The sequence below is a fragment of the Lactuca saligna genome, chromosome 8, assembly GCF_052625555.1.
Source record: "Lactuca saligna cultivar CGN05327 chromosome 8, ASM5262555v1, whole genome shotgun sequence".
Classification (NCBI taxonomy): Eukaryota; Viridiplantae; Streptophyta; class Magnoliopsida; order Asterales; family Asteraceae; genus Lactuca; species Lactuca saligna.
Genome location: NC_136424.1, coordinates 14,187,153 through 14,259,241, shown reverse-complemented (window position 1 = coordinate 14,259,241; position 72,089 = coordinate 14,187,153). Strand labels below are relative to the sequence as shown.

The window sequence follows — 72,089 nt, the reverse complement described above, 5'->3', positions numbered from 1 at the left end:
CAATCTACAATACACCCCATTTCTTTCGTAACCTCCAGTAGCTGACTTTCAACTTCAGACTCGTCGTATCCACCTGTGATTGACCCTGGACGCCTCACCCATAAAAAGGGTTTCCGACTATTAACCAAACCATGCCATATTTCGAGCATTTGGTCAACAGTCATGGTTGAAAGACTCCCGATACTTATGTAAACAACGGTTTTTGGAGGGTGTTTGTCGAGCCATGAGAGGCAAGTTCTATCTTCCTTCCAAACACTGTTTGATAAAGTGGTTTCTGAGGATTCCGATGGCGTGAGTTGAGCTTTATGGAGAGCGTGTAATGGGCCTATGGTGTATATATTTGGACAAAGCTTTCGTATGTATGGAAGTACAAGAGAATCCAAGTCATCGAATGTATTGAGTATGAGACCTTGAGCTCGAGGAAGGGTTTGAGCTTCTTTTAATGTTCGTTGAATTTCAGGGTCCGATATGTCATTGATACGACAAAAAGCAGCAAGATCCCGTTTTCGGAGAATATGTTCCATTCCGGGGACATCTTTTACCAGTTCATCTAAATCGTTCTCTGATGAAAAACAAGAAAATGAATAATTAAAAACGTTATTCTACATTTATATTACGTCTTTACTTTCAGTTCAAACAAAAGTACGATACCTTTAACCGGAACATGGCCAGCTTCAATAAGAGCAGCAAGATTGAAATGAGAAGTCCACAAGCAGCATGGACTAAGGGTTGCAAAGAAAAACAGAGGAATCGACGTCTCTACCGCTACTTCCACAGCAAAACTATACACCTCATCGGGTATCATCATCGTCACTGGATGCTCCGATCTCCGACTCAGGCTACCGGAAATCATCATCTCCCGGAAAAGTGGTTTGGTCACAGCATCTATAGCTGCCATAACTTCTTCAAACCGGTCTCCGGTGACAGGGTTTTCATCCTCGAGTCCATCAGGGATTGTCTCAAATTTGAAGTTTGGGTAGCGGTTGAATCGGGATAAGACATGGCTGTGGCGGAGGAGTGGGCGATGAATGTGATCGGTGTTGAGAAAGGTGACATGGATGCCGGAAAGACAAAGGAGTTCGGCTAACTTGAGAGCGCAGTTAACAGGGCCTTGGAATGGTATGGGAAAGATTAGTACATGAGGTTGAAGAACATTTCTAGTGTGGATTTCTTGATGATTTTGGTCCATTTTCGAATTGATCTGGATCTTTTTTTTATCTAGAATGATAGGGAAGCGATTAATCACTATGAAACAAGTGGTATAAATTGAATGTGAGTCAACAAGATAGTACATTTTAAGGAAAAAACTGCAAAATCCATGTGTTTTCTTATTTTATATTATGTGATTATGATCCAAATCTTTGAAAAAGTTATAGATTTTGTTTTTTTCTACGAGTTTTATTGTGGTTTTGATCCTTCTTCCGTTAACCAAGTTGTTAACTTTTTTAAAATGATAATTTTACCGAGGACAATTTCTGTAACCAAACTATAAAAACCAATTTTATATATCTTCTTTTTATTTTTATTGAATTATTATATATTAATAAACTTTATTTTTAATATATTACTATTTATATATTAATCAATAATGTTTTATTATATTATTAATTTTTTTTAATTAAAATTTTTTAATTTCTTTGTTCTTAGATATTTTAATTGGATTATTATATATGAATAAATATTATTTTAATATATAATATTTATATATTAATAAATATTGATATATTGGATTATTAATTTTTTTTATTAAAGTAGTTATTTTTTATTTTTTTATTTAATAGGATATAAATATTATAAATTAAAAATATTATTTATTAAAATATAATAATCTAATATTTATTAGGATATAAATATTATAAGTTAATAATAATATTTATTAATATATAATAATCTAATAAAAAATTACTTTATTAAAAAATTAACTAAAATAAATTAATAATCCAATATATCAATATTTATTAATATATAAATATTATATATTAAAAATAATATTTATTCATATATAATAATTCAATAAAAATAAAAAGAAGATATGTAAATAGTATATATAAAAAAATAAAATATATTAATATATAATAATTCAATAAAAATAAAATAAGATATGTAAAAATGGTCATTGTAGTTTGGTTGTAGAAATGGTTTTTGAAGGTAAAACAATCATTTTAAAAAAGTTGATGGCAAAGTTGTTAAAATTAACGAAATATAGATCAAAATCATAAAAAAAAACTTGTTGAAAATGAAAAAATCTAGGTTTATGAAAAATAACAATATTTTTGCAGTTTTATCTATTTTAAACATCGGAAAGGGCGAAAAGTTGTCAAGATCCATGCGAGTAAATCGATTTCTGCTCACCATGAGACTGGAAAAGCCACGTGGTGGTCCCAACGCCGAGTAATTATAACATTTCAAAGTAAATTGTATTTTAAATTAGATATTGCCATTTGCATGAGCACGACAAAATATGTTAGCGACAAATTGTTTTTATACTTTTATCTTTAAAATATAGAGATATTTGGTAAAATTAATTATTTGTACTTTAGTTTACACATTTCCACTTTCTGGGATGTGATCACCAAACCATGTACTGTTAACAGATTCCTATTTAGTTTTGAGGTATTTAACAAAAATGAGAAGAAATCGTTGATTTGAGTGAGAATAATAGAATTTAAGATTCAAAAATGTCAAAAGAGCACAAAAATTTAGAACCTCAACTTTAAATGTCAAATGAACAATGTGAACTTATTATCATTCAAAATTTATAAAATCTTGTCCTTATTGAAATCACCTCCTATAAAAGTTGAAGTGAATATCATTATGAATAAAATAGAGAGTTAAAATATCATAGAAACTTCCATCAAGACTCATTTAAAAAATAAATGTCATCATTGATAAAGTTTATTAAAGGATAAGACATGAGTTATTAGTTTTGTATTTGAAGATACACTCGTTTCTAGTAATATATTTTGAATATGTAAAATAAACCAGTTGTAAACATGGAATGTTTCTTGAGAAATTGTTTTGCTTCATCTCTATAATTGTTTATAAATACTTGGTTTATTGACTTTAATGCTTTATGACCTCAAATTGCAAAAAGAACCAAGAAATATGCATCACGATTTTAGTATAATAATATGAATATTAAGAGTGAACAAATTAATCCAAATGCTAAAATAGAGAATACACTCACATAAACTGAGACAAGAGATGCCATGTAGTGAAACTTTCATTCTTCATTTATAAAAAAAAAATAAAAATAAATCAACCACAGTGTTAAATTGAGACATCGAGGTCAACGAGATTAAATTAACCCCATACCTAAATTACTATGATTCATCTCCATCGTCAAATATATTCTTCTTCTCTATGTGATCACAAGCTACTCTATCACGTATAGTAGTTGCTCGAACACACTAATGTTTAACAAGAAAAATGCCAAAATCATATTTGATTTAACTAAAGCATAAAACAACATACCTACTAGTGAATGCATATAATTCAGAAAACAATGTATCATGTTGAGGAATTTCATCAAGCACTTGATTTTCATCAAAAAAAAAAAATAATAATAATAATAATAAATAAAGGTGATTAAAAAATACATATAATTCAGAAAATAATAGCATTCCCAATGTTGGTTACTGGTATAGATATTCAAAATTACTGAAATTAATAGTTTCATACCATCTTATTCGTCATCCTCTTCGTCACGATCTTCAGTATCATATGTAACCCCGTCAAGATATTCTTTCTCGCTCTCTTCAAATTATGTCTCAACTCTCATCTATTCGTATATGTGAAAAATCATAGACCAAAAATAAACAAAAACCTACTAAATTAACACAAATCAAATATGATATTTATTAACTGAAAGCTTTAGGTAAATAAGAAAGACTTATTTGCCTCACTATACGGTGGTGTTAGTAAATCATAGATGATGTTTAATGAATCTTTAAACCAACTAAAAGAATTATACAAACAAAAAAAAAGATATATGGAAAGAGTAGGAGTTGATTATCTTACCAGTGGAACTTGAAGGTTTGAATCTAATTTTCAAAAACTCTAGGGTGTGTTTAGTTGCGGAAAAATGGGCGGTTTTGCGGAAAAATTTTCCAAGAAAAATGAAAATTTTGAAAACGCGTTTAGCTCGTTTATTTTTCTAAATTTTTCACGGAAAATGAAAATTTTTCATTTTCCGTTTTCTAGAATTACAAAGAAGTTGGAAATTTTTGGAAAACTGATAATCATTGTTTTTCATATTTTTCTAATTCCAAAAATTTTCTATAAACACACACCCACTCGATCCCATCCACCTCTACCTAGGGGTGTCAATTTATGACACGACACGACAAAAATACACGAAACGAAACGAAATCGGGACGAAATCAAAATTCAAATTCGTGTTCGTGTCGTTTTCGTGTCAAGATTAAAAAACACGATGTCGTGTCGTGTCGTGTTCGTGTTCATAAATCGACACGGAATTGACACGATTAAGCATGTGGTTGTCGTGTTTTTCGTGTTTGTCGTTTTTGTCGTGTTATATATCTGTAAGTATGAACGAAATACACTAATAGTTATGTAATATTATATTTGTCGTGTCGTGTCGTGTTGTTGTGTTTTAATTGGTTCGTTTTCGTGTTAATGAAAAAAAACACGACATCGTGTCGTGTCGTGCTCGTGTTATACAAAACTTTGTCTTGTCGTGTTGTGTCGTGTCAAACAAAAACACGACACGATTGCCCGATTTGACAGCCCTACCTCTACCTACCCCCACCTTAACACCACCCACCCCCACACACACATACATACCCCCTCCCCCCCCCCCCCCACACACACCCACACCCACACCCACAAACACACACACACACACATACACGTACACATACATACCCACACACACACACACCTACAAAAACACATACACATACATATCCACCCACCCACCCACAAACACACACACACACACACACACATACATACCCACCCACCCGCACACACACACACACACCAACCCACAAACACACATACACATACCCACCCATATACACATACTCACACACACACACATACATACCCACCCACACACAAACCCACACATACCCCCACCCCCACCCTCATAGATACACACACACCCACACACACAAACCTACACCTACCCCCACAAACACACACTCGCACTCCCACCCACCCAACACCACCACGACAATCACCGACCTACCATCACCACCACCACCACCACTAACCTGTCACTAGCGCCACCACCACCGTTGCCGCCACTATCACCACCACTAACACAATTGTCGCCGCCACCACCATTGTCTGTCATCACCACCACCGCCTCCGACCCGCTACCGTCACCGCCCCTACCCACACCCTACCACCGCTACCGTTTTTTAAAAATGAAAACCGAAAGAAAAATACACATCTAAACACGTTTTCTAATTTTCTAAAACTGAAAATGAAAAATGAATAAGTTTAACTAAACGCGTTTTTTAAATTATTCAATGAAAAATGAAAACGGAAAACGAAAATCAAAAAGGGAAAACAAAAAACGGAAAATGAAAATTGTTTTTCCGTAACTAAACGCAACCCTAGGTTCGTAAAAAGAACAAATGGATAAAGGTTGGGGGAAAAAAGACGTTGATTTGCCGTGAGTGAGCTTGAGTCGTAACTGGTCTTTAGTCAGTGAGGTAAAGTCGTCATCGGTGGGCATGTGAGATTTGAGAGAGATGGAGAGAGGCCATGGATGGAGGTTTAGAGAGGATTGTATGATGTTCTAGTATATTTTGGTAGGAATTGGGAAGCGATAGTGAAATTAAAATCTATTTTTTTGGGGGGGCGGAAATCTTTTTTTCTCAACGGGAATTAGGAGCTGAGAATGACAATTGAAATTTTCACAAGATATAGTGGGACTTATTTTTATGTGTTACTGGGTGACACAAATAAAAAAAATGTCAATAAAAACTTATGCCAATAAATATAATTTTGTTTGTAGTGAATTATTCTTTCCGTTTTCTGATATCATACCTTATGAAATATAGTAATAAAAGATGTATCAAATACAATGATAATGAATCCTTCGTCATAATTGGTCGTGGGAAATTTTAATGATCCGAATTGCCTCGACTACAAAAATTGTATCGAATGAGCATTAAGGTTTCCTTAATAAAGCTATATATATATATATATTCAAGTATTCTAAATATTTATTGTATGGATGTAGGGATTCAATACAAGCCAAGCCACAGACCAATCATTTTTAAAACATAGATATGGGTAATATTGTAATCTTATATATATATATATATATATATATATATATATATATATATATATATATATATATTCAAGTATTCTAAATATTTATTGTATGGATGTAGGGATTCAATACAAGCCACAGACCAATCATTTTTAAAACATAGATATGGGTAATATTGTAATCTTACCCATTAATCAATTTTGGTGATTAAATAAATATTTAATTAATCCCTTTAATTCATGGAAGATAGTTTAATGATTTAAAACCTTAAATGGATTTCTTACGCCTCACATCAACCACCGACCCTCATCTTAATATGTTTGTTCTTCTTACGTCTTCTTATTTGCTTCCCCATCAGACAATCAAAGCCGATAATTCCATTCCATCGTCGTTCCATCCAGCTGATGCACGTCGAGCAACCGATCACTGGTTGCTGACCACCACCATCGGATGATATTCTTTTTCCAAATCGTTGGGATGATTGTGTCGAAGAAGAGAGGGGGTCAGGGTCCGGCTACTCCGCCGACGATGATGAAATCACAGCCTAGAAGGGAACGTTTTCAATCGGACCATTACAAGCTCTATTCAGGTTGTTTGCTTCCATCGCTTCAAACTATTGCAATTGGATTTCACCTTTCTGGTTTTTGTTTATGCTTTTGGCAGGGAAAGTTATTTCCCTCGTAGGAATCTAAGTGAAGTTACGAATGGCGTAATCGGAATACAGGATTCCATTGGCTCTTTAAATAGCACACAATATGGCTCATATTTAGTTCCAACATCGCCATTACGAACTTTTGGTTCCATTGAATTTGGTCCGGAATCAGAGAGGGGGGGGGGGGGACAGTTGAAGAACTCAGGGCAGAAGCAAGAATGTGGGAAAGAAATGTAAGGAAGTTAAAGATTGATTTGTATTTCTCAAAAAAGGATTCAAGAGACCAAACAAGGAAGTTTGAAAAAGCAAGTATGGAGGTTCTTGCATTGCAGACAGAATGTGATGGACTGAAACATGAAATAGATTACTTAAAAGCTCTCCTTGATGAAGCTGAAGTGAAAGAAGAGGTTGCTGATAATCTAAAGCTCCAAGAGAAGGATGATATTCAGATGACTTCCCTCAAAATCTCAGCAACAAACCACTTCCCTCGGTATCTCCAAAAACCAATCCAAGCATAATTGCTAAAACCATTAGATCCTGGCGATACTAGACAACTATTCCGCTGAATCCTGACCATAAACCTTCCACACAATGCCCCCAAACTGATTCCGACTACCACTGAGATAAAACAGAACACTCCCAACCAGCTATAAGAGAAACAACCCTTTACTAAACCACTAACGATTCATGGTATGCAAATGATATATAACATTTCTTGAAGACATAACTCAAACATAAAAAGATAAATAAACCAGAGATATAATTACACAAACCAATGCAAGATTCCAATTAATAAACTGTAGATAAAACTGAAAGAAAGCAAAAGGTACATACCCGCAACATTGTCTGTTGGAGTCTTGACCTCCCCTAATTGACACTACAAAGCTCGACTCCTTTTCGTTAGGGCTCCTACTCTACCCTCTCGCCCATCAATGATCCTCAAAGTAGCCGGAGTGGGCATACTCAATACTCCTCCTGACAACATCGGATAGTCAGCCTTCTTGTGGCCCACCTAATCGCAGTGAAAACATAACAAGCTTGCCCCTGAGGACAATCCCTGCTGACATGACCAACCCTGCCATACTTGTAGCAGCCCAAACCCCTAGAAAGACAAAATCCATCATGTAGATTCCCGCACGTGTTGCACTGACTCCAGCGCCACTGGCCTCTCAAACGCTGGTCAGAAGTCTTGGGTCTCTTCTCTGGACTTAGTAGTGATCTCTGCCACAGTCTTAGTAGTTTGGCAGAGATCCAAAAACTCTCGTGACAACTTTTGTACCTCAATCGTTGGTTTAAACTCAGCTCGGAACCTGGTTGAGAAGTCATCCCATGACATATCATCAACATCATCATCATCCAACTCATTACCAATTTCTTCCCACTAATCTAATGCCCTATCCTTCAATAGGAAAGAATCAAATCTGACGTTCGCCTCTTTGGGTTAGAAACTCGTCCTAAATGCATTAGCAATATCCGCTAACAACCTCCTACTGATAATGGGGTCCATCTCCCCATGAAATGCAGGAGCTCTACAAGCATAAAACTCCCAGAAAGAAAAAGTGCAAGCTCCAATGATATCCATAACCTTTGTACAAAACGTGCTCAAATGCTCTGCCAATATCTCTGAAACAGTACGAGAAATCTCCAATGAAATAAACTCTCGCAACTACTCGCTAATCAGCCCAACACCTGCGCCTGAGTTAGAACCTGAACCTGAACCTGAACCACCTCCCTGAGAGCTCAATTCCAAACTGAAATACCACAAACCAACGATCAAAACATACTCAACAATTCTCCTCCTCAAAGCTTCTTAGATAATCCTTCGAGTAAGGGACTCATCCCTACAACGGTTAGACTCTACGAGAGTTGCACAATAGGGTCAAATCCAATACTCTAAGATTATTCAACCCTGATTACATGTGACTTAACGTATTCACCTAACAGCTAACTCCTATCACTTAGAATCCCACAAAGCACAAAGCAAGCAGCATTCAGACAAAAGAAAATCTAACCATAACATAATCAAGCATTCATATTCACATAACAAGAACCTGCACTAGCATGCGACATAATCTCATAAACTCAGGCATAACCTAAACAGGCTATCCTACTACTGTCTAACCAATACGATCATGCAGCTCTTTTACTCCTAATCTAGCATGTTGTTCTACTAACTGATAATCATAACATAAACTTGTATCGGTATTTTAGGGGTACTTACTTGAGCTTGGCTGATTGCATTCACCACACCCTTTTCTCTTTTCAAAGTTCTTTTCTTTCTAAAATTCCATTCTCTTTTTCTAAAACTCTTTTTCTTTTCTCAAAAATTCATCTTTACGAAAAATTGATTTTCTTTTGAAAATTTCTATACCAATTCCTTAGTTTGAGTCCAGACACACCCGAAAGTATGTTTGTATCCCTCAAACCAAGGCTCTAATACCAACTTGTAACGATCCAAAAATCACAACTAAAATTTTCATTTTTAAAACGTTACTTAACCCACAATTGTCAATCCATAACATAAATCTTAACATAAGATCAGAGTGTTAATTCGAAACATGTTCTTATTATCAGAGTAAAACATCCCAGGCTGACTAACTATGGTGTGTGCCATGCAATCATCCTGAGCTCTTCACTCCGCTACCGGAAGTACGTGAAACCAAAACTGAAAACTGTAAGTACAAAGCTTAGTGAGTTCCCCAACCTACCACATACCATATACACAACTACATACTGCAAATATTGGGCCTCGCCCGCTACAACGGCCCCGCCTGGCTTCGAGCCCCGCTCGGTGTACATATCTGTTTCTCTTAGGCCTCGCCTGTCTCTGGGCCCCGCCCGCTAAACATATACAATCATATAACATATCGCATAACACATAACCCATAACTACTCTACTGCATTCTTGTACTAAGGTCTCGCCTGTCTTGGGCCCTGCCCCTGTCCTGCTACTGATGAGTCATGGAACCCCGTCCACACTCCTGCTGATAGTGCAATACGGGCCCAACCCACACTTACTCCCTTCCTAACTTGGGCCTCGCCCTTGCTTGGCTATTGATGAAATATGGAACCCCATCCATACTCTGCTAATGGTGAGATACGGGACCTCGCCCACACTCACATCCCTGCCAGGCACATACAAGTATCACACAGACAACAAGTATACTCTATCATGCAAACCATTCCTTGGGCGCCCGCCCGACATTGGACCTTGGTCATGAATATCATGTTGGGTTTTGAGCAATCTAACACTTCCTAAGTGTGCATGCAACCCTAATAAACCTTGGATCTATGTTTGTCTAAATACATGCAAAATAATAATTTTTCCAAGGTTCATAACCTATCTAACATGGCGTGGGGTACTTTTAACCATAAAAGAATTAGATGAGATTACATACCTTTTGATGATGAGTTTGATTCCTAAGGAGTTTGAGGGGCAAGCACCAATAGTGTGAATGCCTCAAATGGAATCACAAATCACCACAAACTCTTGGAAAACTTTGAGAGAGTGTATACACACTTATAAAATCGGTCACACACAAACACACATACTAGTTACACTAGTGGCTATTTCATGCAACATAAGCATGCTTATATAGTGTACATGATTAGGGTGAAACCCTAATAACCCATGACCTTTCCTTTTTCAAGGATCCATGGGTTAAAAGCTCCATGGATCATCCATGGACTTCCACACAAGCCTAGCCCATTAACAAATGAGTGTTAGCCCACACCATATAAAACCAATAGCCCACAATCTAATTAGTCTTCCTTTTAATCTCTAGATTAATTCATAATTAATTTAAGACTAAGACTAATTAAATAACATGACTTCATATTAATATATTATAACTTATAATATATTAATAATCATATGTGTATAACTCTCATAAAATTATCCATAAATAGTTTGGATGAAATGCAACCCAAATGGACCATGCCGGGTCGGGTCAAGTATATACCAAATAAGTTATGGACTTAGACACCTTATCCAATAGACTCCCACTTGGATAAGTCTAATAACTGTATTTGCGTATGTTACTTCAGGAACCAACCATCAATCGTAGCTCTCGAAAACTCTGTTGAACTATGAAGCGCCATTTTAGATAAGTGATCATATAATCCTCTGTTCTCATGATATCAGCCGGACAAATACATGGAACAACGTCGTACTTATTGTCCAGCAGTTTGTTTCCCGATTTTCGATTTGTTTGACAAAGAACTTAATCGAACACATCAATTTAGTTCTGACCGGCCGGTACATAGGTCACAACAAAATCATCGAGGGGCCAGATATTCTATGTCTAGAAGGAATAGATAAACTTCGACTCATATGCTTGTTCTACTACTTGTTGAATTGTACACAAAGGCATGTTTTATAACATCAAGTTACTGATGCATCTACGTGCAATCAATGCACAACCAACTCATAGGTAACAACTCATATCTCTAGGTTTGAAGATTTATATGATAAAACCGTCTCACGATCACTCAAGATAAATTCCATGAAGTGATACAAGTGAGCGTGGGTTTATTCCAATACTCATAACTTATGAGCACTCATGAATGTTGTAGTAACCATTGCTATGACTAAACCCATTTAGCCATCTACAAACTCGATTCATGACAGTCTTGATTCATACCTACTTCCAACATATGAACGACTGTGGAGTGTTTAAATAACTTAGTCATTCGGAAAGAATAACCTAGCTATTTTGGAAGTCAAAACATGCAAAGTGAAACACAATAATAATCGAATCCAATATGGTCTTAGAACCCTTTTGAATATAAATAGAACCACCTTTTATTTATCACCATATTGATTACACATTATTCATTGTATAATGTTTCAAACAATCAACTTAAGACTTGAATAAAAAACAACAGTCGTCCCATGCTCCTAGCATGTACACTTTGTTTTTCTAAACAATAGTTATGCCATACTCCAAGTATGCACACTATGTTTGTCTATGATCCTTACATTGTGATGTAGATCAGTTGAACATGATTCCAATGATACTCATTTCACAATCCCAAATTCTTATTGCAAATGTGAGAATCCCCGATTCCAATCATTTACCAAAAAATATGTTTGATTTTAAACTTTTATGCAATGTTCCTCTTGTAATGATTATTCACAAAGTCACCGAAACCTTGTCACCAATCATTATAGAGTATTCCAAAGAAGGTCAACTTCTATAGAACGGAAGTCTCATATTCAAAGTACATTGCTTTGAACATCCTTCTTGCATTAAGGTTTTCTAATCTTACATGGATTGAATAACTTCCACCTATGGAGACATTTCCATAGTCCCATTTTGACTATCACTTCCGAACAAGAGTTGCTTCTTTTCAGAACATGTCAATACGGTCCTTTCCGACAACTTACATCATACTTCCAACTTTCCCTGAGCAACCAATGTTTGGCGAACCTCAGATTTGTCCTCGGCAATATATATATATATATATATATATATATATTCTTGATTAAAGATGATTAAAATCTCAATCTAAGCTTTAGAATTGAAATGAAGTATAATTTTCTCTCCCTTAATTATAGCAAAAAAAAAAAAAATTCAACCCTTGCAACTTTACGAATTGAAACTTTGTTTCTATAATTAACATTGCTAACTTGCAACACTAAACGTAATAATCATGCTCCCACTAACATGGTGATTATCAGCATAACACTTATGCTCCCACTAGCTCTGATATATTTCCAGAAATCTGCTGGACTTCTGAAATTTAGATTCATACACCCTTTCTTAGATGGCTCACATGTGTGTCTAAACAATTTTTAGAACTATGAAAAGGGATACCGTAATCATAGTCTTAATTGTTTAGACCGTTACCATTTCTCACAAGTCCATGTTAGTGTGCCGGTGAACCACACGCGCTCCACTAACGACTTTTGAAAATGCAAATAACACAATTGATATCTACGTAAAATCTACTTAGTGAAAGCGTTTCCTCACCATCATTTTCATGAATCGGAGAGAAATCTTATGACACTTAGATTTTACAGTGTATGAGTTCCTATCCATGTGAATTTATCAAAACTATAATCACAAGATAAGGTTAGTGACAAATTCAGCCTTACATGGATTAAACTTGCTCAATCTTAGTTTCTTGTCACCTTGGTAGCACAATGCCCACCAATGCTTCCAAGTTGAATTCTGATAACTCACATGCAAATTCAACTTATTTGAAGTAGGTACAGAAATAAGAATTATGTCAACACGATAGGTTGCAAACCTTAAGTCGTGTGCTAGTGATAAATTACAAGTTTTACTCTCGATTAAAACTTGTAATTTGTATTATAGACGTTTTTGTGTTTTTTTCATAAATTTTCAATTTTGTTTTTGGGTTTGTATTTGGCCCATGGCTCCTTAGAGGCCTGATTAAAAATTTGGTTGTTATTTAAGTGTTTTTGATGTAGTTCAGATAGTAATTCATTTTGAAGAAACTTTTATTTTCTTCTAAAATTACTGTGTTTTTATAGATTTGAAACTCAAATCCTACGGTATTCGTAGAATCAATGTGATTTGAAAAAGATTATACCGTGAATTCTATTAGAATCAACACTTTGTTCGTTTGTACGCTGCATCATATAGCCTACAGAGACATATTTCGCATATTTATGTATCTTGGTTGATATGGCATTGTCTAAGCATGAGTCTTATGCGAATTATTATTATTATTATTATCATATATTCATTATCTTCAGCCGTTTATTGGATTTTGTTAGTTTGTGACGTGTGCTTACAAACATAGTGTTCCGTTTCGATGCATATAATTATAATGGTTTGTAAATGGATATGTGAACGGGAGGTTGTGTGTTTGAAGTTTGAACATTGCTTTTTTGCATGCTTCCTATTTTCAGTACCCTTGTCTATCTTTTTCTTATATAGACCTTTTTTATTTAATTTTTTACAATCTTAGTCCGGTATCTACTGTTTTGCCTTTTGACGAATTTGATGTACCGTTTCTACAGTTTATCCCATTTTTAACTTATTTTTAAGAAATTGATCCACATGTTTTTTTAAGCTTTTTTTTTTCCTTACATCTTTCTCTAAATATTTTTTCAAACGTTTTTGTACAATATCTATATATTTCTTTTTTACAATTTTATAGGGCATCTTAACTTTTGTTAGAAACTTTCCTCAATCTTTTTCTTAACTTTGTTTAATGTTCTACAAAAATGATGTCATCTCTTTTATATATTTTCCACAACATAGGGTGGCAGTACTACCCTAGTTATAAACCATAGGAGAGCAAGGGGTTTTTAGATAATAGAGGGAATTCAGGTACTATGGATGCCAAGTGCGTGTTTGACACGAAACATTTGGAAACGTTTGAGAGCTTCTAGGTTCTAACGTTTGATAAAGCACTTCATTTTTTTAGTAAAAAGTTCCGTTTGAAACTACAAGTTTTTAATGTTTAGCTTAAACAAAATACTTCAAATCCAAAAGTTATCTCACATAGCGTTTAATAAAATGTTATCAGTTACAAACAACTTGCTATCAGCTAGTTTTGTCTAGGGCTGTGCAAAAAACCGCACAAACCGCCCGCACCGCACCAAACCGCACCGCATAATGCGGTTTAGAATTTCTCGGTGCGGTTTGCGGTTCATCATTTTATCAAACCGCACTATGCGGTGTGGTTTGCGGTTTGTATTTATAAAACTGCGATTCAAACCGCACCGCACCGCATGATATATATATACTTTTTTTTCTTTATTTTGTGATAACTTCAAATCACGATTTAGAAATGATGTATGTAAATATATTTCTTAGAATAACCAAATATCTATAACGTAACATTAAATCACTATTAGATTAAGATCTCATAGTTTACAAGAATATATCAATTATAACGGCAATATAAAACAATAACAATGATACTTACAAAACTATAGTAACATGAGTCACAATTTATTAAAAACGATTTAACTCGAAAATTGTATTTGTTTTTATAAAATGAAAGCAATCATTTTTTTTTAACCCGGCTAGGTTTTTGGTTTTTTGATAGATTTAATGTTTAACAACTCATCAAACCGCACAAACCGCAACTAAACCGCATAAACCGCCCGCATCAAACCGCACCGCATCATGCGGTTTTGAACATCTGTGGTGCGGTTTGCGGTTTCTAAAATATTCAAACCGCATATGCGGTGCGGTTTGCGGTTTTGACTCGAAACCGCACCAAACCGCACCGCGCACACCCCTAGTTTTGTCCGACACGTCCTAATAAGGTGTCTACATAACATAAAGTTTTAGCCTTGACTTTTTCTCACGTGTTGGCGTTTTCTTGTTTGGCGTTCACAGCTATGTTCAGCAACAAGTTTAGATGCTTGAGATCATTGATTCAAATCGAGATATTGAAGATTTTTTTATTCTTTCTGAACGAATACACTTATTCAATCAATAACATGTGATTTTGTTTTGGATTTTCATTTGGTGTTTTGGTGATTGGATTTCCTCTCGATCGCTTGTTGTTTCTAGATGTGTCTTTCAGTATTCAATTAGATGGAGACATGAGGAATGGCAAGGAAGGTTGGGAACATGTTTGTCGGTATAGGAGGGGTTTTAACGAGGCTTGATGTTTGATTTTTCAAATTCCACCATTTGAATTAGGAAGGTGTTGATAAGATAAGGCAACTTTCTCAATCAGTACGCGCAGGGGCGGATTTAGGGGTGGCCCAGGGTGGCACCGACAACCCCTAACTTTTCCGGCCGCAATAGAAAAATTTTCGAAAATTTTCAAAATTTTTATTTTTTTTAGTATTGTGCAACCCCTTATTTTCCCGTGCAACCCTTACTGTGAAATCTTGCGTCCGCCCCTGTACACATGACTATTTTTCCTAATATAACTAATAAAAATGACTTATAGCAATTAGATCAGAAGTGTGAGAATATGGATGATGTTTATATGGCTAGTAGGAAGTCAAGTCTAGGATATAATTGTGCATTTGTTCGTTTAATTTGTTAAGTAAAGTTGGTTGATGTTCTTCTTCGTGAATTGTGTAATATTTAGATTGGTAGCATCAAGCTTTGTGCTTTTATACCTAGATTTAGTATGAGGGGGGTCTTATGAAGAATCCTAATGATCATGCACATAATGGTGATCGGCCTAATAGGCCGATTAAAAAGGATTTTCCTAATTAAGTCAATTACTTAGGCGATTCAAGGAGGTTGTGGTAAATTTTTGGCTCAAGAGAACATGATGAGATCATTTATTTGGTTCTCGTTGAGTTCATTATGAATGACCTATAAATGAATCAGACAATACTTTGTAAGCTTTGGGACTTCATGATTAATAGAGTAGAATATAGAATATTCTAGATTTATGTATAATTGTTATTTATTTGTATAGATCCTATTATTTAGGATATCTTGTTGTAATCCTTCTTTATATATATTGTTTAATCACATACACCGAACATACGGTGATTCATTCTAAATCTTTCATGGTATCAGCCTAAAACACGATTCTGGCCGTACCCCCTCTTCCTTTTTCTTCTTCTTCTTCTTTTGCTATCGCTCTCATGGCCATTGATGATTCGCCCCTCTCTCTTTCAACAATCATTCATATGATCAATATAAAGCTAAACTCCACCAACTATCTGTTATAGAGTAAACAGATGCTGCCCTTACTAACCTATCAACAATTACTGCCCTATGTTGATGGTTCCTCCCCTAAACCGGCGGCTACCATTGTTTCCGACGACACCTCCACTGCGAATCCTGCTTATGCCAAATGGATCGTTGCTGATAAGAAAGCTTTAATTATCCTTTAAGCTTCTCTGTCTGAAGAAGCTATGGCCGAAGCTCTAGGGCACAATACCTCTCATGCGCTTTGGATTGCCCTTGCCTCCACTTACCGCCATGATTCTCTCGAGCGCACTCACACTCTCAAGGATTCTCTTCGGCATTTAAAAAAAGGTACATCTCCTGTTGCTGAGTACTCTCGTAAATTTAAAAGCATATGTGACCAGCTTACCTCTATCGGCCACTCTCTTGCTGATGATGACAAGTCCCATTAGTTCTTGTGTGGACTGGGTTCTTCTCTCGAGACATTCTCGACAACATAGCGCCTCATCACACCTCGCCCAAGCTTCCGTGATCTTGTCTCACAAGCGGAGAGTCATGAATTGTTTCTTTAATCAGTGAGTGATTCTTCTGTGCCTCATGTTGCCTTTAATACCACTTCCTCGTACAACCCCACCAACTCTACCTCTTCACGAGGTCGAGGCATGAATTGTTTCTTTAATCAGTGAGTGATTCTTCTGTGCCTCATGTTGCCTTTAATACCACTTCCTCGTACAACCCCACCAACTCTACCTCTTCACGAGGTCGAGGTCGAGGTCGTGGCTTCAACCATTCCTCTCGTGGCAATTCTCAACGTGGTAGAGGCAGAGGTAATAGAAGACCTCCTCATTGTCAATTATGCAGGAAAGATGGAAATTATGCAAATCAATGCCCTAATTTGCAAACCTTTGCTTCACGACCATCTTCCTTGATGCAAATCTTGCTGAGGCTTTTCAATCCCAATGTAACACCTCTACTCCAGATTGGTTTGTTGACACCGGTGCATCTGCCCACATGACACCAAATCCTTCCAATCTTGATGGCGCTGCAACTTATAAAGGCATTGCTTCTGTGTTTTTTGGCAATGGTCAACATGTTTTTATTTCTCATATCGGAAAATCTTCAATTTCCCCCAATATCTCATTGCTTGATGTTCTTGTGGTTACCAATATTACCAAAAGTTTGCTTTCTGTTAGCAAACTCACCAAAGATAATGAAGTTGATGTTGTATTTTCTAATCCACATTTTCTTATTCAGAATCGTCATTCCAAGGAAACTCTAGCACAAGGAAGGCATAAAAATGGCTTATATGTTTTGGATCGTGGTCACCTAGCTTTTTTGGCAACATTATCTTCTAGACGTTTACATGCATCTTTTGAACTTTGGCATTATCGTTTGGGTCATATTTCATATGACATTATTTCACGTTTAAATAAATTGGGTTGTTTGTCTCTTATATCTATTTTGCCACATACGACTGCATGCTCTCCTTGTCAATTGTCTAGAAATAAAAGGCTTTCATTTGATCTTAATGACCAACGTTCCTTGCATGTCCTTGATTTGATTCATTGTGATCTTTGGGGACCTTCACCGGTTACATCTCTGGATGGTTTTCGATATTATGTCATTTTTCTTGATGATTTTTTGAGATTTACATGGTTTTATCCATTGAAGAAGAAATCGGATTTTTATGATGTCCTTGAAGCCTTCATTGTTTTTGTTCAAACACACTTTTCAAGCAAGATTAAGGTTTTTCAATCTGATGGTGGTACTGAATTTGTTAATAATCGGGTTCGATCTATATTTACCGCTAATGGTACACATCATCGTATGTCTTGTCCTTACACACCTCAGCAAAATGGAAGAACAGAACGTAAACATCGCCATATCACTGAAACTGGGCTAACTATGATGTTTAATTCTCATATTCCTGCTACTTTATGGACACATGCCTTCTGCTCTGCTACTTATATCATAAATCGGTTTCCATCCAAGCTTCTTGACACTAAATCTCCATATGAGTTACTTTTTTCAACACAACCAAATTATGGAAATTTTCTTGTGTTTGGTTGTTGCGTATACCCTTATTTGCGAAATTACTCATCTCACAAGCTTGCTCCTCGTAGTTCTCCATGTGTTTTCATTGGGTATCATACCCAATACAAAGGACATCAGTGTCTTGATCCCTCTACGTGGCGTATTTATATTACTCGTCATGCCCAGTTTGACGAAACATTGTTCCCCCTCTCTAATAACAGAACAACCTTTCCTCATGCGAGCCTCCTGCTGTACACTTATTGTGATGACTATGTTTCTCCCTCACCTCCTTCTTTGAAACCGGTTTCTCCTACCTCTGACTCGGCATCATCAGCAACCCCGTGCCAACTTTGTAGTGATCATCCACAGCCTCCTCTTCAGTCTGATCATGAGCAGTAGAATCATCCCTAATCGCCGGTCCATACCCCTCCTGCTTCGCCTCAGCACACGTCATGTCACACCCCCAAACCAAGGATGGCGGAAACGTCCGGGGGTGGAGGACTTCATGTACAGTATCACAACAGCGCATATAATAGTGCTCAAAGTAAATACAACCAACATATATATAATTGAAAAAGTTACACCAAAGTATATGTTTACATGATTCAAAATCAATTACATTATGATGACAAAAATAAATTGTTGACGGTTTAACGTCCCATCCTCAAAGCAATGAAGTTTTCCTGTTTCACTGATTTCCTGAGAATACAAGTAGTTTTGAAAAGTGTCAACAATTAAGTTGGTGAGTTCATAAGGGTTTTGTTTGAAGTAGAAACCGTTTTTCCTTGTAAAATCGATATAGTTTGATTTGCAGAAAATCCAATATTTTCTTAGTTAAGTGTGAATAGAAATATTCCTTTATGATGCATTAATGAACCCTAGAATGACCCGTAGAGTTCCTCTATAATCGTCCAGCGTATATAAGTTATATAAGGTTTAAATTAGATAAAACGTTGAATATAGCGGGTCTGCCCTAGGTCCACAACCAAACAAGGAACAGGAGATGAGGCAGGCACCACTAATTCTAGGCCAATCGAGACAAAATTCTTATAAGACTCAAACATGTACGCTCAGCGATTATAGTTGAAGTCTAACGGTTCTAGATGCAATATAGTTTTAATATCATAATAACTATCTTAAGTGAACCTGGTACTTTGTATCGGTACCCCCTTTTTGTATAAAGACCTGGCACTTTGTATTTGTACCCCTTTTTATATAAAAACCGGCACTTTGTATTTGTACCCCTTTTTGTATATAAACCCGACACTTTGTATTTGTACCCCTTTTTGTATATAAACCCGGCACTTTGTATTTGTACCCCTTTTTGTATATAAACCCGACACTTTGTATTTGTACCCCCTTTTGTATAAAAACCCGGTACTTTGTATTTGTACCCCCTTTTTGTACGAGTATGTTATGTAAATGATCATAAACTATACCTATTATAGTTTACTAAAATGTTTGAAATGTATATGTACCTTAACTATACCTATTATAGTTTAGTATATTTCTTTGTGGTGTTTAAGAATCCCACTCTATGTAAGTCAAATGTATAGTACGATATAACTATGATTAACTTGCTTTGTTTTGTACTATTGATTATGATGGAGGATTCTTATAAATTCAGCAAGTAATTTCCTATTATATAAATATATCATGACAAGAAATACATGTAATATATGAAGTTATCAAAGATTTAACACTTTGCTCAACATGTTACAAAGTGTTTTGATAGTTAGAAGCTGTTAATTAATTCTTAGTCTTTCAGCACTATTTTAGAAAAATCATACGAAGTCGAAAACTAGATCCGTAAATTTTGAAAGTTCCTAAAATGAGTCTAGTTTACTCACAATTTTTATCATGATTTTTGGAAGCTTTTAACTTGTCTTAAAATGCTCATATTCACAGACTGGTCCGGGTTTGTGTTTGAAAAGACGGGATGTTTTGTAAAAATCACCATAAATTGTAGAAAAATCGTATGGAGATGTGCAAGTAGTAATTTTAAAGCTAAAAACTTGAACTATTTGCACCTTGTACAGTTTTGAAAACAAAAATGTTTAAGATGCCCAAAACAGTCCGTGAATGGAGTTGAACTTTTCTGATGAAGGCTGTTAGAAAAATTTAGTTATGTTCTTGGTGTTTTAACTTGTATTCCCCCCTGAAAATTTGAGAAAACATGAAAATGTAGGGGTATGAACTCACCTTGAGTGATTTCAGTAGATAAGTGTTGAAGAAGAGAAGTGTTCAACCCAAGAACACTTGAAGAATCACTTGAAAATTCGAAGCTCTAACACAAATATAATGGAGTTTGTGTAAGATATCCATGATTTGAGTGGAAATAAGTGAGATAATTATAAAGAGAATGGATTATGCTTACCAAATGTGGAGGAAAAACTCAAGATCAACCCTTGAATCTTGAATTTCTAGAGAGAGAAAGTGAGAGAGGAAAGAGTTTGATCTTCTTGTGAAATTAGAGCAAATGAGAGAAGTGAGGAGAGAGGATGAATATTCAGCTCTCAAAAACGTGGGAAAGAGTGATAATTGAGTGGAAAGGACATTGATGTGACCTAGGTAAGGTGGGGAGGAGTGGCTGGTCATAGAGTGGGTGTGAGAGTGGTTGCTTGTGTCATATGGTAAAGCAAAGTCAACACTCCACCTCTTTGAACTTTACCCACTTGATTTTATTATTTAAATAAAGATTTTTATGAAAATATGATTAAATTGTGAATATTTAGGGTTTATTATGTTAAAATATGATTTTGGATGAAAATCCCGCATTAAAATAATTAAAAACGGGCCTTAAACGCAAAACTATGCGAAAACCGGGAGAGAATGAGTTCCCAGCGAGACCTCTCGGTCCTAGGCCGAGACTCGGTCCATGCTGAGGATTGTAGCCGGAAACGAACAGAAGGAAGCGAAGGGGCGAGGAGGCGAGGAAGCGAGAGGCGAAGGCGAAGGCGAGGGTTCGGTCCGGAGGTGAAAGGCGAGAAGTCAGACCCGAAATGAACCGAATGAACAGTAGTGAACAGTACCTTCGGGTTCGGTTCCAGAAGCCTTCGGGTTCGGGTGATTCTGCGAGGTTCGGGCCTGCAAGGGTCTTTTGGGTTCGGTTTCTCCTGGGTGAGGTTCGGCCCTGAGAGGACCTTTGGCTCAGGAGGGTTCGGGTCCTCCTTGCTCTCGGGTTCGGCCCTCTTGCTCTCGGTCCCTAAGAGGACCTTCGGGTCCTAAGAGACTTCGCCTCTTATAAGAGGGTTTCGGTTCCTAAGGTCCATTTTTCTCGTTTTTACCCCGTTTTAAGCCGTTTTTGACCCGGTTAAGGGTCGGAATGACCCGAATGATTCTAAAAAGTTACGGGAAGCTTTTGAGAGAGATTTCACATTCTTGGAGAGATTTGGGAGAGATTTGACATTCTTGGAGAGATTTCTCATACAAAGAGATATTTGAGAGAGGTTTCACATACTTGGAGAGATTTGGGAGAGATTTGACATTCTTGGAGAGATTTCTCATACAGAGAGATATTTGAGAGAGATTTCACATACTTGGAGAGATTTGGGAGAGATTTCACATACTTAGAGAGATTTCTCATACAAAGAGAGTTTTGGGAGAAGTTTCACATACTTAGAGAGATTTCAAATAGAGAGAGATAGAGTGAAAACGATTGAGAGGGGTTTCGAGTGTGGCATTTGTGAGTGTCCGGCTTCGCAATGCAAGGTTTGTAAACCCTGTTAAGCCTTGTTTAAGGATCTTACACACTCCCGATGAGTATGCAACATTGTTTTATCGGTTTGGCTCGCCACGTACCACAATTTTAGGTTAAGGAGATCTAGATGTTCGCACTTTTCGATTTATGATTTCTCATCAGAATAGCGAGTTGTTTAGTAAATACATAACGTAAGCCCTAGTACACAAGGGTTAGTTGAGTTGACCGGTTTGACTTGTTGACTTTATTTGACTTTGAATTGACCAGAATTTGACGGTTGTCACACGTCACCAGCTTCTCCACCTGTTGCTACACCTCCACAAGGGCATCCTATGATTACTCGAGCTAAATCTGGTATTTTTAAGCCACATCATCGTGCTGATTTGTCTTATGTTTTGTCATCTCCTATTCACCATGCATTATTTGCTGCAAAAGAGCCTAAAGGATTCAAAACGGCTGCTAAAGATCCCAAGTGGTTTTCAGCTATGTGTGATGAAATGCGTGCATTAAAATTAAACTCCACATGGGATCTTGTACCTCGTCCATCACATACTAACATTGTTGGTTCTAAGTGGGTTTTTCGTACCAAGTTTCATGTTGATGGTTCGATTGATAAGTTTAAAGCTCGTCTTGTTGCTCAAGGGTTTACTCAAGTTCCAGGGCTCGATTATTCTGCCACCTTTAGCCCTGTTGTTAAGGCTTCTACTGTTCGTATTATCTTATCTCTTGTAGTTCTTAACAAATGGCCATTGCATTAACTTGATGTCAAAAATGCCTTTTTTCATGGTGATTCATCTGCCAGTGTCTTCATGGAGCAACCGCCTGGGTTTGTAGACTCACGCTTTCCTAATCATGTTTGTCGTTTAAAAAAGTATCTTTATGGCCTCAAACAAGCACCTAGAGCTTGGTTTCAACGCCTCAGTACCTTTCTCATCAGTCTGGGATTCTCATGCAGTAAAATTGATCCGTCACTATTTGTTTTTAAAAAGGGTTCGATTCTTCTCTACCTATTAGTCTATGTTGATGATATTATTCTCACTGGCAATAATCCCTCTATTATACGAACTTTCATCACTCGTTTGAATAAGGAATTTCTTATCACTGATCTTGGAAAGCTTAATTACTTTCTTAGCTTGGAGGTATCCTATCATAACACTAGTCTTTTTCTTAGCCAATCGAAGTATGAACACGATATTCTCTTTTGTGCTCACATGTTGGATGCTAAGCTGGTTTCTACACCACTTTCTACTAAAAATTATTTCACAAGTCAGGGTACTCCATTTTCTGATATCACTTTATATCAGTCTCTAGTTGGTGCTTTACAATACCTCACAATCACTCATCCTGACTTGTCTTATACCATTAATCAAGTGAGTCAATTCTTACATGCTCCTATGGTTGATCATTTTAATGCTGTCAAACGTATCTTACGTTATGTCAAAGGCACTTTGTCCTATGGGCTTTCATTTTCTCATGCATCGTCTCCCTATATTTTGGAGTATTTTGATGCTGATTGGGCACGTTGTATCGAGACATGAAGATCTACTTATGGTTACTCTATCTTTTTTGGGGGAAATTTGGTTTCCTGGAGTGCTAAGAAACAACCCACTGTGTATCGCTCCAATTGTGAGTCGGAATATCGAGCTCTTGCTAACACTGCTTCAGAGGTTATTTGGATTACTCACTTACTTCGTGAATTATATGTTCGGGCTTCTGGACGTCAAACCATTCTGTGTGACAATCGCAATGCTATTTTTCTTAGTCAAAATCCCGTTACTCACAAACGTACCAAGCATATAGATATTGATTATCACTTTGTTCGTGAATTGGTTCCTTCTGGCAAGCTGTACACCAAGTATGTATCTACTCATCTTCAACTTGCGGATATTTTCACGAAAAGCTTACACCGACCTTTATTTGAGGATTTTCGTTCCAAGCTTTGTGTCGGTCCTTGCCCGCCTTCGCTTGTGTGTATGTGTGTGTGTGTGGGGGGGGGGGGGGAATAGAGTAGAATATAAAATATTTTAGATTTATGTATAATTGTTATTTATTTGTATAGATCCTATTATTTAGGATATCTTGTTGTAATCCTTCTTTATATATATTGTTTAATCATATACACCGAACATACGGTGATTCATTTTAAATCTTTCAATGATTATGACTAAAGTTGCACATTTGTGTAAAATTTAAGGCTTTTTGGATGTGGTGTTTAGGTATGTGGGTGAATTATAGGTGCTATTTGAATTCTCTAATGAAAGTATCTACAAGAATTTACTAATTTCTATTAAGGTTATTAGTCAATGGGTGGTGGAAACTAGCAATTTGTCTCAAGATTTCATTGTAAATGAACTATTGTTTGGTTAGATGTAGAGGGTGTGTCTTGACATGCTTGGAGCAAACCCTTCTTTAAGATTCCCAACAAAAAATCGCATCTCGAGAACTTAACATAAAGTTTCTCGGGCCTTAAGATTCTTAATAATCCTCGTAAATGACGTTCATGCTTTGCTTATGTCTTGAAATACACCAATATGTCATATATGAACAGGATTACTAATTTATCAAATATGGATCTGCATACTCGGTTCATCAAATCTATGAGTATGGTTGCTGCATTTGTAAGTCCGAATGGCATCACAATGATTTTGTTATGGCCGTATCTAGCTTTGAATGTTCTCTTGGGTATATCTTTTTTCTTTACTGTTATCTGATGGTATCTTGACAGGAGATCGATCTTGGAGAACCAAACTACTTCTTTGTAATTGATCGAATATATAATCAATTCTTGTCAATGGATACCTATTCTTTAGTGTGATTTTATTGAGTAGTGAGTTTGAAAAGATTGAATTTCTAGTTCTATAGGTTAAGAACTAAAAACATCACTCTATTGAAAATGAAGATTCTGTTACTTTGGATAAAGACGATGATTTAGTGTTAAGAATCCTAAAGAAAATCTTGATATTTTGTAGGTTGTAGCTAGGATTAAATGAATACATAAACACAAATAAACAAATTTTATCGAATTGAATATCACCATGCTACATAAAAATATTAAATTTCACCTTGTCTGATTAAAATTCACTCTAATTTTATAATTAAAAACGTAACTCAGGAAGAAAAAAAAAAAAAAAAAAAAAAAACTTTATTGGTAAATTAAATATAATTAAAATATAAACCAAAGTAAAATAACATAAGTTTGTGACATTACTTGGTCGTGAGTCTCCAAATCATTGGAAATCAATTACATTATTATATATTTTTATTTATCCCTAATGACGTTAATAATAGGCTTGTCCAATCAAACAAACAACCCATAAACAACTCCTTATTATAACATTCATCGACTTGTATAGTGGTTACTTTGTGGTCGAGCTCATTGCTTTTATATCATCAATCAAACGACTCAAACTCATGGACGAGGAGCCCATCTCAGCTATCGACTCTTTAGCCAGATTTGCCCAACCATCTGCACACTGGATAAACATGTCTCGTCTCGTTCCCATGACATCTCTCACTGCCTTTTCAACGATCACCCGATCACAAGTATCTTTCATGTCTATCCCAAGCTTCCATACCTCTCCCACAAATCGACTATTCACTTGTTGATCCACAAAGTAAGGCCAACAAATCATGGGAACACCCTCGACTATACTCTCGATAGTCGAGTTCCACCCACTATGCGTCAAAAACCCACCAACAGCAGGGTGGGCGAGGACATCTTCTTGTGGTGCCCAATCTACGATACACCCGATTTCTTTTGTTCGCTCAAGTAGTTCAATCGGGATCTGAGATTCATCATACTCACCAGTGATTGATCCTGGGCGTCTCACCCATAGAAAGGGTTTCTCACTGTTTACCACACCATGCCATATTTCGAGCAGTTGGTTTACTGTCATGGTGGCTAGACTCCCGATGCTGACGTAAAGAACGGTTTTTGGAGGGTGTTTATCGAGCCACGACAAGCAACTTCTATCTTCCTTCCAGACGCTGTTTGAAAGGGTGGTGTCTGAGGACACCAATGTCGTATTGGCCATGAGGCGAGCTTTGTGGAGAGAGTGAAGTGGGCCTATAGGGTAAATATTTGGACAAAGTTTTTTCATGTGTGGGAGTATGAGAGCATCCAAGTCTTCGAACGTGTTGATTATGAATCCCTGAGCTTGAGGAGCTGTTCGAGCTTCTTTCAAGATGAGCTGAATTACAGGGTCTGATAGGTCGTTGGTACGACAAAAGCTAGCAAGATCCCGTCGCCGCATAATATGTTCTGTTCCTGGCACACTCTTTATAAGCTCGTCTAGATCATCCCCTGAAGAATAAGAGAATAGATTGCTGATCAATATCACTTAATTTTAGCTTTAAACTTATAGTATTTATGTAATTGAAAAGGCTGATCAAAGCGTCAAAAGCTTAATCTTTTTATGTCACAATGGTCAAAATATGACTCCCATGTCACATACTTTTAAATATATAATAAGAGTAGGTGTTTATCATGCAACCTAATATGAGAATACACACCTTTGAATGGAACATCTCCAGCTTGAATAAGGGTAGGAAGATTCAAGTACGAAGTCCACAGGCAGCATGGACTTACTGTGTCGAAGACAACCACAGGAGTCGACGTCTCTAAAGCAATATCCACCGCAAAACTAAAACAAGCATCTGGTATCATCACTGTCACTGGGCGATCCGATCTTGAACTCAGGCTACCGGAAACCATCATCTCCCGGAAAAGTGGTCTGCTTACAGTATCTACAGCTTCCATCACCTCCATAAAACGGTCACCGGAGACAGGTTTTTCATGCTCAACTCCATCAGGGACTGTCTCAAATCGGAAGTTTGGGTAGCTGTTGAATCGGGATACCACCTGGGTGTGGCGGAGGAGAGGGCGGTGGATGTGCTCGGTGTTGAGGAAGGTGACATGGATGCCGGAAAGACATAGGAGTTCGGCTAACTTTAGAGCACAGTTAACTGGTCCTTGAAATGGTAGCGGAAAGATTAATACATGAGGTTGGAGAGGGATTTTTGCGTCGTTTACTTGATGGTTGAGGTCCATTTTTCTTTCGAGTTGGATTGTTCGATAATTGTTTCGTTAAGTTGGGTGGAAGCAGCTCACGATGTATGGTGTATAAGTTGAGTCCGAGATCAGCAATTTAGATAACGTTTTAAAGAGATGGGGATCAGGAGGTGGTCATTATCGTGTCGAATTATTCAGAGGTTGCTATCGAGCGTGGAAAATATGGGCTCACTAGTCACTACGGGTTGAAAATAGCCGAATGAGGAACCGGTCGTATTCTCTCCACTCCCACAGCCACAGCCTAGCGAGACCTTTCATACTATAATAATAAAAAAAAATTAATATTTAAAAAAAATATCACTAATTCTTTTTTAATCTTTTCTCTTGATTTTAATGGTTGTCCTGATATAAGTATAAGGATAAATAATAAGAAATTATAAAGAATATTTGATTTCTCTTTGAAAAAAGAAAACAAATTAGTTAGAAAGGAAAATAAAAATGATTGATTTTAGGTAATTAATAATCAGCACCGTTCTAAAAAAAACTAAAGGCAACCGAAAGGTTCACGGAGAAAATGAGAAATGAAATATGTTTTCAATCTATTGAGTATTGACAATATTATGTGTTATATTATATGGGTTAATTATAAAAAGCTAAATATAAATGTCTAAATGTTTAAAAATTTTGGATTTACAAAAAAATAAGAAAAATAATGAATTATTAAAATTAATTTTTTTATCTTTTAAATTTAAATAAATAAACAAATGTTTTCTGTCTATTGAGTATTCATAATGTTAGGTATTATATTAGTTAATTAAAAAACCTAAAAATAAATGTTTAAATATTTAAAAACTTTTGAATTATAAAAAAAAATAAGAGAAATAATAAATTATTAAAATTGATTTTTTATCTTTTAAATTTAAATAAATAAACAAAATAAACTAACGAGTTTTAATCTGTAAATTTTGAAATAACAAGGTAAGTCCATTAACAAAATTGATATTAATTTATTAGTACATTTATTGTAAATATTACATTAAAGTATTATGCGAAATTTATTAAAATAAAAAAAAAAACCATAAAATGACATGTGGAAAAAAAATTAATTCAAAATAACCACAAAATGACATTTGGCAAATTGAATGAGTGTGTGATATGTGGCAAACCATATATATATATATATATATATATATATATATATATATAGAGAGAGAGAGAGAGAGAGAGAGAGAGAAAGAGAAAGAGAGCGTGTGAGAGAGCTAAGTTCAAATGTTTCTAGCAACTATTGTGTGCATATATGCACCAATGAGAATTGAGGAAATAATAAAACATTTAAGAGTATTATAATAATCCTTGTATATTTAATTATGATAGATAACTAGTATGTTTATTATTCCTTTAAATATGGGATGTTAAAGTCAAAACCTCTTGAAAAACCCTACAACAAGTCCTGAAGTCCCGTATTTAAAGGAATAATAAACATACTAGTATGTTTATCTATCATAATTAAAAGAACGTCAAAATCTAACTTCGTATGAGGAGGTTATGATTTTTCTAAGTTTCGACTTAGCAATATGCAGCCCAAAGTTTGAGTATGAGATCGAGTGATTTCTAGCCAAAACAATCTAAATGAGAATCGAAGATCTCGTCGATAGTAGTCCAACGGTAAAAAGACAGACGAAAACGGACGTCAGATGAAGGAGTTATGAATTTCTAACGAAGTTTTCCTGTCCCGGCCTACTAAAAATAATATAATAAAAATTAATTCCAAATTAGCCAACGGAGTCTAAACGAGATTTATAGAGCATAATCTCACCTATGCGTATAAATAACGTCGAAAACGGAGATCGTATGTGAGAGATATGCATTTCTGAAGTTCGAGGCACAAACTTCCACCACTGTCAAAGTTCACGACGTGAACTAGGTGTTCACGATGTGAATAGATGATGGACGTCTTCCAGTGCTTGACATACCCAAGTTACGATGACGCACCTGATGAAGTATTGAAGTCACGACATGAATTTGTGGTTCACGACATGAATCCAAAAAATTGGCCCTATAAATAGAAACCAAAGGGCAGCCAACCATGGTTGCAAATTCACCATTCTCTCACTCTCGAGACCCTCTATAAGCCTACTTTTAGCCCCCCGAAGTCCCGGTATCATCCCGATACCTGAAACAAGTCCTGAAGTCCCGAAGATCCCGAGAAAAGAGTTTTTGAGCCAAAACTATGCCCGCGAGAAGCTCGGTTTCTGAGAAAACATCCCAATTTCATCGAAAAATATTATTTTAAGAGACAAAGTGCTATCCAATCGTCGTCTTATCAAGTGAGTGTGTAGTCATTTTCATCTAACACATAGATACGAAGTATCTTCTATAAAATACGTGCTATGTATTTTTATATTATTTGTTTATTTGAGATGAATGTTTATTGAATGATTTATACCTGTTTAGAATGATTAAAACAATATATGTATTTGTATCTACAAATATGTTGGTTAGAACATGGGTAGATGAAATAGTTGATGTAAGACGAAATAAAATAATGAGAAGTTTTGATGATAATGATGTTCCACTTAACTAGTGGAATATAGATGACGACCATAGACTTTTCTAGACAATCCAAAGGAAAGTTAACAGGCTCGTAACCTGTAGGTGTTTTAAACTATGTGTTCATTAAGTGATACTATTCATTAAAGTAATTTTGAACTGAGTGTTCACTAGATGTTTTGAACTATGTGTTTACCAGGTATATTTGAACTAAGTGTTCACTAGGTGTTTTTGAACTAGGTGTTCATTAAGTATTTTGAATTGAGTGTTTACCAAATGTTTTAAACTACGTGTTTACCAGTTGTGTAAACCTTGGCAGCTATGGATTTAGTGTTTGTTGTATGTAGGGATGGCAAAAAAAACCCGAAACTCGATCATTTCGGGTCGGGTAACGGGTCGTTATCGGATTTTTTATCGGGTTCGGGGTAGGGAGTGGGTTATCCTCGCCCCGCCCCGCCCCGATTATATATATATATATATATATATATATATATATATATATATATATAATATGTTCAAAAAATTTTGCTGTTAATTGTACACGTTCAAATATAAAATACTTATCATGGACAATTTTTTTAGTTATTAACAATCTGGTGTTAATGATCATTTTTATGTGTTTTGACGTATTAAACAAAACTTAAATCAAATAATCTTTTATATAACGTCCAGTTTATTTTATTAAAGTGATGCATCATGTTTTTAATTTAAAAGAGTTGCTAGAACATGTATATTTTATAAGACATTGGGGTACCCTAAAAGAGAATAAAGATTTCGTTATCAGTTGTTGTAAACCCGATAAGATACCTGAAACCCGATGGGGAAACCCGAAACCCAATGGAACGCCCCGATAAGATACCCGAAAGTTATCGGGGCGGGTTTGGGAATCCATGCCCCGCCCCAAACCCGCCCCATTGCCAATCGTAGTTGTATGAACCTCAGCTAGCAATGAACTTTGTGCAATTCCTTAAGTCAATCCTTAGGAATGAACGAGTGAAGGACAATTGATTCTTAGGGTAAATTCTTAAGAATTAAATGAAATAATGGGGATGAGTAATTGGTTTGATTGTTTGATGATTGAATATAATAATTATATTTTTGTGGGTTGAAAACCCTCTATGTTCACCAGGATCCCAAGCCTGACCCACTCAGTTTTTCTTTGTATTACAGGTAGTGACACAAGTGCATAAGTTTGATGACTTATCAAGATATTTTGGATATAGATCAGTAGTTGTAAATAAGTATTGTAAGGTCTATTTAGTACTGTTAATGCTTTTGGTCTGTATCGGAACATTACATCCCGAGATTTTGTTATTTAATGAAAATACATTTTCTTTAAGAAATGTTTTGATAAATTTTTATCATATTTTGTTTTGGGAACAAATTTCGCAACTCTTTTAATCAAAAGATTACACTGATTTTATAAAACAAAGTATAAACAAATCGGCATTTTCTAGCCGTGAAATTGGGGATGTCACAGTTACGATTCTTCACATCAATTTTTTATTTGATTTATTCACTGATTTTCGATTCTTTGATTTCCGATTATCCTTCCTGTTGATTTCCGATTTCACTAGTATACCCACTTTGCTCTCATTCTTCTTTAATTTTAAATATCCATCATTCAGGTTGATTTTGTAATTTATAATCTGACTTAAATAATAATAGATTGTTCTTGATTTTCCATTTGTTCTTGATACTTGACTGTTCTTGATTTTCCATTTGTTCTTGATACTTGATTGTTCTAAAGTTGGCTTGTTTGATGATAATGTCTAACAAGTATTTGTTGAAATACCTGAAAGAGAATCTAAAAAATTTAACCTTGTGGTATGCATTCTGTCAGAATTACCAGCAACACATGTTTTATGTAATTGTTTAAAAAGGTAATTAATTTGTTTGTGTATTATTTTGGTTCAACTTGTGATTTTGAATTCCAATTTCTATTGTCCTTCGTTATTGTATATTTGGAATCTAAAATTATAGTAGTAGTAAATACAATACTTTTGAATGTAATTTATGTTTTTTGCCAAAATAAAATCTATGTATTCTGCCAAATGTATTTTATGTATTCTGTCATATTATATTTATTCTACCAGAATATATAAAGTGATAGTTAATTACAAGTAATACGAATAACTTGAAGAATGAATAAAGTTTGATCATACTCACAATTTAAAAATGTTGTTAATTTTTAAGAATTTTATTCATTTTTGTTGATATTTTTTTAGAATATGTATAATTATATTAAAACTAGTAGGTGATTCGGGATTCGCCCAAAACATTTTTCTTTAAAACAAAAATCGAACCAAAAGTGTCAAGTTCAACAAAATCTAGGGGTCATTCATGTAAATTAAGCCATTTCCTTAAAAAAAAATCTTTAAGATATATATAAAAAAAAAAATGAACCAAAATGTCAAATTCAACAAAACCTAAAGACCATTTATGTAAAATAAGTCAATTCTCTCACAGAAAACATTACAAAAATCTTTAATATGTATAAAAAACAAAAGTAGACCAAAAAAGTCAGATTCAACAAAACTAAAGGACCCTTTATGTAAAATAAAAGAAATTGGAATGGTTTAAAGCAAAAACCGAGGGAGAGAATTGAGAAAAAAAAGTAAAAAACAAAAAGCTTAGGGAAAAAATGCCAACAATAAAACATTTGAGGCAAAAGAGTCAAAAAAAAAGCTATAAATTTACTGTTTATAACCATTTTATGCTTTAAATATATATATATATATATATATATATATATATATATATATATATATATATATATATATATATATATATATATATATATATATGCTTAGGTTATTTTGTTTTTACTAAGTATTGTGTGTCAGAATGCACAAATCTTGACCAATTGATGAAATTAATCAATGGACATGATTTGAGGGTGTATGATATTACAATGGGGTAACATATAGTATATAATCACACAATTTTAAGTAAAAGGGTATTTTGGACAATTAACTACATTTATAAAAGGAAATTTTCGGATTTTTAGGGATGATTAATTCTCCTAATTTAAAAAAATCTGAATTTTTTAATTAATTCAATTTCAATTTTTTACTGATTTTATTTTGTCAGAATATTATTTGTTAGAATGATGCTCTTTCAGAATTTTATTCTAATAGAATATTATTGAAGAAAAACAAAATTTTTGAATCAATTTTAATATATTCTTATACATCCAAACTCAATACAAATTCATACATATTCTTACATTCTAATATAATTATACATATTCTAAAAAAATATCAACGTCTTCAACGCCTTTTTCCAGCCATTCCTATCACAAATACAACAAAAAGTAATACTTGTTAAAAACATGTTACTTACAATTATCTATCACTTAATATATTATGGTAGAATACATAGAATATGATATAATACATATAATACATTCTGGCAGAATACATCGATTTTATTCTGATAGAATATATAGGATACATTCAAAGGTATTGTATTTACAGCTAGTAATTCTGATAGAATGCATACCACAAGGTTAAATTCTTTAAATACTCTTTCAGGCATTTCAACAAACACTTGTTAGACATTATCATCAAACAAGCCAAAAACCATATTTGATTTACATGCAATAGTTTACATATAAACATAATTTCCAGCAACATGATTTAGAATGCATACCACAAGGTTCAAAGAGTAAATTAATTTGTGTTGATGAAAAATAAAAAGGCACAAACAACCTAGAATTGTATTTCATAACCGAAAGAAAAACAAAATATATGGCAGACCCATTAAAGCATAGAAATGTGGTTTTCATATAAGATTTGAAGACACTATTTTGTAAGAAAGAAGAGCATCCACATAAAAGAAATTGAAACTCATCAACTTGAACACGTGAATAAAGAATGTTACTTACATTATAAGGCCCTGATACAAGAGCTGGAACCATACGAACTAACATCTTTTTCTATGCTTCCTTCTAACTGAAAGTGACTCATTAAGCAAGAAAGAACAAATTTTGGAATAAGTAACTGAAGTTCACTGAGACATTTTAACAAACAGTTGGTGTGCAAATCGGGATATTTTCAATTCCACCAACAATTCACTAAGACAGAGTCCTTCTTTCAGGAATTTAGTCGAGCACCTTATGTGCATAGCTCGTTCTTCTTGAACACGTTAGGTTTTCCCTTACTTAACCATCCAATTCAGCGAACAATAGAAATAGATAATTTGAATCACAAGTTAACGATCCATAATTAATGAGAATTGAAGAGTTGTTACCGGATAAATAAGGGCATACGAAGTTTGCTCGATTTGGAAAAGCTCTAAAGAACCGATCATCGAAGGAACTGTAACAATGATGCAGAAACATACACCGGCTTCTTGTGACTCCAAAATTGCCTTGATGTTGAAGCTAGCTTCGATTAGAGATGGAGCCACCGAGAATAACATCTTCTTAATCAATGGAATGGGGAAACAAATTTCCAGCAAGAGGTTTGACTACCTCTTTTGATCAGACGATGTTCATTCGTCCATAAGCAAATTGGAGGAGGCATATTACGTATGATATAGAAGGCTAGGGTTAAATAGTTGGTCAAACAGATTTTTATGGCAATTTCCATGAATTAAGGGGTTTTATTTTAATTAGCATGCTAAAATTACATAATTACCCTTATTACAATTTTTAATTATTTAATTATTCCTAAATTCCTATTGGTGCACACAGGCACACAATAGTTGTCAAAAACATTTGAACCTATCGATATATATATATATATATATATATATATATATATATAAATGTATAAGACTTTTAGTCTGTAAGAATATGTATGAATTTTTATTTAAGTTCGGATGTATAAGAATATATTAGAATGTTGTTATTTTTCAACCTCAGATTCAGAATAAAATCGGTTATGTTTACAAATTACGTTAGAATTAAACTTGAATTAATTAAAAAAATTCAAAATTTTAAAATTAGGAGAATAATTTATCCCTAAAAATCCGAAAAGTTTCTTTTATAAATGTAGTTAATTGTCCCAAATACAATATTTTGCTAAAATTTGTGTTATTATATGCTACATGTTATCCCATTGTAATATCATATACTCTCAAATCATGTTCATTGATTAATTTCATCCGCTGGTCTAGATATGGGTCGCCGCTACTGTCTTGTCGCTATTACTCCAAAAGTCATCGGTAATGCTACGTGTCGCTGCTAATAATACTTGTCGCCGCTAATGTCATATGTCACCGCTAATAGCGTTGCCACTATTGCTTTTTTTTTTTTTTTTTTTTTAAAGCAGACATTCTCGGCTATCCAAAAACCGATACGTAATAACGTTAAATGCAGAAAAATCGGTACATTAAATGCAAAAAAATGATTACATAACATCCAAGTTTTATAATATCATACATACACCAAAATAAATAACAAAATTCTTATAAATTTATGTCATACTACAATCTCTAATAAAAGATAAAACTAATATGATGTGTCATCATCCCCGCCACGGTTGTTCCATCCTATAAGTTCCACAGTTGACTCCAGATCCTTAGACATTAATTGAATATTCTCCAACTACATAGTAAATAACAACATATAAACTTGTAAGTTAACCTATTAACTTAAACCAAACTAAAAATTACCAAATGATAAGAAAACTAACAATTACCAATTTATCTATATATCAACAAACTATCAAATTAACAAACCAACTAACTAACATTAACCATATAAGTTAAACCAACGATCAAACTAACAAACCAACAAACTAATAATTACCAATTTATCTACAAATCCATATTAAATAGGAACTATTATAGAAATTTACTTTAAATAACATTTCAATATTAGCGTCATACTTGTTTTTTGTTTCTTTTTTTCCATATTGACATAGTAGTTTACACATTGTATACAAATACATTCCAAATTGCATACATATACACACATACATACGTTATACATATATATACATACTTTTTATACACATAAAACAACCATCAACGCACTCCAAATTCCACATAAATACACTCATACATACATCATACACATATATATACATACTTTCTATACACATTAAACAACCATGAACACAATCCAAATTGCATACAAATACATACATACATACATACATTATACACATACACGTATTTTTTATACACGCACATATATGAAATACACACAATTCTCACACACATATATGTGAAATACACACACATATAACATATTTCACACAAATATATGAAATACACACACATATATACAAAATACACACACAAATGCACAAATACAAAAAAAAATTTTAAAAATGCACCTGTGGTTCCCAAAAACTTTTCCCTCTTTCAACTGGTGGTGGTAGTCTTCGGTGTTGCAGCGGTAGTGATGGTAGTTGATGTCGGGGACAACAACAACCGACGGTAGTGGTGGTGACCGGAGAGGAAAAGAGCTTTTTGAAACAAAAATGCAATTAATCATAAATTCTTATGGAAATCAACATTAAAATAGAAAGAAAGGAAGAGATGAAGAAGGAAACACGAACCCGGGAGAAGGAAATCGACAACAGCAACAGTGTCGGTGGTCGGAGAGGCGAAGTTTTCGATGGCCGGTAGTATCTCTTCTACTATATGTTGTTAAATAGGGAGAATCGTCGGAGCAAATGATCGAGAAAATGAAACAAAATGAGAGCCAGATCGAAATAGAAAAAGGAAGCAAGTGGGTGTAATCTGCGTCGACCTTTAGCGGCGACGAAAGAATCAATACCGACAACATCCAATCTTTAGTGGCGACATACATAGAGGGAAAAGAAAGTGCATTTTTTTCAACCTTTAGCGGCGACAAAAGAATCAATACCGGTGACATCCAATCTTTAGCGGCGACATACATAGAAGGAAAAAAAAGGCACGTTTTTTTCGACCTTTAGCGGCGACAATTTTAGGCCTTTAGCTGTCGCCACTATTGGTTTTGTCAGTTCCATGAGTTTCTCAACCATTGGATTACAAAAATGATCAAACGGTTGGCGTTCACCGGAACGTGAAAATGCGAATTCGGATAGGTAGGTCTTACCAGTGATACCAATAGCGGCGACATGACCTTTAGCTGCGACGCCGATAATAGCCAAATTTCTTTTAGGGATATATAATTATTGAAAGTCAAATTTACATTATTATTTCATTTTGATAGCTAAAGATGTCAAATAAAGACTTATATCAATATCATATGATCCAACGATACACATCAACCTGATAACTTTGTGGCCGAACTCATTACCCTTATATCATTGATCAAACGATCAAAATTCATAGACGACGACCCCATCTCAGTTACCGACTCTTTCGCCAAAATTTTCCAACCATCAACACACGGTCTAAATATGTTTCCTCCCGTTTCCATGACATCCTTCACTGCCTTTTCAATAATTAATCGATCACAAGTATCTTTGATGTCTATTCCAAGCTTCCATACTTCTCCCACAAAGCGACTATTCACTTGTTGGTCGGAAAAGTAAGGCCAACAAATCAGGGGAACCCCCTCAGCTATACTCTCAATAGTCGAGTTCCACCCACTATGTGTTAAAAATGCACCAACAGCATGGTGACCGAGGACATGTTCTTGTGGCGACCAATCTACGATACATCCAATTTCTTTTGTATACTCTAGCAGTTCAGACGGGATTTGTGATTCTTCGTACCCACCTATGATTGACCCTGGGCGTCTTACCCATAAAAAAGGTTTCCCACTATTTACCACACCATGCCATATTTCTAGTAGTTGATTTACTGTAATGGTGGCTAGACTTCCAATGCTGACGTAAAGAACGGTTTTTGGAGCTTGTTTATCAAGCCACGATACGCAAGTTCTATCTTCCTTCCAAATACTGTTCGAAAAAGTTGTTTTTGGGGACATCAATGTCATCTTCTCCTTAAGGCGAGCTTTATGGAGAGAGTGCAATGGGCCTATGGGATAAATGTTTGGACAAAGTTTTCGCATGTGTGGTAATATGAGAGAGTCCAACTCTTCAAACGTGTTGAGTATGAAACCTTGAGCTTGAGGAATAGTTCGAGCTTCATTCAAGAGGAGATCAATAATGGGTTCAGACAAGTCATCGCTACGACAAAAGCTTGCAAGATCTCGTCTCCGTATAATATGTTCAGATCCTGGCACACTTTTTATAAGCTCATCTAAATTACCCCCTGAAGAGAAATAAAAGACATTTTCAAACACTATTTTAGTTTTATACTTATCAAATTTAGAAGCCATTAACAACATCAATACATCGTATTTATGTTAAAATTGTGTAGTTTTTTATATAAATTATTTTTTAATTTATAAAGATTTAAAGAAAACTCTTATATAATTATTAGCTTTTTACAAATTTGATTCAAGAATTATATTATTAAACCATTCTAAGAAAAAAAAATTATATAATTAATTCAAACTAATTATCATGCATATTATTAAAACATCATTAAAAAATATTAATAACACATTAATTTGAATTAATCCTTCTGCTAAGATATACTAATGCAATAGAGCTCTTTCCAATTCACATCATATGTGATTCTTTACATTGTTTTAGTTGTAACATACTAAGTGTATCGTATTATTATAAAAAGATTTAGTGAAGTCATTTTTGAAGCAACCTCTATAATGATAGCATATAGATAATTATGAAAAAGTTTTCATTAAGATTGAATAGTTATAGAAATGTTAGACTCATATTCACAATCATCTTACCATAAATATTTAATAATTTAATACTACTTAAAAGTTTCAAAAGTTTTTTTGAACTTATTCTAAGTCTGAGGCTACTTGACATCTTCAATATAGTTTCATAGTTATGTCTCAACATAGTTAGAGATCCGCTGAAGCTATAAGTAAAAGTGACAAAACATACTCATGCAAATCGAACTTATGATGAAAATGATTCTTATTGACTTTAAGTTAATTTCATGACTATGCAACATTTTTAGTAGACGTAGTATTAAATTTTTGAAAGCAGTTTTACGTAGTTATATCAACATACTTCATAAAAGTGTTATTTTTCCCTACTATACATTATATACTTTAAAATTTTTACAGCCTTTTTACAGAAAGTGTTAAAGCTGTAGTGATTCTTTTATAAATTTTGCTTTTTGAAAAGTCACTTATAAATCTTGTTGTCCATTAAAACACCTTTAAAAAGACATGTATTGATTTTGAAAAATAGAAAACAATCTTTTGTAGAACGGCAACAATAATATTGAAAGGCTATATAGCGAATAGAAATGACAATCTTAACCCAAATTTGCTAATCCAAAACCAAACTCAACCCAGTAAAGTAATTAACATGTTTGGTTGATATTTTCAACTCACATAATAAATGAGTGATTCCATCTAACATATTTAATTAAATGGGTTTGTCATGATTGAAATTTTCAACCTACTTGCAACCCGCTAACTCTTTTGAATATTCAAAATATATTTTAATTTTTTATTTAGACAGAATTTCACAAATGATCCTTTATGGTTTTATATTTGTCCCCGATATTATCCTTATGGTCCCTTTTACAAAATTTTGCATGCCAGTGGTTTTTATAGGTAATTTTGTTAACATATTTTGTTAGACGATTGTAAAATGATGAAAATATCATTTGTTTTTATTTTTTATATTCATTTTAATACCTTCTTAACTTAAAATTAAAAAATAAATAAATAAATAAATAAATAAATAAATAAAGAATTACGCCCACCATTGTAGTGCAAAGTTTTTGTCGAAAGGTACCGTTCATGCAAAAAAGTTTCATAAAGAGGGGACAAATTTAAAACCGTAAGGATCATTTGTGAAATTTTGTCTTTTATTTATTTATTATTTAATTGATTAATATATTTTAATTATGTTTTATTTCTAAAAAAATGTGGGTTAGTAATCATTATTTGAAGTCGAATAGATGAAAATAAAAGTTGAACTTCGTATAATTTAGAAATTAAGCATTTATAATATTTTATAGTTAAAACGTTTAATTTATGTTTATATTATGTGTTGGATTTATATGTTCAAAATTCATTATTTAGTGATATTACTAAAAACATATGATCATATATGGTTACATATTTATCAAGTTTACACATTTTGTATATTTATTATTAATATGATTATTAATAACTAATATCAACTCTTATATTAAATTAGAGAATAATTATTATTTTTGTGAAAATAATAACTAAAGAAAGTATAAGTAGTTATTATATCATATGATATGATTTAATAAATCATATATAAAGTTTCGGATACTTTGGCTAAATTTATACTTATTAATTAGTTACCAGGGGACAATTCAAATAAAAACAACAAATGGTGTGAGAACGTAAAAACATTATCTTTATGTTATTATTCTGCAATGAATTTTGTATCAACAGATTTATGTCATTATTCAACAATGAATTAATAAATAGTCACATGTTAAAATTAAAATTAAAATTTAGTACAAAAATACACATACATAAATTTATAATAAAACTATAACATTCTAATGAATATATGAATAATCAAACATTAATATTTATATTATAATTACTTCAATAATAAACATATAGAATATTCATTTTAGAATAATAACATAAACATAGTGTTTTTACATTCTCACATTATTTCTTGTTTATATATATATATATATATATATATATATATATATATATATATATATATATATATATATATATAATATTTACAACTTTAGGAGCTTTTTTTTTTTTCATATTGAGCCTATTAAATCATTGGACCGGTCATGGATCGAACCTGGAGCACTACTCCAAAAGGAAATAGTGAAATACCGTCTACCCACTACTCCAAAAGGGAATATCCTCAACAAATCTTTTTTTTTTTTTTTTTTTTTTCATATTGAAGAGTTGGTTATTAACTCCATGTTTATTTGATGTCAACTAGTTTTTTACTTCATTCAAAACTTCCATTAAATTGGCAGAATAATATGGATGCTCTAAAAACTAGTAATTAACCATTGAACCAAACATAAATAAAAGTAATTTGTCCCTGATTAACATGGAACATTAAACTAGCAGAATTATATCAATCTAAAAACTAGTAATTAACTATTAAACCAAACATAAATAAAAGCGAGAAAATTACAAAAAAAAAAATAGTTATTTTTCTAATTCATTTGCAGAAAATAGCAAAAAAAACATAAAATTACAAAAACAATCACTAAAATCGCAAATGGACTAGAATCATCTACGATTTTGTCTTCTCATCTACCAACATACAAGTAGTTAAAGTGATGTCGTGCATAAGCGAGTTGTACGTTCGTAGATGGATCTGTCCATCTGTGAACATTGAACCATCTATGATTTTATCTTTTTTAGGGTATAAATACCTTAATTTTTTTGGAGCACTTATTTTTCTTAATATTTTTTGGAAAAAAGTCTCTCAAATGGAGCTATCTTATAGAAATGTGATGGTAATATGTTTTGTGTTAAAAAAACTGATATCTGATACATCTTGAAGTCGTACCTTTGTATTTGTGAGGTTGTACATTCGGTTTTTATACTTTATATTTATAGCCAATTGATTTTTAATGCAATTATTATGTAAATATGTTAGACAGTTGTTATAGAAATATGATTTGTGTTATAAAACTAATTTCTGATACATCTTCATGTTGTATCTTTGTATTGTACGTAAAAAAATTTATTTTATGTTTTCACTTAGAAAAGTCCGTACAAGAGGTTTTCCCTAACATAAATAAAAAAAATGATTGCTTCAAAAAATCAAGCTGTTTATACCCTAAAAAAGCTAAAATTATACATGGTCTTTCATGTTCTGCGTTCATCTCCAAACGTACAATTCCCTACTGCACGAGTCTATTTTAACAACTTGTATGTTCGTAGATTAGAAGACAAAATCGCAAATGATCATAATCCATCTGTAATTTCAATGGCTATTTTTACAATCTTGGATTTTTTTTAGCTATTTTCTAGAAGAGAATTTAAAATATATATATATATATATATATATATATATATATATATATATATATATATATATATATAGGGTTAGGTTCATGTGAGACGGCCTAATTTTGTGAGACCATGAGACGTATTTTTTTATTTTTTAATTTTTTTAGTTAATTCAAGTTCCGAAAATAATATTTAAAAAAAGATTTTTTTATTTTTCCATTTATTTTGCATTTTAAAATTATTTTTAGAATATGTCAGTGTAATATTCTATTTAGAATATTTCACGTATTTAAAAAAAAAAAAAAAAAAAAGGATTTTTTTTAATTTTTTTTTTTAGTTTTTTTAGTTAATTCAAATTCCGAAAATAATATTTAAAAAAAGAATTTTTAGATTTTTCCATTTATTTTGCATTTTAAAATTATTTTTAAATTTGATCTCACAATCTCACAAAACCTGAATATATATATATATATATATATATATATATATATATATATATATATATATATATATATATATATATATATATATATATATATTGTAAATTTTCCAATAAAAGCACTTTGTTCCTAATTATCAAGTTCGATGTGGAACAAGTTTTGGTACATAGAGATAGAGTATACAAATAATATTAAACTTGAAGCAACTTTATGTGACAAAAAGCTCAAAAGAATTGTCTTCTTATGCCATACTTGTCAAAATACGACACTCATTCAATATACTTAAAAAATAAATAAACAATAAGAGTACCTGTTCATGACGCAACCGAGTAAGAGGATACATACCTTGGAAGGGAACTTCCCCAGATTCAATAAGTGTAGGAAGATTCAAGCAAGAAGTCCACAAGAAGCATGGACTTACCGTCTCGAAGAAAACCACAGGAATCGACGTCTCGATAGCTACATCCAAACCAAAACTCAAGAAAGCATCAAGTATCATCACCGTCACCGGCCGCACCGATCGCGAACTCAGGCTACCGGAAATCATCATCTCCCGGAAAAGGGGTCTAGTCACAGTATCTATACCTTCCATCACCTCCATGAACCGGTCAGCGGAGACAGGTTTTTCATGCTCAACTCCATCAGGGATTGTCTCAAATCGGAAGTTTGGATAGCGGTTGAATCGTGATACGACGTGGGTATGGAGGAGAAGAGGGCGGTGGATGTGCTCGGTGTTCAGGAAGGTGACATGGATGCCGGAAAGACATAAGAGTTCGGCTAACTTTAGAGCACAGTTAACGGGTCCTTGAAATGGTAGCGAAAAGATTAATACATGAGGTTGGAGGGGGCTTTTGGCGTCGGTTACTTGATGGTTGTTCTCCATTTCTTTTCGAGTTGGAGTTGTTTGATGATTGTTTCGTGAAGAAGTTGGGTGATGGACTATGAAACTGTGGAAACAGCATACGATATATGGAGTATAACTGTATAAGTTGACCCTGAGATCAGGAAGATAAACGTTTTAAAAAGATGGGGATTAAGTCATTCGTGTCGATCTATTCTGAGCTTGTTATCCAGCTGCAACATATGTACGTGCTCACTACGAGTTGAAATAGCCAATGAAGGATTAGTCATATTATCCTAAAATACCAAGGGAATTCTTTTTGATCGATAAATAGTAATAAATATTAATAATATATATTTAATTAAGAAGAAAACAAATTACTAGAAGAAAATAAAAATGACTGATTTTATGTAACTACATGAGGTTGGATCGAGAGGCCTTTTAGCGTCGTTTACTTGATGGTTATGATCCATGTTTTTTTCGAGAATCGTTTCGAGTTATTTGATGATTGTTTTCGTGAAGTTGGATGATCGACTATGAAACTGAGGAAACTGCATACGAGATACATAAAAATATAAATTGACCCTGAGATCATGAATATACACCTGGTTTTTTTAGTTTTTTTAAGGAATAGAATGAAAGGATTTAAAGGGATAATAGTGTTCTTCAGGAAAGGTAGTAAAAGGATTAGAACGTCTTGCTAGGACGGTGGTTTTCTTAATAATATTTACCGGTTCTAAAAAGTAAAAGAAGTAAAAGGATTAGAAGGAATAAATTTAACGACTTTCGGCCTCGAAAACATCCATCCATTTTTGGGCTGATTATGAATGAAAAAGAACATGCCTGATATTTTAAAATATCATTTTTACTTTTTTTTTTCTTGTATTGTTCATCGTCTTTTTGCTTGTGGCTAGGGCGGAGCATATATATATATATATATATATATATATATATATATATATATATATATATATATATATATATATATATATTTTCAGGTTAATTTGAAACCATTTTAATTTTGTGAGACCGTGAGATTAAATCTAAAAATAATTTTAAAATGCAAAATAAATGGAAAAATCCAAAAATTCTTTTTTTAAATATTATTTTCGAAACTTGAATTAACTAAAAAAAATATAAAATTATATAAAAAAAAATAAAAAAATAAAAAAAATTTCGTTTTTTTTTTTGAAAAATACGTGAAATACTCTAAATAGAATATTACACTGACATATTCTAAAAAATAATTTTAAAATGCAAAATAAATGGAAAAATCTAAAAATTCTTTTTTTAAATATTATTTTCGGAACTTGAATTAACTAAAAAAATAAAAATAAAATAAAAAAAATTCTATTTTTTTTTTAAAATACGTGAAATATTCTAAATAGAATATTACACTGCACATATTCTAAAAATAATTTTAAAATGCAAAATAAATGGAAAAATCAAAAAATTCTTTTTTTAAATATTATTTTCGGAACATGAATTAACTAAAAAAAATAAAAATAAAAAAAATAAAAATAAAATGCGTCTCACGGTCTCACAAAATATAGGTGGTCTCAAATGAACCTAACCCTATATATATATATATATATATATATATATATATATATATATATATATATATATATATATATATATATATATATATATATATATATATATATATATAGGGTTAAATTCAAATGAGAACACTATTTAATGTGATAACGTGAGAAGACTACTTTATGTTACTATTCTACTATAAATTTAATATGTATAGTATTGTAGTAATTATAATATGAATATATTCAATTTTATATAACTATTCTACTATAAAATTTATATATATATGTGTACTAATTCAGTAAATTCTAATGTGAATGTTAAATATGTGATTATTCATATATTCGGTGATGAATAATATCATAAAGTTGTACATACAAAATTTTAATGTGAATATTAATGTGTGATTGTTCGTATATTTGTTGATGAATAATGTCATATCGTTGTATATACAAAATTTATAGTAGAATAATAACATAAAGTAGTGTTCTCACGTTCTCACATTAAATAGTGTTCTCATTTGAACTTAACCCTATATATATAGGTGAAATTCCTTGAGAACCCATAGTTTTCAGAGAACCTAAGAATTAAAGATGGAGTGTTGGATCAAAATAAAATAATTAAAGGCATGATCGTCATCATTCAAATCCCACTTAATTTTTTGTATTATTGGAAATATTCATAAAATGCTCTCAAATTAAAATTATAAAACAAATTTTTGGATTTTTTTTATAAAAAAATAATAATCTTCGATTTTTTTTAGCTGTTGATTTTTTAAACTTTTTTGGAAAGCATAAATTTTTAAAAAATTAAATTTTTTTTAAACTTTAATTTTTTTTTGAAAAAAAATATGTATTTAAAAAAACTACAAATTTTTTAATAAAACAATAATTTAAAGAAATGTAATTTTTTCAAAAAAAAACTAAATTTTTTTCTAAAATACTACAATTTAAAAAAAATGCAACTTTTTCAAAAGAAACTTTTTTTTTTATAATAAAATTTTTTTAAAAAAAATATAAATTTTAAAAATCAATAAATTTATAAATAAATAAAAACTAGAATATTAAAAAAAAATAAATAAATAAATAAAAAAAAAAAAAAAAAAAAACTCTAATTTTTTAACAAAAAAACATTTTAGGTGCATATATGCATATTTTTTGCAAATGAATATATGCATATTTCTTATACTATAATATTCGTAAGTAAATCATAAAAAAAACTCTTTTTTATTAATCAATCTATAAACATAATAGTACATGTATTTTATTCGGTACAAAATAAAATATAAAAAATAAAAAATATTATGAAGATTCACAATGTTATCATTTGTTCATATCAATATTTTCATATTTTCTTCGATACAAAATAAAATATAAAAAATAACAGTACATAATAGTACAAGTATTTTATTCGATACAAAATAAAATATAAAAAATCAAAAATGTTATGAAGATTCACAATGTTATCATTTCTTCATATCAAGATTTTCATATTTTCTTTAATTTATCACTTTTCACATCTTTAATATTTTCCACAAATTCTTCAAATCTACAAGAAAATTAAAAAAAATTTGATTAATGCAAGAACACTTACAAAAATGCACATGCATATATCATATAAGATTTACATGTGATTTATATGTGAATTACGTGTCATTTACATGTGATTCATATGTGAGTTACATGTTATTTACATGTGAATCACATGTAATTCATATGTAACTCATATGGGATTCACTTGTGATTTATATGTGAATTACATATGATTTTATATGTGAATTACATGTGATTCATATGTAGTTCACTCGTGATTTATATGTGAATAACTTGTGATTCACATGTGAATCACATGTAATTCATATGTGATTCGTTTATGATTTACATGTGATCCATATGTGAATTACATGTAATTTTTTCTATAACGATATGAGATTTGCTGAATTCTAAAACACAAATTCAAAAATAGAATACTAAAGAAGCAGATGGTGATTATTAATGCACTATATAATTAGTTTATGTCCAAAAAACAATATAAATATTAGAATGTTTGTAAAGATTCTGCATTTTTTTAAAATAAAGGATTATAATAATAATAATATTCATGTACCTTAGTTGTTGTGCTCCTATTTAGATTATCATTTATCAAACCCATCATTTACTCTAGGGTTTAACTGCAACAATCAATTATACAAGTTCTGTATAATCATTTGCATTATCATTTTCAGGTGAATCGGTTATTAAGTTAGCACTTGAGGTCTTTTCAAGTTCTGTATGATCTCTTGAATCAGTTACAGGGCACACTGGACTTGAGATGATCATTGAATCAGCACCAAAATTGTTTGATGGTGTTTTACCAGTGATGGATACTGTTATTTCTAAAGTAGCATCCTACAAGAATTAGACGACATCGGGATCACATACTAAGAGAACAGACAAGTGATGTACAAAAAGTAACCTTTTTCATACTTTTGAAAGATTAGATTTTGATGACTTTTTCCCAAAAAAAACACAGTCTTAATCCACTTTCCAGGAGACTTCCCTATCATTGACTAATAGAAATGTTACAGCTCTAAATTCTCTTCATTATCCCAAAAACAAACTCTCAATGAAGCTAAAGGAAATGAAACATAAAACACAACCAAAACTATGAAATGTGAATAACATCATTCTTACATATATTGACTTGAAATTTGAATTTAATCATCCCAAAAGGGCCACTGTTTGAATCCAATTTCATTGGTGTTTGAAATAACACGATATCGTCACGTCAACAAGATGAAATTTAAATACTTGCTTCTCCTATACATATCACACTACCGAACAAATAAAAAAGGAATCTACGCATTTCCAGTTACAATTGGTTAATTAGATTTAGCAAAAAGAGCAACTAAATAAGTTTGAGCCATAAAAAAAGAAAGCAGACTTAAAAAGTTACTTAATTTTCATTCAATGCTAGGTAACATGCAGAACAAGTTCACCAATTTAACCGATCGCGAAGAACATATACGACATAACAACCAATTAACTACAAATTCAAGAAATGTCAACCAATTCCGAGATCTGAATCAAAACTATAAGTTAATCAACAAAAGAAGTACAGTACGAGCTGGGGTTTGAAAAGAAGGTCGTTCTGATCTAGAAATGCACCTGAAAAGCAATCGAGTTGAAACCCTGGGTTGCCACTCCTGCAAAGCAACTAAATAGTTGTTATCACTCATGAACCAACGATTCTTCAAAGAGATTGAGGAGTTGAGGGCTATAAACATGAATGAGAAGATGAGGACTATAAACGTTACCTTGCGATGAATTTGCAACAAAAAATCTTCAACACCTAAACATGAGATGGAATTGAGATCTTAATCCGAGATGCTTTCGAAATTCCGATGGAGTCATGTCGGAGAATCCATTGACGCCATGGATAAGCCGACAGATCAATCTTTTGATGACGATTTGTGTGGCGGAGGTTAGTTTTGAAGAGAGTGAACCTATAATTGTCTCCTTCCTGCGACACATATGATTTAGGGCCTGTTTTTTGTAGTCTGACTGGGACCAAGTAAACGATTTGGGCTAACTCGGTCAAACGGAAATGTGTTTGATAATCGCTTTCTCACTCAGCAATGTCTGGCCCATATGATTTCTGGGTAAGACATTGAGATGTTGCTGACTGAAAAAATGACCTTCATACCCTCTCTTTTCTTTCTTCCCATCGTGACTTAGAAGAGAAACAACAAAGAAATTGGCGGTCATCGACAACTCCCTCTATCGTCCCCGTCCCTCCCTCTATCGTCGCCATCAACTATCGGCCTCACTCTTCCCTCTGATTCGAGCTCCTGCGAGAAAGACATCAAACAGGTAGGTCCTTATTTTTTTCTGTGAAATCAGAAAATTATCTTTCTCCTCCTCGTTTTTTTTTTGTCTGTGAAATCAAAATATTGTTTTTTCTTCTCCTTTGTATATGATTTGTGAAATCATAAATCAGAAATTGGCTTTGAAATCAGTGAACTTCATCAATTTCAAAACCATGATCATGTTCTTCAATGTGCTTAATCCCATATCTAACCTTTTTCCTATTATCACCATATCTTGTGTCTCCCTTTCCCAAGTTATCATCATATCTCAAGCAAGTTCTGGGAGGGTAGTTTTCACGAGGACATAATGAACGTTTTCGTGCGGTTAAGGGAAGATTTCATCACTCCACACAAACGATTCATCAATGTTTTCACAAGGTCCTAACTGCAATGATGTGTTTTGCAAAAGAATTTATACTACCAACAACTCGTAATCCAACAATACATTACTTAGAACGACATAGATGGTTAAAAAATATTTTTTTCCGGAGCAATAGGTGCATTAGATGGAACTCTTGTATATGCGGTTGTACCCGTTAATCAACAAACTCATTATAGGGGATGGGGAAAAGGAGAATGTTTTCAAAATGTTATAGGAATTTGCGATTTTGATATGATATTCACCTTTATTTAGGTTGGATGGGAGGGTATAGCACATGATTCAAGAGTTTTGAAAGAAGTTGTATTCAATTCAACTTCTGGATTTCCATTTCCTCCACCGGGTTTGTAATATTTATATAACTTTTATTATCTATCTTCTTTAGATAATATGTGTCACATTCATTTTCAAATAAGTATTACCTTTGTGATGCCGCATATACAAACACTCGTGGGTTTATGGCTCCATACCGCAATACTAGGTATTGGTTGGCCGATTTTCGAAGATGCAGACCTTTAACTAGAGAAGAAAGGTTCAACTATGCTCATGCACAACTTAAAAATGTTATTGAGCGTGCTTATGGTGTTTTGAAGGTGAGATTCCCAATCTTAAAACAAATGGCTCCTTATCCTTTTATAGTGCAAAGAGACATAGTCATTGCTTGTGTCGCGGTTCATAATTTTATAAGGAAATACAATATAGAAGATGACTTGTTTAGAAATTTTGAGGAGGACACTATGGTTACTCCTGATGTCCAACGTGGGGGAATTGATAGAGAAAACATACAAGCCATAAAATGGTATCCAGAAGCCGTTGAATATATGCGTGTTTTTCATGATCAGATTGCAAATCAACTACTTTCACTTACTTTACGTTAAATTATTATGTTATTTTAAATTTCATTATGTTTTTATTTGGATATTAAATTATTTATGTTTAATTTACATTTTGTATGATATTTTTTATTTGTGTGTAATTTACATTTTGTATGACAATATGTGCGTTTTTATAATTATTTAGCAACTTAATCCATCACTATATATAATAGAAGGGTAAAATAGTCATTTTTCATCACTCAAAACATTCAGTCCGATGTACAATCAAACAACAATATTTCTTACTCAGTCAGGATTTCTTACCCATTCAGCACTTTCTCATTCAGCACTTTCTCAGTCAGCAACTATCAAACGGGGCCTTAATGAAGTGATGCTCCTCCATGTTCAACAATTGGAGTCATGACGAATGAAGACATCGTCTCCGGCGACCAAAGACAATGACGATGAAGAAGAAGATGAGTGAAGAGGCCGTCTTTGGAGGCGATGTGATGGTAGGAGGTTTGATTAGATAGAGAGAAACGCACAAGTAATTCATCTCTAAAATGCCCCTGAATCATTTAGTTATCTTGCCCCTGTGTTGTTTTTTTTACCATATATTTACAAAAATGTCACAAATGATCCTAACCTTTTATTATTTTGATGTAACGGCCCTGGTTTGGTTCTCGGGTTCTTAGAAAACTTTGAGTTCTCAAATGATCATTCATCTCTCACTTTCTCTCTCTCTCTCTCTCTCTCTCTCTCTCTATATATATATATATATATATATATATATATATATATATATATATATATATGATTTTAAAGGCCTATACGAAACATGAAAATGACCCTCTAAATACAAATTTTTTATATATAAGAAAAATAAATCTAAAAAAAACTAAAAACTAAATTAAATTATCTAAAAATAAAATTATACAATTTTATAAAATTTGAGGTGTGACATATGTAAATTCTGAAAACTAACTTACTAATAGAATTTAACTTATAAATATGAGGGCCAAAATGTAACTTTAAAAATGAATTACTTAAAAAATGAAAAATGTAAATCCATGTATTAGAATACGCCTTGCTTGCCAATTAATATACAAAGGGTTTTCAAATAACTTGCAAACATATAATATGTTATTTCTAAAAATAAAAATAAAAAATGAAATTTTGAGGGTGGACCTGGGTCTACCCTGGTCCTAAGGTGGCTCCGCCACTGCTTGTGGCTGCTGAGTTTTCATGATTGGTTAAAGATCTAGTGTTTCTCCTATCTTCATTGCTCTAGTTGGTTTTGGTTAGAATTCTTAATTAGTTGTATGGGTCACACCCTTTACATCAAGTTTGTGATGAATTATATGTTATATCATCATTTACACCGTATCATTTTTGTTGTTGTATGTCATATCATCCTTTACACTATCATTTTAGCTCAAAAATAGTCAAACACACCAAAATAATTATCTTTTTTTTTCAGTTATTATAGAAATAAAATATATAATATTAAAAAACATATCATATAAATATTACGTTAAACCTGAACCTGAACTTGAAACTGGTACAAACTGCATGTGTCGAGGCTCCGTTGACATATATTGTGCAATATTTTGGTCATTTAGATTCCATTATCATGTTATTCATTATGATAATGCATACATAATATATCACAAATTTCTATCTCATATAGGAATATGTCGCATGTTCTACTATGTGTCATTTCGCCTTTAGAACCCCAAAATCATGTTACATATCCTTAAGTGTTGCTTCTTATCTTCTTTTGAATAATTTTTGTTTTCGTTCAATTGGGTGTCAGAATGCTTTCACAAATATGGAATACGTAGAATATATTTCATCAATAAGGTAATACCCAAACTTATATTCGTTTTTATTCAATGTGAAAGGGGCATCCGGTGTCTTTGTTGAGAAAATATCAGTAAATATTGGAGACCGATCAAGAACACTGATGTTGTTGTTGGAACCCGCAACCTTGAAAAAAACATTTCAAATCCAAAAATCTAAGGAAGGAACATACTCCAATACCAATAAAGGTGTTCCATGATGACCATTTGCGAACTCCCATTTCCACCTTTGAAGATAATTTCTATAATATTAATGTGTATTATCACTGCTTCTAAGCATATCGGGAAAACCATGTCTGTGACATCCCTATTTTTACGGCCAGAAAATACCGATTTGTTTATGCTTTATTTTGAAAATTAGAGTATCTTTTAAAGAAATATGTTGTGGAATTTGTTCCCAGAAAAACATGATAAATACGTTATCAAAGCATTTCCCAAGAAATGTATATTATTCCTTTTAAAACATTATGCTGTCATAGTCAATATAGAAACATAAGCATAAACAGACCTTACATTCATTTACACTAGTGATCTACGTCTCCTTAATCTCTCAGTGTAATATAGTTTCATATCGACACCTGTGATACAAATAAACTGTGTGGGTCAGGTTGGGAAACCTGGTGAGTACATAGGGATTTCAATCCCACAATGTTATATATATATATATATATATATATATATATATATATATATATATATATATATATATTAGAACTCACAAGTATATAATTTCACCATGTATAAACAACTCTTACCCCACCCCGTCAATCATCTCAACGACAGTGTCCACACTCTCGGATCTAAAATTTACCTTTTTACTTATTTCATACTCCCAGATCAAGTATGTCTAAATCCACCCTCTCGGATCAATAATTGTGTCTATTCCATACTCTCGGACTAGGGACAATTGACTATGTCTCAATCCATACTCCCGGATTAATGACAAATAACTATGTCCTATCCATACTCTCGGACTAAGGACAATTGTCTATATATAAATCCATACTCCTGGATTAAAGATAAATAACTATGTCCTACCTATACTCTCGGACTTAGGACAAATGACCATGTCTAATCCATGCTCCCATATCAATGAAATATTTTAAGTTCTATTCTTCATGTATATCTCATTCGTACTCATAAGAAGATACTACCCAATATGTCTCATAATTAATTTAGGTTTACTCTTTATCCTAAATCACCATATATTATCAACTATGTTCTTTAACATGTATTTCAGGCAACATCAAATAATCCGCACATAAACATATATTTAATACTTCAATCAATACTTGTATTAACATCATGTTCATGAAAGGGACTATGCACTTACATGTTAAAGTGATGATTCCAAATATGGGTGACAGTTGTTGACACGACACAAAACAAAATTGGGACGAAATTGAAAGATGAATTCGTGTACGAGTCTTGTTTGTGTCAAGTGTAAAAAACACGATGTCGTGTTGTGTCGTGATCGTGTTCAAAATTCAACATGAAATTGACACGATTTAACATTTATTTGTCGTGTTTTTCGTCTTTGTCGTATTTTTCATGTTATGTGTGATTAAATATTAATTAAATAACCCAATTTTTATATTATGTTATCTTTTTTGTGTCGTGTCGTATTTGTAATTTTTAATTAGTTTGTTTTCGTGTTAGTTTAAAAAACACGACATTGTGTCGTGTCACATAAAAACACGACACGATGACCCAATATTCCACCCCTAATTCCAAAATCGGACAGCATTTCGCTTCTAATGATTCTATTTTCCTTCGACGAAACCTAGCATTATTATCGCTAAGTTTTAGTCTGATCTTTATTGCGACTAATTATTAGTCTAGATTCATCATTAACTTAAAGTCTACTTTCATGATCTATCAAGTAAGGAACAACCATGTAGGATCATATCGGAGGTAATGTTCATTTAATATACTAAGTATACTGTTTGGAAATCCCACTTTAAGCACCTCACTAAATCACAGCCTAGACATCATCCTTGTAAGTAGATTAATCAGTATAACGACTTGAAATCACTGATAAATCTTGTTTATAGGTTCATAATAATGATATTATATTTAAATATAAGCTATATTTAAAGTAGTGTAGGCGTATCTCACTTACAACGGGTTTTGCTAAAAACGGGCTCCGCCGGAGTAGAGTTTCTGAGCCGAAAAGCTCTTTTTTCTCGGAGTCGTTGGGCGCTCCAGAGTTTTCTTCTAGCGCTAGGGGGATTTTGGGAGGTTTAGAGAGACAAAGAAAAATCTGGAGGTGTGAAGAAATGAGAGTGGAAGGGGTTTTATTTATAGGCTGAAATATGGCTCAACTTGGTTTCACATGTCACCGTCTGGTGGCAAGACTTGGGGAGAAAGCAATGATCCAGATTCAGCCATGTCACCCCCTTTGCAGCAACACCCTTCTGACTACTAAACCCCATAACTTTTTCATACGAGCTCTGTTTTTACGTTCTTTACATTCACGCGTAGATGGAGACATAATCTACAACTTTCGTTTAGACTCCGTTGGCTAATTCTCGACCGATTTTAAATTTAATAGTATGAGAGTATTACACTGTTAACGACCGTGTAAAATTCATAAATTCTACATACAGACTCCGTTTTCGACTGTCTTTCGATCGTTGAGCTCCTATTAATGAGATATTCCATTCTCATTTAGGTTATGTCGGCTAAATCATAGAAAAACCGTAACTTCCTCATACGAAGTCAGATTTTGGACGTTCTTTTTATGTACGTTCTTGGTTTAACGTCTACCATAACTTTCGTTTAGATTTCTAAGGCTAAAAAGTAATTTATCAAAAATTCACTTCTTGCGTTACGCGGTGCCGTGCCGGTTTAGCCGTAAAACTTCAACGGGTCATAACTTCTTCGTTATAACTCGAATTTCAGCGTTCTTTATATGTACGGAACCCTTTTGACATATACTATAACTTAGTTAAGATTATTTATTCTAAATAATCTTCTATCAAAAATTCATTTTTTGACGCTTATTGTCTCCAAATTAACTAGCCCGAATCTGTAGGCGTTACTATGTCTATCTTCATGTCTCTTATACAATTGTTGCATATCATTCAATGAATGGTTTTTTGCAAATAAATGTCATTGAATGTTTAAACAACACTTATTGACAATCTATACAAACTTTTTCTTGTAGTTCTTTTAGAAAATCTTATTAACAATCTATACAAACTTTTTCTTGTAGTTCTTTTAGAAAATCTTATTAACAATCTATACAAACTATTCCTTCTATCTAAGGTGTTGGTTATCAGTGTAAACATATCTTACTCAAACAAAACCTTCATTTGAAATTCTTTGACGTGTATACACAACTATTCACAAAGTAATCACGAGATATAGACATTCGTGTGCTTCCTCATGATTTTTGTTTTACCTTACAGTTCTTGTTAGTATACGGGCTTCATTTTCTTCTAGTAGTTAGTTTGTATACTACTTGTACATCAAAGTGATGAACATCTCATCATCTTCGGAAAACGAGTCAAACGAATCCATAAAAGCTTTTCTTGTAAATTTGTATAAAAATATAAAAAGATAATAGTGCTGTAAAAAGGATTAATGGGGATTGAGTTACATATATATATATATATATATATATATATATATATATATATATATATATATCTGTGTGTGTGTGTTGTAAAAATCAGTTTTTGCAACCGATTAATTGGCGCCTAGATGCTTGGCGGTACCCAACTGCCTAGGAGTAAGTGTTTGAGGGTTGGCTAGGCGCTTTTGGTCAATATCGGTCAAAGTCAGACCAAATCGATCTAAATCGGACATAATCGGCCAACTCGGACTTTAAATCAGTCCAAATTACTCTACCCCAAACTAAAGAACTCTCCAACCTAATGGATCCAACTAGCCCAAAGCTCAGCTGATTTTATTTTTAAAGGAGATAAATGCCCTTTTATGAGTTATTTATGACATCTTTTATTTTTCCACCATCGATGTGGGATATGTGCAATACAATTTTTTTGTGTCAACTTCCCCTGCTACAACCAAGAACACCACCTACTTAGTCGATTATCACCAATTGCTAGCCACCATTACTAATTCACCTTCACATCAGAGCAATCAACGCCACCACCTTCATCTGCCATCATCACCATAGACCATCCTCACCATAGTCCTACCGAACCACCTCAGTAGAACTAGAAAGTCATCTATTGAACACTTCTATAGGTCCATCCTCCTTAAAACCAAACATACAAAGAAATAAGAAGAAAAAAGAATAAGGAGGTTGGGTTGTTCTCTTTGCTGCAACAAGAAGACGGGAAAGCCGTCGACATGATCCTTATTGTTGTTGGTTTCCTTTTTTAAGATGATGAATAGTGGCAGTAGGTTGTAAGCTCGGTATAATCAGACTACACAGGTGAAGGGGTTTGTGAGGGGAAAGGTAGCGACAACCACTTTTTTTCTTGGGTAGCCGAAAACCAAGGAATTTGATTTCTTTCTTTTTTATTTCCTTTAATCGATAGTCTGATCAAGTAATGAGATCAAATACCCTTCCTTGTTTGTTATTTCTTCATCTTTTTCTGGTTCGAGGTTTAGATTTATGTCTCGGTTGTAACAGGTAGGGCAGAAGTGGTGGTGATGTTGGTTGGAATGAAAATGAAGAAGAAGCATGAAAGAAGCACACAAGCTGTTAGATGAAAATCATCAAAGAGTTCATTGTTGTTCTTGGTTTAATAAAAGGGGTTGTTTAAACCATAATTTTTTCTAGAGTTTTTTGAACATAGATGTTGATAGGAAAATTATAATGGGTTATTCGTTTAACCAACAACTTATTACCAGATTGAATCTTTTTGACTAATTATGACATTCTAACTCGTGATTATGTCTAACCATCAAGTTTAGTTCTTCTTTTGTTTTCAATTTTAGTACGTCTTACTAGTATGAACATTTAATGTTATATTCTTAGTATTAATTTTATATTTATTAATTTTTTAATAATTCTTTTTATAATTAATGGTCATCGATTAATCCTCACCTAGTTGATTAATTCATTGCCCTCAGTCCACCGTCGAGCCTTCGTCGATCGTTTTCTGCAACCTATATATATATATATATATATATATATATATATATATATATATATATATATATATATATATATATATATATATATATATATAAATGGAAGAGTTATATGGAAAACAAAAAAAAAAACCCTAAAAATCATAAAAATGCATAATAAAAATACTTCGAGAACACAAATCTTTTTTTTTTTTTTTTTGACTTTTTATTCTTAAAAATCGCAACTTTTTTATAAATTCAGTAAAAAAAATTTTAAAAATGATATTTTATTTTTTATTTTTTTATTATTTATTATTTATTTTTTGGTATTTTTTTCAAAATTATTTTCAAAAAAATTATATAGAAAGTTGCGATTTTTAAGAATATAAAGTCAAAAAAAAGATTTGTGATCACTAAATATTATTTTTATACATTTATATGATTTTTAGGGTTTTTTGTTTTCCATAGAACCTAAACCTATATATATATATATATATATATATATATATATATATATATATATATATATATATATATATATATCTTCAAATACTAATAAAAGAGTAGTTCTTTTTTCATGTATCACCATATTAGACCTTCTCATTAATGTGATGCTATTGGTTAATGTATTTGTTCCCTATTTTAAATTTAAATTTAGATTTTAAATTTTATATTATTGTTTTCATTAATTCACAAATAGAAAATGTCTAATATATATTAAAAAGTAATTTTACATACTTATTTGAATCAACGATTATAATTTCACATAACTAATAAAAGTATCTCTTAATTAATAATTTATTTAAAATAATTGATTAATAATTTTGAGTTTTTACTATAAAAGTTTAATTAATTTTATAACCGTGGTTCCCACGGGTTATAAACTAATATATATATATATATATATATATATATATATATATATATATATATATATATATATATATATATATATATATATATATGGTGAAATACTTTTCACATCTGTTAGGTGTCAGAATGTACCAATAAGAATTTAGTAAAAATTAAATTATTATTTAATCAAATAAAGATAGATATTAAATGATTTCAATAATTATATTTATATTAAATGATATCCATAATTATAATTATTTTTTATGGAAATTAATTAAATATGCCATTAATATCAGCAATAATATTATTTCAAAATGAATTCGAATCTAGTTTTTCATGTATGGGTTAATATTTTGTTTTATTACTCACTCACTCAAAATACAACAAAGTTGCCTGAAACATGGAGAATGAGAGTGTATTCTAATAGACTGAGAGTTTATTCTAGATGAATAAGAGTAAATTGTAACAAAATGATAGTGTATTCATTTGTTGTATTTTAAGTGAGTGAGTCCATAAATAAAATACAAACCATACATGAAAACCTATATGTGAATTCATTCTGAAAGAATGTTATTGTTGATATTAGTAACGAATTTAATTAGTTTACATAAAAAAATATATAATTATGTATATCATTTAATATATACATACAATTATGGACATCATTTAATATTGATCTTTATTTAATTAAATAATTGTTTAATTTTACAAAATTCCTATTGGTGCATTATAACACACAATAAATGTAAGAAACACATAAACATAACTCGTTATATATATATATATATATATATATATATATATATATATATATATATATATATATATATATATATATATATATATATATATATATAATCAAATTTGACCATTTGTAGTGGTCAATTGAATTAAATAAATGCGTTGAGCAACGTCGAGAAGCAAATGAGTCTTAACACCACATGAAAGTAGGACAGTTTTTTAAGGGTCTCAAAGAAGTTGAGACTAGCCAACTCAGCCACCTCAACGGTATTCTAGCCCTATACTATAGTCTTATTTTCTGTTAGTCTTTGTAGAACTTTTACTTTTTGGCAGTTTCATGCAGGATTCTAGGTTCCTATATACACATAACACATCACCGACCTTCTAAAAATATTGTTTTTACTTTCTTCTTTCTATTCACTTTTTGTTCTAGTAATAATGTATATAAATGAATTTTAACTTAATTGATCATCAAAGTTCTGAAAATTAAATGTATGATTTGACCATCAAAGTCTTAATTGTACTAAATAACCCATTGAAGTCATGAATTTTTTTTTTTTTTTTTTTTGGGGGGGGGGGGTGGTGGGATGACTATAAAGGGTAACTAACTGTTGAGTTTGTTCTCATTTGGTCCCTTTTCTTTTTTGTACTCAATATACCATCAAACTTGTTGTTTGTGTTCAATATAACCCTTTTGACCTATGATAGTCGATCAAATGGTTATGGTTAACACAAACAAAAAGTTCGATGGTATATTGGATACATAAAAAAAGGAAAGGGACCAAATGAGAACAAACTCAACAGTTGGTTACTAAACTTAAGTTTCCTAATTCTTTGATACAGAAAGGTGACTAAACTGAAAAAGACAAAACATGTAAATAGAAACTAAATGAATACAACAAAACATTAAACTTACTAACTAAAACGACTTAATTTCTAGCAGAAAGCAAAGTCACAAATAAGTGGTAAACAAAAGTTAAGAACTAAGTATTTTAAACTCTAATCAAACATTCTAATACTATGTAGTTATGTGAAATATTTTAAAATTATATGTCATATTCTAATTTCAAACATTTTGTTTTTGTTGGAAACAATTCAAACTTTTGTTAAGTAATATGTCAGGTATTATTTTAGACATCTTAATTTTATTGAAATAACTTGTTTTAAACATTTTTGTTAAGTAATGTGTAATATATATTTTTAAACAAAATGGATTTAATTGGAAACAACATGTTTAGAACATTTTTAAAACTTTATTGTTTATATCCTAGTTTATTGTTTTAACAAAAGTATGGTTTATTTTTTTGATGCAGATGAAATAACAAAATTACCAAATCAAGGGAAATGAGTTTTTGGTCCTAAAGAAAAGAATGTACGACAAGGTTTATAAAAAATTGTAGTTCATGGTGCCTCATCACATAGCTCATAAACTAATCAAATACACGCCAACAAAATATGAAACAAGTATATATTACAATGTAGTAGTAATTTTAGAATATATGATGTATAATTTTGACATTCAATTTGTGTTATGTATTTTAAAGAATAATAGATGTAATGTTATAGTTTATGTAATGTAATGTTAGTAATACTCTATGTTTTATGTTACAATAAGTATATGTATAATAGAATAATACCTAATTAAATTTAGGCTTGTTTAATACTCATTGATACATTATTATTCTGGCTATTCTAACTATTTAAGATTTAATATTGTGTTGAGATTTGATATTCTAAAACCATGTGTAATATTCTGATATTAAAGTGTAATATTCTAATATTTTAATGTGTAAAATGAAATTATATTATGTAACATTCTAATATTATAAAATCTGACTGACAAAAGCTTCTTAACCTGGCATAGGAAGCGATGCAGTGAAATGAAGATTGTTGATCGAATTTATAAAATATTTGCAAGAATTTATTGATTAATGAATTTGGAGTCTTTTTCTCTTTGAATATTGGCTATATTCTCTATATTTTAATTAACATGTATGGCTGAATGTTTGGTAAATAGTAGTTATGGTTTGAATGTTTGAAGATTGGTGAATATTTAATAAACAAATACTGTGGTTGAATAATAGTTATGTTTTAAATGATAATACATGTAATTTTGTAGTTTATGTCGTGTAATTTTAGTAATATCTTTCACATATTAGACCAGTTTAAAATTAAATTCTTTGTGTAAAATATTTCATCAAAATCATATTGTATGTTTTATGTAATAACAAGTATATGTATAATATTCTAATAGAATAATTTTATGTGTTGTTCGTTATTGTCAGTTGATGTTTATGTCTTTTTTAGATTAAAGTCACTATTCAATGTAAATTTTATAAGTAGAATGTATGATGTTTAAAATCATTAGAATGTTGTAGTTTATGATGTATGATGTTTATAATATAATAAAATAAAGTTATAGGTTTTATAATATATATGTAGAATGTTTTAATAGAATAATATTCTGTAAAATTCTATGTTATATGCAAGATATTCTAATATAACAATATCTAATTAAATTTTCGTTTTTTTAATACTAAATGATATGATATTAATCTAGTTATTCAAAAAATATTCAATATTATTATAATGTGTTGTTAATATGTAATATCATGAAGTTATTTGTAATAATTATTAAATTTAAGCGTAGTATTCTAAAATTATGTTGTAACATGTACAATTAACTTACATCATGTAAGATTTTAATATTATATGAAATATTATGTAACATTCTAAATTTACAGTTTATAGTGTTATAGGAATATATAAAATACTCTATAGACAAAAATTGATTTATAGAAAAGAAAAGTTTATAATGTTAATGTGTAATAATCTGAAAGACTGTAATATGATGTAATATTATATTATAAGATGAAATATTCTAATTCAGACCATCATTTCTTTCAAGTGTATAGGAAACCAAATAATATGTAGGAACCTAGACTAATAAACTTTTGTATACGAGTGAAAAACATATAAGTTTATAAAATAAAATGAATACTTTTAGGATAAAGATCAAACATTTCTCTGGAAGTTGAAACATATTCTAAAACCTCATAGATTAAAAACCAAAATTTCAAGTTTGTATTATAAAAAATATATCACAAGGTTACAGTATTTACTAATATGTTGTTAATTGATACGTAATATTATGAAATTTTATGGAATATTATGATATTAAAGTGTAATATTCTATATTGTGATATAACATATAAAATGAACTTATATTACATAAGATTCTAAAGTTATATTTAATATTCTGAATATACATACTATTATAACAGAATAATTTAATTAGATTGTCTATATTCAAGTTACAACTTAATATTCTTATAGAATAATGCTATAGGATGTTTGTATATATAGAACATTATAAATAGAATGTAACACTAAATGATTATATGAAAATCAAATATCGAACTAGAATATAACAATATATATGTAATAAAATTAAAATAATGCATAGTTTATTTGTAAATACGAATGTAAAAGTAAAAAAAAATTAGAATATAGTGTTATCGTTTTATTCAATTACCTCAAATACATCACTTGAAACCAAACAAAATATATATATATATATATATATATATATATATATATATATATATATATATATATATATATATATATATATATATATAAAAGCAAATTTACAACATTCTACTACATTAAATGAGATACTCCAGGAAGTTATTATCGAGTCACATTCTATATAGTTCCATTCACGACTTACCAAAAAAGTTGTAATGATAGAAAACATGAAAGTTTTAGCTAATTTCATAACTGTATGTACCACTTTACATTATGAAAGGGATGAAAGGGGTTTGATGGGTATTAGGATATATATTTTCTGCAATAACAATGTTTAAAGTTACACAAATGTGGAGAACAATTTCATCAAGAAAGAAATAAAAAGAGTGCAGGGAGTAAATTAAACCAACATCCTCATTATAGATTTTGATTCTAAAGATAAACTAAGTCCTCATCATCCATCAACTTCTTAGCCACTTTAACTCTTTATGGGCCAAGCACCATTGAAACCAAACATGTCAATATGCTTCTTGAAGTTCTCATCATTAATTAATGGTGGCAAGATATGGATGATATGCTTCTTCCAACATATGCACTGAACATTTGCATCGATGATCGCTGTATGTCCTTCAATCACTGAAAAAAGTAGACCAGTCACCACTAAGTTTAAAAAAATTAGCTTGGAATTTAGCGTCAATATCATTAAATAGTAACAAAGTTTAAAGGTGGGAAGGAAGGAGTGATATATCAGACTCTATATTAGACTCTTTATTTATTTAGGACTTTCATCAAACAGGTAGAGTGCATGTATAATGTAAGAGAATTGGCTTAAGAATAATAATAGTTATGTACATACCTCATTGATTCTATAGAATGAGCACAAAATAACACGAATATACGTTATTTTAGCTTGCTTATCTTCATGTAATATGTGCTCGAATACACAGAAAAAACCAAAAGCTTGAAATTGATAATCGATGGCTGAAATCAAATACTTGAAATGATAATACATTTAAGATGAAGTTAAATTGATAAAACACCTGATTTGAGAGTAAACTCGAATCATCAATCTGATGGCAATCGACATCCGTTGATGATTGATTACCACTGTTGATGAATGGCTAAAAATCATTGATCTGAAAGTGATGAAAACTCGGGGGAAGAAAAACCAAACCTTGATCAATTGATGAAATCATGATGTAGAGTAAAAGCACAACTTGAAAGATCGTTAGCAATTGTTAACGATGAAGATTAGCAGAAATCGATTGAACACTTGAACTTCTACCTTGGATGAAATCGATTATCACAAAGCTAAAATCGATAAAAATCTTGTAATGAATTGTTGATGTCGACAAATGAACATAAACCTCAATCACTCAACTCAAAGCAAATAGAAGATTCATTAGCGAGAATCGAAGATCAAGTAATGTTGATCGATTAGTGTGAATTGGAAGAAAGAATCGAAGCAGCTGGGGTTTGTGATAAAGTGAAGATAACATATCTGATGATCTAAAATTTAACCTAGTGACTAATCTACCCCTAATTAACTAATCTTTTAGATTAATTAGTATTAATCACGTTTTCTTATGAGCCACAAGATCATTTTTTATCAAAGGCTCAGATTTAGTCCTCATGTCTCACAAAATATAGATGATATCAAATAAACTTTTATATATATATATATATATATATATATATATATATATATATATATATATATATATATATATAAACCCATGTAATAATAATATACAATACTTTTAAAAGACTAAAAATGAGGTTTTCTTTTTATCTCCTCGTTTATGTCATGTCAATGCGCCATTAACTCATCCAAAACATACATAAATTATTAACAAATCAAATCTAGAAAAGTCCAAATTAGACATTCAAAAGTCAATTTTGGCGTTCTTTCTTTAATCTCAAAACAATTCATAAATATCTTAAAGCTTACAACAACAATACAATATCTAATAGATGAAAGACTTAAGACTACATAATATCAACAAATTAAAAAGTACCCCACTAACTCTTCTTTGCTTGCATGGCCTTTGCTTCTATTTCCCATGATCATGATTCACATTTAATCACGATGGCACATTGAAGTGGAAAAGCCAGGAGATGACAAAAGCAAAAACCATAGAAGCTAACAAGAAGTTGAGAAACCGATGGCCCTGCCAGAAGTTGCGGGTCTCTGATGTAACCATGGGTGCAGTGGCTCGTGATGGTGTTGAACCATTTGTTTCACTCCATTGGTCTATTGGTTCAGCCTCATCTACACCAGCAACGTTTTTTGCAGTTGATCCACATATCTCACACGTTCTTGATTATTAAGACATAAAATCAAATTAGGCTGTAATAACGAATTAATATACCTTTGGGAAAGGGCTACTCACAAAAATAACCAATAAATATGGAAGGTTTTTTGTAATTAACAAGGTCACCATAAGGTTGATGCATATGAGATTCGGACATTGATCAACTTCATTTCAAAGTGTTTCATATCAATAAGACACTTTGCTAGTGGTTGAATCAAATATAAAAAGTTAACATCCTAAAATACCATTTTTCAAATTTTAGCATAAAAAGCCACGCTGATGAATTTTGAAAAATATATTTTTTGAAAAAATTATTTTTTCAATATGTTTTTAAGAAAATGATATCATTTTGCGAAAAGTTAAAAATCTCACCGTATACTTTTTTTATGGGACCATTTTATGATAAAAGTTGAAATTACGATTATATTTTGACATTACCTTTGCCATTTTGTTTATTTTTGTAATTAGCCCTTTGGGTTATTATGATAATCGTACAAAAGTTGGTCATATGTGCAATTGAATTTTTCCATGAACTTAGGACGCCAACAATAAAATATAGTGACAAGAATCATATGTCATCTCCTTAATAATTGAATTTAATAACAATCTTCAAAACTTTTAGAAAAGTTGCTATGTTGCTGTTGGTTCGAATAAAACTCCACTAGCTACCAAATAAGAAAAAGTGAAAGAAGACGAAGAAAGCAAATTCCATCACTGTTAAAAGATATAGTAGTGATATACACGGTTTTCTATGTTCAAAATACACACAAGAGTACCACGATTTTGCAGATCTTTTTCTTTTTGTTTTCAAACACACAACAAACGTCATCCAAGGTTATTCTTGTTAAAGAAAATAAGAGTAACAACAAAGATATAAACGATTTTCTATGTGCAAAATACACATAAGATGTATTTTCGCAAAGTTTGAATTTTGTAAAGATTTTTATAATAAGATATTCAAAAAGCAAATCCGTAATCCAAAAAATCCATATTACGAATTGGTGGTCGATTTATCAAAACGGTCCCAAAAAAAATTCCAAAGCAAATAAGGCATTGTTACAAGGGTCGGCCCTTTTCTTTTCTTTTCTTGATTTTTATTTCATAAAAAGTAGCTTTGTCGACTTTATTCTGAACTTATTCCTTTATCCTTGTGTTCCTTAAAGTATTTCACTACCTATTTTGAAATAATAAACATGTTTTACCAAGGTTAATATTGTTTTCTTTCTTTCTTTCTTTTTGGCTCCATTCTCTTTTACAATTTAATAATATTTTTTCAGAACCTATCAATGATTGGACAAATTTAATCTTACGATAAAAAGAAGGCTAATCATAAAAAATTACAAATACCAAAAAACGAAATATCACAAAATGTTATATTTTCAATTTTATGCCACAAAATAACTAATTACTTCATGAAAGATAAAATAACCTTTTTTGCGAAATCGTTTTTTCAGTAAAAAACTAAAAAAAAAATGGATTTTTTAAACTTTATTACGCAATTGTCATTTTAGTGACAAAATGATGTCCATTTTCCTCCAAAAAGATATATATATATATATATATATATATATATATATATATATATATATATATATATACACGAAAAATGCAGCAGGGATTACTTGAAAAGGCACTAAACTTAAGTTTCCTAATTCTTTGATAGAGAAAGGTGACTAAACTGAAAAAGACAAAACATGTAAATAGAAACTAAATGAATACAACAAAAACCTTAAACTTACTAACAAAAACGACTTAATTTCTAGCATAAAGCAAAGTCGCAAATAAGTGGTAAACAAAAGTTGAGAACTAAGTATTCTAAACTCTAATCAAAGCAAGAAGCAAAATCAATCCCAATTACAGAAGTTCCAAAGCATAAAAGATGGAAAATATGTAAATGGGTATCTTTAAAAAGTTATAAAATTTAATTCATGGAAGATGGTTTTTGTTAATTACCTGTTGCCCTTAATCTTGAACCAAGTTTCAGCACACTGTTTATGAGCAGCTGCTAAATCGTCTTTACAAGAACAACCCAACTCAATCGGAATCCCATTTCCCGATTCTTGATTGTTTACATCCAAACTCAAATGACAAATCCTACAATCCTTTTCAATCTTCAATAAATGTACCTTATTTCCGCCTCCGCCTCCGCCACCAGTTTCCAGATCCACCGCCGAGGACTCTGAAACAGAGGATGACATCCCAGTTTCCACCACCTCCTCCGGCACCATCCCTGTGATCCCAATACTAGTTCTGTAACTCTCTTCACTCCCATCAGATGATCCAGACTGCCGGCGGGTGTCATCTCCGCCTCCATCGCCGCCACCGGATTCTAAATCGAGTTGGGGTTGTTGTAAAGTTGCCATTTTTAATTATACAGAGAAGAAAAATCGATTTTTTTTTTTTTTTTCATGAATACCCTCTCAGCCAAAAGTTGACGGAGATCTTCATCTCTCTAAATCTTTCCCTGTTTCTTCTTTTCCACTACTTATGTGCCAATTGGGGTGAAGAGTAAAAGGGTTTTGCCTTTCTGTCGTGTTACATCACTTCATCACCATGGTCGGGACTCGGGAGGAGAGAGAGCTTCAAAAGACTCAACATCTGAAAATTGTAGTGGCATAAAAAGCAGAGGAATTGGAGATGATGACGGAAAGAAATATTATAGAAAAAATTGCAATTACACCCCCTCAAAATTTCAACTTTATTGTTATAGGACCTTAAACTTTGAGAACTGGCTCCAACAACCTCAATATCATATTACTCGATTAATACACACTAGGTTGTTCTTATGGTAATATGTTATTAGAAAATGATAAAGATAGTAATTTGTTATAAATAAATTAAAAAAAAAAAAAAAAAAAAAAAAAATCCATCTGCTTACGCCCTCAACATTATGGGACGGTGTTTGTCGTTCAATCTCCCACTAAATTCCATGATCACAATTATAAACTAATAAAAAGAGAATTTATGTTGTTTAGATGAATAAGTTATTTAATAGGTTACTTTAATTTGGCGGTGACTTCTTGTCAATAAAACATGTTTTAGTCTCTCTCTCAAATGTTCAACATATTAATACATAGAGTACAAATATAATAATGTAATGTGATGTAGAATAGTGACAATTTCGTAGGTTGGTGTGTGGTGAGGAAATTGTAGTGATGTAATAATATTTTTGGAGTTGTCAAAGTGTTAGGCACTCCTGATAACCTTAGAATTTCAGAAATAATTATTAGGATTTGGTACAATTTACATGTTTAAATTATTTTTAACTTCCTTTTCATCCAAACGTTTTATCTGGTATTATTATCTTACAGTTATTGGTCCTTATTATCAGTATATTTTAACATTTTAAGCTTCTTTTATGTTATTTGTGTTATTTTTAAACGAAATGAATTATTGTTGTATTAACTAGACGGACTCGCACCTTCTTCCTCAAGTCCTCTCTCTTTTCAAGCTCCCATATTTAGTTCTCTTCATTGAAGAAACGTCATGGTTGTTCCTGTTGGAAGCCTTCTATGGAAAACCATAAACCGCCACCACCACCATCGATGCAGCATACGATAGGAGAAACCATAAATTAGAAACATGATTCCAATCAATCATTTCAATTAAAAAAAATCCAATTACCAAAAAATGTAAACACGATATCAACCATGTTGGATTGACAGGTCAACAAATAAACGAGGGTTATAAAAATAAAATCAAGTCACTCGTATATATACCAAAATATAACAAAAAGAAAGAATCAAAAGATGGACATAGACCAAATGTAACATACTTTTCTGTGTAATGTATATGTTCTTGATATTTGTGAATAAACAATAAAAGCAAAGTATGGAGGATTTTTTTTAAGGGAAATTGACTTATTAAGGTAGCTAAGTATTTCCAATGTTCACATATGTGTAATATTGTTTTTTTTTGTACTCATTTACCCAACTAACTTGTTTTAGCCACTCACAAATAACAAACTTTACCGATTATCGTAGGTTTTGGGTGATGTGGCATCTACGTTGCTTCTGCGTTGCAATACTCATCACCTACATGGCATTGAGAAGTGTTTACATTATAAGAAGGGTGAGATACGAATGGTTATTAATTAAAACCCTAGATCGATCGATGACATCTTCTTCCTCATCTTTTTCTTCTAAACAACAAGACGAATTACAACCAGATCATCCATGTGATTGCAACTTGCCATCTCGTGTGAAGACATCAAGAACCCTAGACAATTCTGGAAGGAAATTCAGAGTTTGTCAAAACTCACTGGTTAATCATTTTTTTACTTCTTCATCATTCAATTTAAAATGTTTTTATAAATTTCTTGAAGAATGGAAAAAGTCCAAACTGTAAATTTTGGCAATGGTTGGATGATGATGAAAAGAGGAAAGATGGAAGAAGGCATTACAGGATGACACCAGAAGAAAGTTGCAATCTTACCTTGTAAATAATCAGCATATGCAAGATGAAGATTAAACAAGAGAAGAACAACAATAAACAAGAACTTGACAAAGTCAATTGGAAATTGTTTACTCATAGACTTGCATTGATTTTCTTGTTTCTCATGTATGTCAAAATGTTGTTTTAAATTATGTAGTTTATTATGATGTAGTATGACTAAATTATGTATGCTTTTGTGATGTTTTGAATGAAAAAAGGTTACATTGGATCATTAGAATGGAATTGTACATTGTAATGGAATTGTTATTAAACTTGGTATTATAAAAGAATTGTGAAACATTGTAATAGAATCATTGGAATGGAAGTGTACAAACATTATAATGTTATTGTGAATCATTGGAATTGAATCATTGGAATGGAAGTGTACAAACATTGTAATGTTATTGTGAATCATTGGAATGGAATTGTTCAAACAATGTAATGGAATTGTGAAACATTGTAATAGAATTGTGAACATTGTAATGGAAATGTGATTACACTGTAATGGAATTGTGATTACACTTGGTATTCTAAAAGATGGTAATAAGTTATAAACAATACAAATGGTAATGCATTGTAAACATTTCAGTGAACATTGATTTCAAAAGATGTGTCAAAAGTTTTACATAACATAGTTAAACATTCATTAAACCCAAAAGATGTGCAAAAAAGTAAAACACTACACACTTAAAAATGCATTTAAGCTATTCCAACTAGTTTTCAAAAGATGTTCCAAAAGATTCCAAAGTTAAAACATGTTAGTCAAAGATGCCAAAACATTAATAACAGTCCAAGAAGCCAAAAGCTGATCCAACTCATACGGATTGTCATCACTGCTTCCTTGTTTTTCCTTTCACTTCTTCCTTATCTTAAGTTTTGTAATTATTTCTGAAGGTTTCCTTGCCCTCTGTTCCACTACAACTTGAAAAGATGGTATTTCCACTTGATATTGAAATATAATTTGGTTAGCATCTTCAACTTGAACTTGCACTTCAGGTTGAACTTTAGCTTGAACTTCAGGGTGAAATTCAAGTTGAACTTCAGGTTGCACTTCATCTTGCACTTCATCTTGAACTTCAAGTTGCACTTCATCTTGAACTTTAGGTTGCACTTCAGGCTGCACATCATCTTCAAATTCAACATCAAAAGAGTCCACTTCACTTTCAGGTTCTTTTTCAACTTCACTCTCATTGTCTATACCAACTTCATGTGCCAATGCAACCTTCACTTTACCTATTTTGCATTACTTGAAAGGTTAAGTTATGCCAAATATGTTAAGTTATACAATATATATATATATATATATATATATATATATATATATATATCAAACATACCAACTTTCTTGGGTTTCATTTTGTAACAGCCCGGATCCCCAGGTATCTTTACTTTCATATTTTTGATATTCTGTGAGGGGACTCGGCGAGTTGGAGGTCGAACTCGCCGAGTCGGGTCGCGGTTTTGGGCGGAGGTTCGCGTTCGGACTCGGCGAGTCCGTGCTGTTTAATGAAACCCTAATTTCCCGGTCCTAAGCCCTATTTAAAGGACCTTATGGCCTTCATTTGCGGCCACCTTGAACCCTAAGAGCACCCATACGACTGTGAGCCCTTGTGAGTGTGTTAGGAGGCCATTTGTTCATCATTTTGTGTATTATTGCAAGAAAGGAGGGAGCAGATCAAGCTTGAAGAGTTGGGGAGCTTGGATCTGCTTCTATTTCATCAAGGGAACCTTCTTGAGGTAACTTTCAGAGCCAAACTTCGTATTTTGGGTTGATATGTCAAATCTAGGGTTTCTTCTTGCATTTCTTGGCTTAAATTGGAAGTATGAAAGGTCCCATGGAGATATGGAACCTAGATCTGGACCTTAGCAGGTCCAGGAGGCCCCATTTGACAAGCTTTATGTCCATTCTCTTGAGTTAGAAGCTAGGGTTGCCATATTAGAGGTTATTTCTCCAAAATGAGCCTTGTATGCGTTGCATGGCGACCAAGACTGAGACTTTACGTGACAAATGAGCTTGGGAAGGCCAGATCTATGTATGTATGGAACGGATCTGACCGCAAAAGCCAGTTTTAGCTGGTGCATGGCATGGACTCGCCGAGTCTGAAGAACAGACTCGACGAGTCGCTTAAAGATTGTCCTTGAGACCACCCAGTGTGTAGTCCTGACTGAGTTGGGGGTGACCCAGTGAGTCGCAGAGAGTTGGAAAGGTCTTGACAGGTGGACCGAGTCAAGTTGGGACTCGCCGAGTTGTCCTTGCGACTCGGCGAGTTGAGTCACGGTGGCCCCGTGATTCAGGCCCAGGTGGAACTCGTCGAGTCGGGGGAGTACTCGACGAGTCAAAGGGAAAATCCTTGAGAGTTGGTTAAAACGCGTAGACTCGCCGAGTCACTATGGTGCACTTGCCGAGTCTGGTCCAAATTGACCAAAGACTGTTGACCAAGTCAACCTGTGTTGACTTGATATGGATGGTCAACCTTAGTGGTACAAGTAATAATTATAGATTCATGATATCATAGGAGGATTACAGCTCGAGGGTTCGAGCACGAGTGATTCTAGGATTCACGATTAGCGACTTAGCGAGGCATACGAGGTGAGTCTTCTCACTATACTGTACCCGGAAGGGTTTTGACTGTGTGATCGGAAGGTCGAATATGATATGAGATATATGCTTTATGTGTGTTAAGTTATTCGTTATATGTGCCATGTATGATATGTTGATTTGGGCCGGAAGGCACCATGTTATGGTCCGGAAGGCGTGGTCATATGGACTATAAGGTTGACGTGGGTAGGACCGGAAGGTTTACCCAGTCGGGACGGAAGTCCCCTGAGACACATGGACCGGAAGGTCAAGGCCTGGAAAGGCGTATGTGCGTAGGTTGTATTTTGGGGAACTCACTAAGCATTTATGCTTACAGTTGTTGTGTTATGTGTTTCAGGTACTAGCGAGGACCGTGGGAAGGCGCCGGCGTGATCGTACACACACTCGGAGAAACCATTTTGTGATCTTTTATGTAATCGGTTGTGACTAAATTCTTATATTGGAACCTAAACTTATTACTCATGTTTTGATGATTGTAAAAATGAAAAATTTTTGGTTTGGAATTTTATGATGTTACACATTTTCTTTGAACTTGCATTTGATGATTCCTCAATTGGTTTTTGAGGGCAGGTTGTTCTATTATGCCCACTTTCCCTACATATGCTGTATTTCTTCACACTACCTCTTTTTGTGTCTGAATGCTTTTTTCCTTGGTTTTCTCTCTCAATCTGATCCATTTTTCCTTTTGTTGATGGTCTTCCTGGTAGCCTTCTCCTTTTGGGGGGAAATGGCTTGATGTAGTCTACATGAGGCCACATATCAACACCATTAAGTGGGTTAATGGTATACCTATAATAGTTTAAGAACATTGTTGTGGTAAACCATGGTGATACATACCCCTCTACATCCCTATTGAGGTTTGCAATGCAAGCATACCCATGCACACAAGGGTAACTTGTTAACTGCCAAGTTCTATAGGCATATGTCATGCTACCAATATCCACAACATATGCATCATACCCAAGTTTGACTTCATACTGTTGATAACCAGATGGTATAACTTTCCAAAATCTATCCACATACACATGTTAAAAGACAAATATATATAAGGACAAACATTTTTAAGCACTTACCTTTGAAGATCCCTAAGCTTGGACAAGTTTAATCTAATGGA

The 72,089-nt window shown here is 32.4% G+C and overlaps 4 protein-coding genes across 4 annotated transcripts in view; all 4 read right to left on the bottom strand.

Annotated features, from left to right (window-relative positions):
- The window catches only part of LOC145012009 (7-deoxyloganetic acid glucosyltransferase-like), a 1,875-nt gene extending 603 nt beyond the window's left edge, over positions 1-1,272 (bottom strand). Inside the window, exons 1-2 of the mRNA XM_078970766.1 lie at positions 652-1,272; positions 1-562 (exon numbers count right to left, since the gene is read on the bottom strand). The exon at positions 1-562 is cut by the window's left edge and continues 603 nt beyond it. Of these exons, the coding sequence (XP_078826892.1) occupies positions 1-562; positions 652-1,189 (1,100 nt within the window). The 5' untranslated portion in view covers positions 1,190-1,272. The remainder of the gene's footprint in view (positions 563-651) is intronic.
- A 24,144-nt stretch (positions 1,273-25,416) lies between these two features.
- LOC145010845 (7-deoxyloganetic acid glucosyltransferase-like) lies at positions 25,417-27,378 on the bottom strand. Its single transcript, XM_078969395.1, has 2 exons — positions 26,748-27,378; positions 25,417-26,538 (listed from the first exon to the last, which is right to left on the bottom strand). The coding sequence occupies exons 1-2, from the start codon at positions 27,283-27,285 to the stop codon at positions 25,592-25,594; spliced, it is 1,485 nt and encodes a 494-aa protein (XP_078825521.1). The 5' UTR covers positions 27,286-27,378; the 3' UTR covers positions 25,417-25,591.
- A 9,533-nt stretch (positions 27,379-36,911) lies between these two features.
- On the bottom strand, positions 36,912-43,279 carry LOC145011349 (7-deoxyloganetic acid glucosyltransferase-like). The gene is made up of 2 exons (XM_078970054.1): positions 42,508-43,279; positions 36,912-37,962 (listed from the first exon to the last, which is right to left on the bottom strand). The coding sequence occupies exons 1-2, from the start codon at positions 43,043-43,045 to the stop codon at positions 37,007-37,009; spliced, it is 1,494 nt and encodes a 497-aa protein (XP_078826180.1). The 5' UTR covers positions 43,046-43,279; the 3' UTR covers positions 36,912-37,006.
- Positions 43,280-63,491: 20,212 nt separating this feature from the next.
- On the bottom strand, positions 63,492-66,552 carry LOC145013216 (uncharacterized). The gene is made up of 2 exons (XM_078972019.1): positions 65,896-66,552; positions 63,492-63,946 (listed from the first exon to the last, which is right to left on the bottom strand). Exons 1-2 carry the CDS (start codon positions 66,303-66,305, stop codon positions 63,712-63,714), a joined length of 645 nt encoding a protein of 214 aa, XP_078828145.1. The 5' UTR covers positions 66,306-66,552; the 3' UTR covers positions 63,492-63,711.
- Between the last annotated feature and the right edge of the window lie 5,537 nt (positions 66,553-72,089).

Bases quoted from the DNA above. Each gene is read 5' to 3' on its own strand.
- LOC145013216 (XM_078972019.1), bottom strand. From the start codon at position 66,305: ATGGCAACTTTACAACAACCCCAACTCGATTTAGAATCCGGTGGCGGC. The intron at 63,947-65,895 runs GTAATTAACAAA...TTAATAATCAAG, and splicing joins TTCAAGATTAAGGGCAACAG to AACGTGTGAGATATGTGGAT.
- LOC145010845 (XM_078969395.1), bottom strand. From the start codon at position 27,285: ATGGACCTCAACCATCAAGTAAACGACGCAAAAATCCCTCTCCAACCT. The intron at 26,539-26,747 runs GTGTGTATTCTC...CTTATTCTTCAG, and splicing joins TGGAGATGTTCCATTCAAAG to GGGATGATCTAGACGAGCTT.
- LOC145011349 (XM_078970054.1), bottom strand. From the start codon at position 43,045: ATGGAGAACAACCATCAAGTAACCGACGCCAAAAGCCCCCTCCAACCT. The intron at 37,963-42,507 runs GTATGTATCCTC...ATTTCTCTTCAG, and splicing joins TGGGGAAGTTCCCTTCCAAG to GGGGTAATTTAGATGAGCTT.